This window comes from Ylistrum balloti, unplaced genomic scaffold (genome assembly GCF_031769215.1).
Source record: "Ylistrum balloti isolate Yb309-2 unplaced genomic scaffold, AGI_CSIRO_Ybal_v1 Utg370358, whole genome shotgun sequence".
Taxonomy (NCBI): Eukaryota; Metazoa; Mollusca; class Bivalvia; order Pectinida; family Pectinidae; genus Ylistrum; species Ylistrum balloti.
This window is the reverse complement of record NW_026782254.1, coordinates 99,402-164,810: the sequence shown is the minus strand read 5'-3', so window position 1 is coordinate 164,810 and position 65,409 is coordinate 99,402. Positions and strand designations below refer to the sequence as shown.

General features: G+C 37.0%; 3 protein-coding genes across 4 annotated transcripts in view; 1 reads left to right on the top strand and 2 right to left on the bottom strand.

Annotated features, from left to right (window-relative positions):
- The first annotated feature begins 13,342 nt into the window (after window positions 1–13,342).
- Window positions 13,343–19,114, top strand: LOC132553815 (uncharacterized). The gene is made up of 4 exons (XM_060218095.1): window positions 13,343–13,420; window positions 15,115–15,207; window positions 15,670–15,732; window positions 18,257–19,114. Exons 1-4 carry the CDS (start codon window positions 13,343–13,345, stop codon window positions 19,112–19,114), a joined length of 1,092 nt encoding a protein of 363 aa, XP_060074078.1.
- Window positions 19,115–20,072: 958 nt separating this feature from the next.
- LOC132553839 (zinc metalloproteinase nas-15-like) lies at window positions 20,073–42,668 on the bottom strand. Of its 2 annotated transcripts, XM_060218120.1 has the most exons (18): window positions 42,557–42,668; window positions 38,723–38,870; window positions 37,707–37,809; window positions 36,775–36,896; window positions 35,541–35,661; window positions 34,647–34,716; window positions 33,753–33,956; window positions 32,909–33,044; window positions 30,803–30,928; window positions 29,771–29,908; window positions 28,043–28,117; window positions 27,518–27,658; window positions 26,861–27,052; window positions 23,940–24,065; window positions 23,307–23,498; window positions 21,411–21,764; window positions 20,820–20,933; window positions 20,073–20,450 (listed from the first exon to the last, which is right to left on the bottom strand). In XM_060218120.1, exons 1-18 carry the CDS (start codon window positions 42,578–42,580, stop codon window positions 20,341–20,343), a joined length of 2,496 nt encoding a protein of 831 aa, XP_060074103.1. In that variant the 5' UTR covers window positions 42,581–42,668; the 3' UTR covers window positions 20,073–20,340. The 2 variants fall into 2 exon arrangements, with proteins under 2 accessions (XP_060074103.1, XP_060074104.1); XM_060218121.1 differs by lacking the exon at window positions 28,043–28,117.
- A 22,504-nt stretch (window positions 42,669–65,172) lies between these two features.
- The window catches only part of LOC132553814 (G-protein coupled receptor GRL101-like), a 3,230-nt gene continuing 2,993 nt past the window's right edge, over window positions 65,173–65,409 (bottom strand). The window contains exon 3 of the mRNA XM_060218094.1: window positions 65,173–65,409. This exon is cut by the window's right edge and continues 318 nt beyond it. Coding sequence (XP_060074077.1) covers window positions 65,173–65,409 — 237 coding nt within the window.

Below are 65,409 nucleotides of genomic sequence, written 5' to 3'. Positions count from 1 at the left end.
GAAATGTATGGTTATACAGGGTCAGTCTTTACCCCTGTGGCTCCTGATTTGAAAATAAACTTATTGTACTGTATTGTAATGTATTGTCAGCCTGTGATTTCATTTCCATAAGTACGTTAATATTTACCCTCCAATACATGTGCGGTAAGCCATCTTGACATCACCCAAATTCTCCCCACCATAATCCACACGTCATATGTCTGCTTAGCTAAGTATGTCATGTCTTTCTAAGTTAATTTCCATTTTGCTCTGAATACACACATCACTAGATGGTTCCACTTCGCTGAACTGCAGCTCCTGTACATGCCCATCAAAGTAGAGACGGTATTCTTCACATGACTTGTAGGCCTTCAGTTTACGTTTATCGTATGTTAATGTTTTATCTATAAGGAAATTTAACACGTCATATAGACTGTTGTCTGGTATGTAAATCTGCAGTGAAATCGTTTAGCGCAAACGGATCTGATATCCCGTACAGACTTCCGGGAGAAAGGGATCGATCATCATCTTTACATGTCAGAAATCAGGATCCATGGGTAAATTTATGGTTTCTACTGCTTTACACAAATCTATCAATTGTGGCTTGTTTAAATTTGTGGTGGAAATACCTCTGATTTTCAGATAGCGCTGCAGCTCGGGCACTTTCATGACAAGAAACGTCACTCGCTATGTTGTTATAGTAAACAAAAGCCGAGGAATGTCGGGTGTCACGTGACTAAGTGGATTCTAATCAAGGAGCCGGACGTGGTAAAAGACTAACATGAAAAGAGTCTAATAGGCATTACATTAATCATTATATGGATTGTTCGGTAATTACCGTTAAAAAACATTCTCTAATAATTTTGTACTTACAAACAAGTCCTTCTTCACAAACAAACCATTTCCCTACAGACATGTGTGTAGGTTGAAATCTTCCCGCGACAAACTTCTAACCTAGCAGGAGAATTCCGCGCTAAGGGCGATAACTCCTACTGTATTTTCAATTTTGATTACTTGTTGTGGTAATGACGAGAATACTGGATACATGTGTCAGTACTATTTGTAAAAATCTTTTTGGTTGAGCATGAACCAATTTTGTGTATTTTTAAACTAAATTATATCTTGTTTATTTTAACTGCCTTTTGAAATTTTGTACATCTGTTGAAAAGATAGTGCAATACGGTCATTCGTACATAGAACACGATTTAGTTACAAGCGATCTACGTCTAGTAAGGGAATCCTTGAAGACTTTTTTTAATATTTTGTTTTATTTTAGACATGTAGAGTGTGAATGATTAATTATTTTCAATGTAATATATCTTCAAACGACAGTTTGAAAGAATTATTTCATTTTTATTTGCTTGCAGGCCATTACATTAGTAGTTACGCATAATGCTGTTTAATTTTGATATCACCCATGTATCGACTGCTCAAAAGTTTGACTGTAAATTACTGGGGTAGCTATTTTTTCTTTTGATAGTTATTTACAATAGTTGTAGAAAGAGGTGCATTTGCACCGCAGGTAACAAGGTCCTGTGTGCAGTAATACCCGTATGTATCGACTGCGCATGGCCCTGGGTATGAGATTCCCGGATGTTCTGCTGCGGCGCCATTAAAATGACAGACAAGTAAAACCTGACTGTCCTTGTTTTGTAGGTAAGTACTAGAGAATGTTGTTTGATTGTGATTTCATGTGACTAAATGGTGTGGTAAGTAACCAGGATCATAATTGCTAAGGGTAAGTGTTCAGGAAATCCAACATTTGAGTAATTTTACGAATAATTGAAGCGAGGTGTTTGATCGCCTCACCACTTAGTTCGCACCATGCTCGCGGGTTAGTCAATCTTAACGATAGTTGTCAGGAGTTGTTGGAATTCCATTGTAGTATGTTCGTATATTCCCCATTTCCATTGTAATGATACATATTAACATAGTGTTGCATGGTTGCACAGTAGTTATATCCTGATGCAGTTTGATTAACAGATTGGTGTATTGTATGTTGACGGAGCCTCAACTTTTGTTATTCGAGTTATCCCCCTTTATATGGATGGTACATGTCAGTTGGAGATTATCAGGCCAATATATAGGCAAGATTTCGCTAATGAAATTTTATTGTCAAAGTAGTTTATCCAATAAAAAACAAACAAAATCATGCAAGTATGGAGAATAAACAGTGTTTATATATTAAAGTTGTTTTATTTTTATCGTCATATGAAAAAACAAAATGATCTAATTGATTAAATAACAAGGAAGCAGCACAAGTTGTACGCCGCCAGTGGATAAATTATAGGCAAAAAGTGTGACATTTCTGCAGTAGTGAAACTTCTAGTCGTATTTATTAAATGCCTGAAGAATTGTGGTGCTGTAAAAGTTGTTAATCAACTGCAAAATGATCGGTCTATCGATAAAAACGCTTGTTTTGTACAGGATTTGATTAATGCTGAAAAAAAGGATTGAAAATAGACTAATGTACGTAACTTTTCGTATCAACAAACGTTACGTGCACGTTTCCCTCAGTAAATTTGTTTGGAAACGCATCATCGATACTGCATTTGCAAATTTACGAAGTGTCAACACCAGGTACAATATGGTTGTTGTAATTTTCATCAATCAACTGAAGTTCGGAAAATATATCGGGTTATAAAATATAATTAATTCTCGTGTCCAAACTACCCTAAAATACCCCCTCTCTTTGGAACAGTTGTATTTCTGTAACAGATCGCGTAACGATAATGTTTTTTGCGACATTTCGACCCGCTCCCAGTAACGTTAACATATGGCTATGCAGTTTTCCAAAATGGCCTCTACCGGTGTAGAGGAACTCGAGGAGACCACAGAATCTGGTAATTTTGATCACGTAACGAAGTGTTACGCACACATCCGGAGTAAAATATGATATTTGATAATGTTGTGTGATTTTGCTTTGCATTTTTTCAACAAAAAACAGTAGATCTGGTACTTGAAACAGGTTTGGTGGGAACGATTTCCGTACGTATCCTTGACCCGAAAATAAATAGTTGCATGTTTTTGGTCTCAATGTTACATGCGACCACTTAAACGATATTATATGTGAGATATGTGGGAGTATAATTACAATTTACATACAGATAGTGTATTGGGGGGCTTTTTATATGTTTTAATAGCATTTCTGGCATGCTTTATGATTCATATTTTTTGTGTCCATGTTACATGCAACATCTGTAACTACTTAATTACTGAAATGAGAAGGTTGCAAAAATATTGATAGAATTTTCTTTATACGACAGTAACACAATGAAAACATGACTTCTCTTGTTTACCAAGAACATAATTCTGATTATATTTATCTCTTAATAATTGCATGTAACATTGACAGAACAATAAGAGGAACCTGTTTTCATAGAATTTCTGACATACATGATAAATTTGAAAAATGCAATTTTTTAAGTCGAGATGATGGACAATGTTTTGAGATAAACAAACCTAATACTAAACTTTAAACAGGTCAAAGAACCATCAATCTCAGTTTGGGAATAGTGTCAATGTTATATGCTCTAAATTCATTAATTCTCTTTGTTCTTAACTGAAGTAAGTTTCAAAATGATTTTTTTGTTACACATAGAAAGACACCATTTACAGTTATACTTCAAACAAAATTTGTAGGCTTATGAATATTTTTTAATTTTTTTCTTGCAATGTCACACATAGGGTTACATTAGCTTATTCTTGCCCATATATGAATATTGTTACTGTGCCACGTTATGTGTAATTTTGCCAAAGTTTTTAGAACTTTTATTGAAATGATGTGTATTGATTGATTTAATTGATTGTCAGAGTAAGATTGATTTGTATGATAAGAAATAACACTCAGAGAATACAATTTATCTTCAATCCAATAACACATTTCTAGGTAATTACAAGTAACATTGATGTTATTCTAGTTCATATTTCTATTCATGCTATGAATTAATGTTGAGGCATTTTATCTGATCTAATGCGTAGGATAATTATCAGTGATGAGTTAATATCGTAATGTTATGTTGTTTGAAATATTGTGACAGTATCGGTCGAAACTGGTGTGTTTTTTAGCGAGTGGATTTATCAGATGCAAGCTGTAATAATTACATCACATATAAATACAGACGTGCAGTTCGTGGAAAAAATGAATTTGTTGCTTATAATTTACCTCAACTGAAGCCTGTGTTCATCGTAAAATCGTAACATGCCAAAGCTGAAAATGAAAGTCACACACGCCATTTGGAGCAATCCTTGTACATGCACATAAACATTTGAAACCTGGATGACACAGAATGATGTTAGATTTGTGTTGTAAACCGTGGCAGAAAATTTGTCTTCTTAAATAATTATGTCTTTTTTCAAAAAAAAAAAAATAAAAAAAAAAATTAGTAATTCTGCCGATGAAGTGATTACAGTAAAAAATAAGCAAGAATGGTACAGCCCAAATGCAATTATGTGAAGGCATCAGCCAAAACAGTTGCTAAATGGGAAAAAGAACTTAACATAACCCTAGGTAAACATATGACCACCGACAACGTTGTTGATGAAACATGGTGTGCGGTGTGCAGAGAGTATGCTACTAAAATTAACTGGTTGAGTTCAATTTTCAAAGTGTTTAGTAGTCAGTGTTTTCAGTTGACTTTGAGTTAAAATAATTTCCAGAAATTGTCAATTGGTTATTGATTCATCATCAGCGTCCACTAGGACTGTCATATCATCGTAGCATATTTCTTGAAATATTGACATTTAATTTGAACTTACTACATGTATTAGTACATGACTCAAATTTATTGACTGAAAGTTGCTTGTTTATTTCTGCCAATGAATTTATTTCAATGAAAATATTGGGACAAAGCAGTTCTTAGTATAATGTCGACATTAAGAAAGTTCTAGACACCTTAATTAGTGAGGATCAGTCAGGTTTTATCTCAGGTCGTTATATTGGGGAGAACACAAGATTAATATATGACATTATGCAACATGTAGAGGAAAAAATTATTCCCGGAATGCTGTTAATGATAGATTTTGAGAAAGCATTTGATTCCGTTTCATGGAAATTTATTGACAAGGTTTTCAAATTCTTTAATTTTGGTCCAGATATTCGTAAATGGATAAAAGTTTTTCATACTAATGTCAGTGCTTTTGTTAATCAAGGTGGTAATGTATCTTCATCCATCAATATAAGAAGGGGCTGTCGACAAGGTGATCCAATCGCGCCATATATCTTTATTCTCTGTGTTGAAATTTTGGCCATTAAACTAAAACATAACAAAAACATTAAGGGTATAAACATCAGTAATATTCCAATTCTTATCTCACAACAGACGACACCTCTCTTATATTAGATGGCTCTGAAATATCATTAAAAGAATCTATTTTATAATTGAATGCTTTCGCAAATTTCTCTGGTTTGAATCTAAATATTGACAAAACACAAGTGATCTGGATAGGAAGTAAAAAATATAGTGAAGATACTTTGTTAACTGACTTGAAATTACAGTGGGGAAAGGTCAAATTCACGCTTCTTGGAATTGAATTCAGTGTCAATCTTCATGAAATTCCAAAATTGAACTATGATAAAAAATTAATTAAATTGAAATCTATCATTAAGATGTGGAATAGGAGATCACTGACTCCAATTGGGAAAATTCCTCTTATTAAATCTTTAATGATATCACAGTTTAACCATTTATTTATGTCTTTGCCAAACCCAGACAACCAGTACTTGAATAAGCTCAACTCCATCCTTTTTAGCTTTTTATGGAACAGTAAAACTGACAAGGTAAAGAAAGATATTGTTACCCAGAATTTTGATAACGGTGGACTTAAAATGGTAAATATAAAGTTGTTTATAGATAGTCTGAAATTAGGCTGGATTAGAAGATTACACCAGAAATCTGCTAAATGGCAAGCAATTCTTCAAACATATATTGACCTACATATGCTATCTTCCTGTGGAAGTGATTACATTCAGAAATGTTGTAATATCTGTAGAAATAATTTCTGGAGTGATGTTTTCAAAGCCCTGTTGAGGTTCAGTGAAAGGGTGGGGGTAGAATATGTTAAGAAAAATATTTGGAAAACTCCTTTATGGTATAATAAAGATTTGTTGATAGGGAATACAAGTATATTCTACAAGACATGGTATGATAAGGGAGTGATGATAGTTAATGATTTATTCAAAGATTTTTCTACTGGCACTTTCTACACTTTTCAAGATTTTAAGCAAATTTATAATGTAAATTCAAATTTCCTTGAATACCATGGTGTAGTCTCTGTGGTTAAGTCATATTTAGCTAGATCTGACTTTGTAAGAACATGTACCTCTCAAGTTTTTCCAACCATTCCAAGTAGTATTGAGTGTTTTGTAAAAAAAGGAAATGGGTCAAAAGATATATATAATCTTTTAGTAAAAAACGATACAATTTCTACCGGGAGGAAAAGATGGGAAGAAATATTAGAATTTGATGTTCTAAATTGGAGGGATATTTTTAAAATTGTTTTCGTGCAACAAAAAATACAAAACTTCAATGGTTTCAGTACAGAGTGGTTCAACATATCTTAACAACAAATTTATGTTTAAAATTCGACTACTGAATAACCCACACTGTACATTCTGTAACTTAGAAAAGGAGACAATTATTCATATTATGTGGGAATGTCCAGAAGTTCAAAATTTTTTAGAAAGTGTAGAAGTTTTGCTGGAGGCTCTTTTTATTCCATTTTCCTTCAATAAAATAAGTTTTCTGTTTGGTTTCATTGCTAATAAAAATCAGTTAATCAGTAGCAAACTTGACAATGAAATCTTAATCATCATTAAATATTACATATATAAGGCAAGATGTCAACACAAAGCCTTAAGTGTATATAGTCTTATTTATTCAGTCAGGGAATTTTATACCTTTCAGAAATATATTGCCAATAGTAAAGGTGAACAGGCACAGTTAAGTTTTAATGAGGAATGGAGAAAATGGAGAAAATTATTGGAATTGGCCAATTCTTAACTTTAAATACATTTACTGGCATGTAGTATGTTTTACCGTAATTTAGTATTCTCTGTCTTTACAGTATAGCAGGCCCCTTGCTTACCCTTATAGTATTTATTTATTTATTTATTTACCAGGTATTTTTCTTTATACTCGAGTCCCTATTGTTTCGCTGATTATTGCAATTTTTACTAACCCAGATCACCTCTCTTTCCCCCCCCCCCCCCTCTCTCTCTCTCTCTCTCTCTCTCTCTCTCTCTCTCTCTCTCTCTCTCTCTCTCTCTCTCTCTCTCTCTCTCCTCTTTATCTTTATGTGTAGTATTGATGTATGTGTAGGAGTGGGTGTGTAAGGGTAGTGTTGTGATGTTAGTAAGGGTGTTGATGAAAATGCCAGTCGATGATGTATGGATGGATTTCAAGTTATAATGACAAATTGTGTTGATAGTTAGGTTGATGATGAGGTGCATATGTGAAAATGAATGCTGAGGATGAATCTATTGACATGAAGGTGGTGACATAGGCATATTGAATATGACAATGATGAAGAATGTATTGACATGATTACTTGATTGAGATCATGATGACTGATGATTATGATGAGGAGGTAATGTTTATAATGAGGAGGATAATGATGATGAGGTAATGTTTATAATGAAGAAGATAATGATGATGGTAATGTTTATGATGATGATGATGATGATGTTTATGATAATGATGATGATGACGATGATGTTTCTTTTTCTTCTTCTTCTTCTTCTTCTGATGATGATGATGGTGTTTGTGATGATGATGATGATGATGATGATAATGATTATGGTGATGATGATGATGATGATGATGATGATGATGATGATGATGATGATGATGATGCAACTTAATCGAGATTATGGTGATGTGTGAGTGAGCATATTGTATGTTGTATGTTTGATGATGTTTTGTTGATGTAATTGTTATGTACATTAAAAACTCCTGAAAAATGAAAAAATTAAAAAAAAAATAATAATAATAATGTCGACATTACATACATTCCAATATTGGTATCATTGGATGAAGAAAATCAATAGACCTGATCAATCAACAAACAAAAAACCATTATTTGAAGATTTACTGTAATAGCAAGTAAAAAGTCATTTTAGCAAGTAAAAATTTAAGGCACTTGCTGTTTTAAGCAAGTGACAAAAAATGTGGGTGGAAAAGTCCTTGAAAACTAATTTTGGCCTTGAAACTCCTTGAATTTAGAAACAATACCTTGAAAAGTCCTTGAATCTTACATATTCCGCAATTTCAAATATTTCTTTTGCCTCAAGTACAACGAAAACATCGATAAATAACGTCATAACGTTGCATGATTCGTCCGTACCGGGCTTTAGTCACAACTATGGGTAAAGGGAGGTAATTTAAACATATGCGGACACGATGCGCAATCTACACTCTTCCGGCCGCTTCGCGCTGCAAACAGGGAGCAAACGTGGTTTATGCTAGTCATGCCAAGGAACCATTGTATTTTTAACAGGAAGGGGGATGAACAATACAACTGGGTAAGGGAAGTGAAAGGCGATCGATGTAAGGCCCACTGTTTACGATGTTCAAAAGATATAGATCTCGGAAAGATGGGGGAATCGGCGTTGAGGAGTCACACCAAAAGATTAAAACATGCACACGCCGACGGAATGTTTAAAAAAACAAACTAAGTTACCTTATATAAAAGTTGAAGAGAAAACTGAATCCCCCTGTCCCTCTTACCAAAGAACTACTGTCCAATGCTAGAGCAGCCAGACAGAAGTATGATTTATACCTGGCAGAACAAAGAGCCTAGAGACATGAAAAAATTCATTAATTTATAGCATTAGGTATTGTGATGTCACAAGGAAATATACATACATAGGAAAATAATTGCCGATATAGATTTTGTGTCAGTCCAGTAAAATTCTGTTTTTAAAATAAAAGTAAGTTATGTGATAACCTGACTGTTACATTTATTCTTATTCACATGAGATTTAAAAAAAAAAGCCTGGTCACAAAATTCTCATTTTTCCTAGTCAGAGGTCCTGTAAAATGAAAGAAAGCGCTCAGACAAATCTCTGATTAATTGAAACTAATTTGATATCCTCTATACACAAATGATAGAGGTGAAGGAGTTATGTCCCCTTTTGCTAGGTAAAGTGATTGCTTGTTATAGTTCTTTCATGACCTTTGGTTTAAATGATCCAGTCTACACGAAACAACAGTTTAAATGATCCAGTCTACACGAAACAACAGTTTAAATGATCCAGTCTACACGAAACAACAGTTTAAATGATCCAGTCTACACGAAACAACAGTTTAAATGATCCAGTCTACACGAAACAACAGTTTAAATGATCCAGTCTACACGAAACAACAGTTTAAAGAGCCAGGAACGTCCCTGAAAAAGCTGAACACTACTTACTGGATCTAATTCCAGGGAGACCTAAGGATTAAGCATCAAGTGAACTGCCAAATGCGATAATTAACCAGCTGATTATTCAAATGGATAAAAGAAAAAGGAGTGATGGAATTGTTGGACCAATTTAAGGTTATTAAACTTGTTTTACACTGCTAGTGTTTTCTAAATGCAGATTATTGCACTGATCGATGAATAACTTGAGAAGGGAACTAACTCTACTTTCAGGTTTACTGGTCTTGTATGCATGGTAGGTTACATCAAGGTGGACGCTCTGAAACAAAAAAATAACAAAAAATGAAATTGTTTTTGATGATTTTCAGCCAAGACAGATATGGTATAACCTTAACCAAATATATTATCAGGGCTGATATACCAGATTTAATTTACATCAAGGTTTTCTTATCTAAACCACAAAGTGAAAGTACATGCCTCAGCATTTTGATAAACACAGTTCTTGTCAATGGTTGTCCATTTGCCGTCACAAACAATGCATCGGCTGAGGAGACACACTTCTGATGTCTAGAACGTATATACTTGTCTAAAACGCACTTGGAGCACAGTGTTTTAGAAGTAAAGAACAATCGGATGTGAACACCTTTTCTGAAAGGGTCAGTTTTTGACCTCTTTAATGACAATACAGTATGATCAACAGCTATTGTTACATCACCTACACATAAATTGGTCGTAGGATCTAAAGTACCCTTACATGTAAATTCTCCATACCGCAAACCCCCGAAGAAAGCAACTACACAAACGGTTTCCATCAGTCTGTCCAGTTTGATATTGAAAACTCCTTTCCGAAGTCGTGTGCAGAGAGAATGTAACACTAGGAAGGTCACTGTATACCGAGATAACTTGGGACTCACATCCATACGTTTGATGCCGTTCATGACTAATTGTAGACGAGCGAAGTTGAAGTCCTGGGTGTACAGAGGACAGTCTACAGCTGATGATAGGAAATGATGGCGAATACCACACAAGTACAGCTTAATAGTAGAGTATCTTAGGTTTAACTGTTGATGGCAATGAGCCGCAAAATTCACCAACAACAAAAATCAAAGTAGCTAACGTGAAAGTCGGTGAAGATTTTATGCTTTTCACTCCAAGTTCATGTCATAACCGAGACATACTCCAGCTCATGTCATAACCGAGACATACTCCAGTTCATGTCATAACCGAGACATACTCCAGTTCCATTTCCCATGTCCACAGATTCACCAGAAGTTTGTTTGGTTCTTAGCTCGGCGTTCCGCCATAATGGACACTATCGCACTCACGAAAGTTTATCAATCTAACAATACTTGAAATGAGTACATAGTGTAGTCACAACTGAGTACAAAGTTTTATAAGCTCACAAAGTTTTATGGTCCCTAAATCCAAATGGTACAAAGTAGTGGTCAAGTAGTCAACGATCGGAGAAAATTGGTAGAATTGAAGAAAGAATGGCTATCGCTCTCAACTTAACTGAAAGATGAGACTGGACCTAGATCACGTGACTGGTCAAGTACTTACAGCCAATCAGCATCATTCATGAGGTACATATCAACTACGCAATGCTATAAAGTTATACCTAATAAGATAAGACTAGGGGTCCTCGAAGGGGGGAACGTAACCATGGTTACCAAACCTCTATATTTGGTACAGATGGCATGACAGCTATACATACATTATTACTGACATAGACTAAGTTTAATAACTTAAACTACAAGCATTTTAAAATTAACTTGTTAATTCATATTATTTTAAAACACGATATGAATTAATGCAATTACATTGTTTGGAAATGAAACTGTCACTGTGTCAGCCATAGATGTATAAACGTGTCAGCGTGGTGCCTTCAAATGGGAAAAACAAAACATCCTGGTTATAAACAGGAAGTTGTTCCGTTTGGCCACACAGGTCAGTCGACCGTCAGATTTGCTGGACCAAGTGAGTGTTGACGCTATGCTGCATACATCAGTGCACCTGGGGTAATATTTCATACTGACCTTACACGGAGGAAGTTTTTATACTAACGCTTTACACGGAGGAAGTTTTCTTGCAAGCTCAATATTAGCTCTAAGGTATGCCTTTTCTAAAATGAAATTTAAAAATTCATATGAAGAAGTTACATGTAACTGTACAGAATAACACTCATCTCAGCTCGGACGTTTGAATGCTTTAGAATCTATTGCTTCGATAGTTATGCGTTGTATGTAGAAATATCAGAAACTTTTATACTTTGTTTTTGTTTTCTATTTAACATAGGTTGTAATTGATAGTAACCGTAATTGGCCTTCGTGCATATAAATAATTGTACATTTCATATTCCGACGATTGGCGATGATACTTGTGTTACAATGCAATTTTATAAAAGTATATATTTTTTTCCTTCTTTCCGTGTGTAGTTATATGCGGAATATGATGCAAATGTAAATCCGGAAATACTATGTTTGAACCGCTTCTTTTCGTTATAGCGGGAGCGAATTACAATGGTAAAATTTCGAAAGACTGTCCTGTGGCTGCCTACAGTTTGTATACTATTGTACACTGCTGACCACTTCCACTACTTCGATTTCCTGAAGCCTTTCAGCGTGTCAAACAATGATGTAAGTATCAAGATGATTTCAATAATTTTAGGTATTTTTCCATTTATATATGTATTTGATCTTAAAACTATAAAAGAGTAATAATATGAAGAAAATGAGTGTCCCGAGGGTGTTCGCCTCTCACCTTGAGGCAGCCTGTACCTGATCAATATCTGACACTTTCACCTGACTGCTACGATTTCCATTCTGTCACATTAAGACCCAAGTGTATACCAGATATGACAGATATGTAGCCGTTTTGAGAACTGCGAAAAAATGTTACTTTCACGTTCTCTATCTCTTTTCAAAGACGGAAGGAAGGAGCGAAAATTAGGTACTTTGAAATGAAATAAAAAGAAAAACAAAACTTGTCAAAAATCAGTTAACAATAGTACATCTTCCTTAAATCCGAATGAATGAGAACCCTTAAATCCAAACCCGGAATAAGTACGACAAACGAGAGAAATTAAAGTTGACACGAAAAGAATTCATATACAAAGGACACAGCTTTGGTAGCGCCTATACAGTGTACTTATAGGACCGAGGACGAAGTTCTCTTACAGGATTAAAGCTCACTTGGGCGTCAATCCAACTGAATAGTGGCTATTTGTGATGAAACGCGGCTAATATTCGATAGCGCTGTTATTTTTGATGGATAGCGTGTAACCCGGAAGTGGTCAGCGGGTGTTTCATATTTCGGACATGCCCGCGGATACAAATTTACACAATCTAACTCCAGTCACTATATGATGTTAAACGTACATTGCCTCTCAAGTCACCGACAATCTGTTTCGTTTGTTTGTTGAAATCATCATTTTTTAATGTATCGTGTATAACGAGGATTGACAGTCATCAAATACACGACAACACGATCAAAACGGAGAACAGAGACAGAAAGATAATCATGAAAGAAATTAGGAAAAAAATCAATACTTTGATAAATATAAACAGTAAAAGAGCTCACACCGATTCACGAATCCCTTTGGCATTATCCTTGAAGTCATTTTAAGAAATTCTTTGGTTTCTGTTCATTTTTTCATTCATTCAGACTTTTGATATGATGATAATCACGAACGCAATAATAAATTTAAAGTGTGATGGAAAGAAAAAAGTGTAAATAGGAAATATAACTAAACTAATACAACGTTATCGCAAATATTCTAAATACCTTCAAAACATGTACTTTACCGTCAAGTGAAATACAGATGTACCTTTCAGTACATTATCCTCCTAGTAGCATGTACGTTATTTATCTGTTGATACAAAATTCTCGCATTTTCCTAACGTTCGTAAATTGACCGAAATCTAAGAATATTTTTACACATAATTATTTCATGATATATTAACGCAAACGTCTTTGAAACGTTACTAGTGAAGGACATCCCGGGATGGTCGGGTGGCGCAGTGGTAACACAGTTGCATTAACGGAGTCGTCTGGGGCTCGATTCCCGGAATTGTCCGATCACGTGGGTTTTCCCCGGGTTATCGGATTTCCATCCACAGTAAGACCCCTCGCGCGCCTCCATCCGGTCCAACAAGAGTGATTAATAGAAGTTGGGAAAACTTTATTGCTGTATCGTACGTCTTGTGTTGTAATTTGTAAACAGCGAAAAAAATACGTTATACAGAAGTATAGAGAATTTAGTATACTACTCGTGTCCACAATTATACAATCTGTACGTCCATTGGTATGGAACGAGACATATCGACTGTATTGTGTTTACCTTTGTAACCTAGCCGAGCAATTGCCACAAACAACAACAACAACGATAAATATTTACAAATATATTACACTAGTTACAAAGTTTACAACACTTTTTGTTTTGTTGTTTTACCGTGTACGATAACACTCACTCACATTTCATCCGAACATGCATTAGGTTTCACACTAAGCTTTCAAACCATACAATTTACACGATTCTACACCTAAAGTCTCTGTAGCGTCACATATCACAATTGCCAAATATCACAGATGGAAAAGCAGCAATGATCAGTTCTATACAATGTCTAGGTCTATCTACAGAATGCACACATCTCCATGTACACCAGTACACAATAAACCCCATACCTACCCCCAATACCCCACACCTACACAACAAATCCCATACCTACCCCCAATATCCCACACCCACACAACAAACCCCATACCTACCCAAATACCCCACACCCACACAACAAACCCCATACCTACCCCAAATACCCCACACCCACACAACAAACCCCATACCTACACAACAAACTCCATACCTACCCCCAATACCCCACACCCACACAACAAACCCCATACCTACCACGAATACCCCACACCCACACAACAAATCCCATACCTAACCCCAATACCCCACACCTACACAAGAAACCCCATACCTACCCCCAATACCCACACCAACACAAGAAACCCCATACCTACCCCCAATACCCCACACCAACACAACAAACCCCATACCTACACAACAAACTCCATACCTACCCCCAATACCCCACACCCACACAACAAACCCCATACCTACCCCCAATACCCCACACCTACACAACAAACCTCATACCTACCCGCAATATCCCACACCTACACAACAAACCCCATACCTACCCTTAATACCCCACACCTACACAACAAACCCCATACCTACCCCCAATACCCCACACCTACACAACAAACCCCATACCTACCCCCAATACCCCACACCGACACAACAAACCCCATACCTACCCCTAATACCCCACACCTACACAACAAACCCCATACCTAACCCCAATACCCCACACCTACACAACAAACCCCATACCTACCCCCAATACCCCACACCCACACAACAAACCCCATACCTACCCCAATACCCCACACCTTAACAACAAATCCCATACCTAACCCCACACCTGCTCAGAACGAGGCTACAATGATGACGTCAGAGTTAAATACTAACAGAGTATAAGAGTGAAATATTTTTATAATTCTATAAGTGTAGTTATTGTAACATTGTTTCTCAAAAATATGCAAACGATCTTAATTCCTCCTAATTTGTACGCAGTTCCCAAAGAAACCATCGGATCTAGAGTAGTTCCACCAGGAATCTGCAACAAATTCATCAATATCACAATTACCTGCTCTGACATGTTTTTTTTACGTAAGAAATGCACATGTTATTTATTTAATTTACAGACAAGTAAACCACAACCTGCAGTGCAGGCGCAGTTCATGTTCACTTCATCAAACAGTTATATTCAGAACGAAGCTCCAAAAAACAACTCAAAGGTAATGCCTGTGTAATATGTCTGGGGATGAATAGAGTCAGCAGTGAAAAGTCAATTGTTTGCCAAAATTATGTTTTATTATTTTTTATTTCAAAAAATAAAACTTTGTATAAACTAAATCTATTTCCAGAGCAAACATGTGTTTTAAGTAAAGCAGTTGTAACTGTCATGATATGAAATTTATTATAATTATAGATGAATACCTTTGGGAAGAATACTCTGACTAAAATGTTTATCATATTTGCCAGCAAAGCTGTGTCATTTATATCGAGAATAAATGCCATATCATGATATTTTAATATTATTAAAAGTGTTATACTTTTCAACATTTTATCCTTATTTTAGTTATTTGTTCTATATGAAATATATCATAATTATTACGCGAATCATGGTTTTACTGTCTGGGAAGTTTTAATTTTGTCCAATCAAAGATATATTTGTAAAGGAAAGTATTATTCTCCAGACGACAGCATCATCACTCAGCACAGACGACACCATGCTCAGTTATTTGTCGGAAGCAGAAATCGTAAGTATTTGTACTCAGTTATGTCGATACAAACCAATGTCCTCTTTAGTATTTCTTTCACCAATATTGATCTATTTTCAAACATATTTTCTTAGAAAAACAACTGTCATATTTGTGTATATTTATTCAGGGTTTCCTACAGCTGTCATGTTGTGTATATTTATTCAGGGTTTCCTACATCTGTCATGTTGTGTATATTTATCAAAATTGTCCTACATCTGTCATCCCTCCTCCTCTTTCCTCCTCCATTTCTTCCTTCTCCCTCCTCCTTCTCCTCCCTCCTCCTTCACCCCCTCCTCCTCCCTCATCTTTCTCTTTCACCTCCCCCTCCTCCTCCTCTTCCTACCCTCCTTCTCCTTTTTCTCCTCCCTCCTCCTCCTCCTTCCTCCTCCCTCCTCCTTCTCCTCCTCCCTCCTTCCCCTCCCTCTCCCCTCCTCCTCCTCTTTTCTCCTAGTTCCCATCCTCCCTCCTTCTTCTTCTCCTTCTCCCCCCTCCTCCTCCTTCTCCTGCTCCCTCTTTCTCCTCCTACTCTCCTCATCCTCCTTCTCCTCCCTCCTTCTCCTTCTACCCTCCTCCTCCTTTTCCTTCCTCCTCATTCTCCTTCTCCCTCCTCCTCCTCCCTTCTACATCTCCTCCTCCTCCTACCCCTCCTCCTCCCTCCTACCCCTCCTCCTCCCCCTCCTCCCTCCTTCACCTACTCCTCTTCCTTCTCCCCTTCCTCCTACCCCTCCTCCTCCTTCTTCCCCTCCTCCCCCTCCTCACTCCTCCTCCTCCCTCTCCTCCTCCCTCCTCCTCCTCCTTCCTACTCCTTCTCCTGATTTTGTGTGCTTAGATATTAAAGATAATGTGTTTTCAAATTGAGATTATTTATAAATTTCGTTTAGATTAAAATATATATTTAACGTTACACGTATCCTCAAAATACCTTAAGATAGTCCGAGTGAATACTTAAGAGCTCCTGTTACTACATGTTTGTAATGTTAAATTCAGTCATGTGCATTCAGTTGAAAAATACATAATCAATAGATAATAAAACTCTACAAAGAGGAAAATACCTTTATTGTAAAACGGATTCGAAATTATACGAGCAACAGCAAGCGGTGTCTCTCTTATACTCTATCTCACTCCATGTCTCTAGGTGTCTCCCTCTACCTCTCTATTTCCATCAAAGCTATCATATGCTCTCTCTCTCTCTCTCTCTATATATATATATAGATTGTGTGAGAGGTTTTATCGGTGTATTGGTCGTATCCATATCGTTTGAAGAAAAATACTGTTTTTTTAAGCTTTATGTTCAATTCTGTTGTAAGATAACTGTATGCAAAAACATATGTTTAATAAAAAAAATACCATCCATCAGTGATGTTTCATGTTTACAGGGAACTACCATCCATCATGTTTACAGGGAACTACCATTCATCAGTGATGTTTCATGTTTACAGGGAACTACCATCCATCAGTGATGTTTCATGTTTACAGGGAACTACCATCCATCAGTGATGTTTCATGTTTACAGGGAACTACCATCCATCAGTGATGTTTCATGTTTACAGGGAACTACCATCCATCAGTGATGTTTCATGTTTACAGGGAACTACCATCCATCAGTGATGTTTCATGTTTACAGGGAACTACCATCCATCAGTGATGTTTCATGTTTACAGGGAACTACCATCCATCAGTGATGTTTCATGTTTACAGGGAACTTCCATTCATCAGTGATGTTTCATGTTTACAGGGAACTACCATCCGTCAGTGATGTTTCATGTTTACAGGGAACTATCAACCATCATGTTTACAGGGAACTACCATCCATCAGTGATGTTTCATGTTTGCAGGGAACTACCATCCATCAGTGATGTTTCATGTTTACAGGGAACTTCCATTCATCAGTGATGTTTCATGTTTACAGGGAACTACCATCCATCATGTTTACAGGGAACTACCATCCATCAGTGATGTTTCATGTTTACAGGGAACTACCATCCATCAGTGATGTTTCATGTTTACAGGGAACTACCATCCATCGGTGATGTTTCATGTTTACAGGGAACTACCATCCATCGGTGATGTTTCATGTTTACAGGGAACTACCATCCATCAGTGATGTTTCATGTTTACAGGGAACTACCATCCATCAGTGATGTTTCATGTTTACAGGGAACTACCATCCATCAGTGATGTTTCATGTTTACAGGGAACTACCATCCATCAGTGATGTTTCATGTTTACAGGGAACTACCATCCATCAGTGATGTTTCATGTTTACAGGGAACTACCATCCATCAGTGATGTTTCATGTTTACAGGGAACTACCATCCATCAGTGATGTTTCATGTTTACAGGGAACTACCATCCATCAGTGATGTTTCATGTTTACAGGGAACTACCATCCATCAGAGATGTTTCATGTTTACTGGAAAAACAACTGACACAATGTTACAGCAACTGTGTATATATAGTTTTTTAGTTTTACTATAATTTGTTAGCCTAAGTTAAAGAGAAATTCTTACTATTTTACCAGAGAAATGTGAATGACCTTGGCCGATGGTTCAACACTAACCGAAGTTTGACTGTAGTAACTGCTTTCTTCGACATTGGAAACTATCCCCGAGGGAGCAAATCTTCACGAGGACCAGACAAGTACAAACAATGGATACGGGTGTTTGCCTGGATACAGAATCCTGTTATCTTCTATACGGATAGTGAAGAATTCGAGCAAATATTTTTAGATCTCAGACAAAATGTGACGTCAAATACAAAAGTCATCCGCGTATCGCGTGAGATATTATGGTCTTTTCAAATTAAACCGAAAGTTGAACAAATCTTCGCAAATCCAAAATACCCCAAACACAAGCCTTATACAACTGTTCCAAATTACACCTGTGTTACACATTCAAAGTTTCCGATCATTGCTGATGCTGCCAAAAGAAACATTTATACATCTAAATATTTTGCATGGGTAGATATCGGATACTTCCGAGAAATTGAAAACGCTACCAATAAATTTTGGTTGGAAGTTCCTTCAGAATTCGACCAAACTAGAATTGCCGCCACTCAAATATTTAACTCGAAACATTCGGTATCTGCTAAGACAGTTATTAAACTTAGCATGAATTGGATAGGCGCTGGCGTATTTCTGGGCGAACGCGATGTGTTTATAAGATTTGCAGAGCAATATAAACAGAGTGTGATGCGTTTTTTAAACAAAGGACTTATAAGCGTTGAGCAATACATGATTGGCGCTATGTATTCCAAGGCTGAAAAAATTGCGTATCCTCAAAGAGTGGAGATACAGGATTTCAAACCTATCAACGGACGAACCAAAACCACAGATCCGTGGTTCTACCTCGGTTTCCTCATGTACAAAGAAGTGAAGTAAAAGTTATGACGTTATTCATAATAAATGACGTAAAATGCTGACCTTTGAAAAAGATGACCAGTCCAACAACTGCCTGTAAGGGGTCTAAAGATTGACTTCTGTGTCTTATGAGGCAAAGTAACAGAGGTGAACAGAGGCCATAGACTTTGTCCTTGGTGTCCAATGTGATGATGTCAGACAGGGTGACCCTTGTTTTTAAAGAAATGAGGAAAACAAGTCATTCACTGACCATCGTTTCTTACTACACTGAGTCAGAACGTTCATCAATGGGGTGCAATTGACGCAGTCGCGTTCAGAGAGACGACACGTGATCACTGATCCTTGATTACGTAACGAATTATCCCTGCAAACACCTTAAAATTGATGGGCTATATACAGCTATTTTCTAGTGTCAGGTTTTTCTTCCTCCGTTCTGTTTGTCAAAACCATTGTTGCCGATTTCAAAGATATTGCGAGAACATGAATTTGCCTATAGTCTGTTTAATGTTAGCTGTAGTAATCATTGGTCAACGCCTATCACGGGGATCTTGTGAAACATGCCCTAAAACCCTAACTATATGGAAAGAGAGTCTGGGTTTATGTATAAATAAGAAAAGGACATTAGCTAAAGTCGTTATTGTTCCAAGATTTTCCCAATATTATCATTTTATTTCGCTAAACATCTCGGAGAAATCGTTATAATAGTTTACAATTATCTTATGGAGAGGAAAACTTTTTATAGGCAATATTCTAAATTTGGCTGAATCCTTTTTTTGGTTGATGACGAATTCTGCCAAAAGTGAAAAACGATTACTAAACATCGCGCTCTAAATGGTTTCCTGTGGGGACGCCTCGGTGATTTCTGAGCAATCATAATAACCAGGAGAGGAATCCCATTATCATTTTGCCGAAGTGTTTTTGGCGCTAAAGAATACTTTTCGTCTTTCGGAGTAAGTCAATATGCATAACAAACATAATATTCGAGAAAAAGGCATAAGTTTTAATTGCTTAATGAAAACATACATTTAACCAATGTTCTTTAATATCACAAATAGCGAATGATTATAGTATTAACTTCCTGTACTTTATTACATGTCATATTGAAAAAGACACATCCAGCAGCAGATAAATGCGGAAACATTTCAACAATAATCCAGTCAGTGTTGAGAAGATTGGTCCCGATAAATATATCATTCGTACGTATAATGATATCCGTCAATGTGTGCTTCTCTCACCTCATGATATATCTAACAGAGTTTACAAGATTTGTGACAGAATCGTAACATGTAACCCGGGTTTGAACCACACTGTTCGGCTTTCGCCCACGTTGAGCACAGGGTGTGTTCATCAACGCATCCTGAAAAAAATGTTTTTAGAAAAAATTAATAGTGATAAGGTGATATCACCGAAGAGTCTTGATAGCCGTAAAAGCTGTATGATGCAGTGTAATCAATTAAATGGCTCCTTTGAAATTCGAATATTGACAATCACTAGTGCCTTTCATGTGATTTTTAATATTTTTGCTATAATTTCTTTGGTCAACATTTTATAATGCCTTGAACTAATGCTTTTCGCAGAGGTGATGAAACCGACTAATGCATTCTTTAAAAACTCCATTTTCAAAGTATATGTTTCTCGCGGTTTATTCCATCTTCAGAAACAGCGGTGAAAAGAATAATTTAAAAAAAAACAGCATTTCAAAAGCCGAAGTTTTGTGGTGTCTTACCTTTTTTGCAGTTATTACACGCCTTTCTGCAGGCCCTTAGACTGTAGCCGGCATTGTTTCTACAGTAGCCTACTTTTGCCCAAGCTTCACAACTTTCATGTTCGTCTACACAGTCTGGTAAGATATAGGAACACAATTATTGCCCATGTTTACACATCACCGTTCAATTACAATATGATTGGACGACAGCGGTAATGATGACATTGTTATTGCATTTGGTCCAATAGGATTGTGATCTCATACTGGTCTTGCTAGCTGTTACTGGATTTACGCCAATCGTAACAAAGTTTTTTGTTTAATGTAATCGGGCACGTATTCAGCTTTCTCCTAAACTAGCGTAGTTTTTAATAGAATATATTTAATTACGGGATTTTCCAGAAAGTCACTTCGCCACATTTACTAAAATTGCATAAGAAACATTTTATTTATTTAACTAATATTTATTTTTACTCAATAAACACTCGAAACGTATTGCGATTTTTCAATTTGATTGGGAAACGTTAATGTATATTCATTGTAAATGACGTTATGTCCCGCACAGTGAAGTCGTGATTATACTAATTATAAAAACAAATATTAAGTCAGACAGACCTAGTGGTGCCTTCGTGGTGCCCTCCGTATCTTCCGTTTCATCGTCTTCATTAGTAACAACGACTTTCTTCTCGTCATCTTCCTCAACTTCTCCTTCCTCCGTTTCAGTGGTACCACCATCGTCCTGTGTGTCTATATCTATTTCATCGTCCTGGTTTCTTCTGTCATCTTCGTTATCGATGTTCTCGTCGCGGCCGTTGTTTCCATCTCTGTTACCATCGTCTTCACGAGTGCTTGCACACACTCCACATGATCGTTTACAGTGAGTCTTCATGTATCCTGGGTTGATTTCACAGTGACCATTCTTAGACCAGGTCTCACAATCATTGTCATTATGGTAGTTGCTGCAGCCGTCTGTAACGGGCAAACACTACAAGCTTATTTAAACAATAAACTCTTTTCAGAAAGTTGTCGATGTGAATAAAATTTGGGTGACAGATAAATAGAATGACACCAATTGCGGAGACACGAAAAGTTATCCCCCAAATAGTATTTACCGAATGTATTTTTACACCTGGAACTGCTTATTACTTATAGTTACATTCGTATAAGGTTTTCGCTATCTGAAACAAAAAATGCGTTTAAGTTTAATCAAACACTAACAGTGATAACTTGAAACCCTAGAATAGATGAAAAAGGTAGTCCCGCATGGTAATCTTATCGTCCTAGATATTCCAGGCGTTGTGGTCACTTTCGCTCTCTACAACCTTGAAACATTCCATGACAAAAATTAAAGGTTCCATGTGCAACACCTTATGGATGAGAAATCTTTGATCTTCTGGTGTACATCAAACCAATCTCGAGGTCGTATAACGGTATGTTGTAATGGTGGGAGTTCGCTGTCGGTTCTTTGTAATATCCAGTATGTTTCTACTAAAACCCACTCTAGACCAACCAAATTACTTCGGAATGCTTCAGGACTGTAGAGAATGATAAAGGATGTTATCTCCGTAGTACAGAGAAAGCAATCGTATGATAAAGATATCACCGCAGATTTAATACCAATCTTATCTAAAAGTATATACTAACCTCTAATGATTACAACATCTTTTTCGTTAGTTGAGAATATTGGTTGCTGATTGCATATTGATTCTTCTTATTCAGAAGTGACGTGACTCCAGATAACACCACTGGCGTAGGAAGTTGTCCCAGAGGTCACTTTTGTGAAACGGGTAAATCCGTTGTTTATTGGGGGTGGGGGGTTGCAGGAAATGGAGCCTAATTTTTTCTGGGGGACCCCTCGCCAAAGCTTCGCGACGCACGGCTTCGCCGGCGTTGCCAGATTTTTGCCCCCCCCCCCCTAACTTTAGATCCTGGCTACGTCACTGGATCATAACACGGAGCAACGCGTCATTTCTTTGGACTTGTAGAACCAAATAGCCATGGAAATTCTAAGTAGAAGTCGTCGCTGATAATTAGGGACAACCATTACAAATATATTTTGTTCGTAACGGATTCCTTGCATAGATTGTCACATCGACGGTGGAAAAATTTGAAATCCCGTTTGTTATTGTGCTTATAAGGAATTTGCGGCATGTTATGTGTTTGATTATAATTATGTTGTGTGATGATTTTAATGCGCCATAAAGTTACCTTTTTTGAGTTTTCTGGCTAAAGTTCTTTCAACTTTGGATATGCCAGTATAATAATAGCAAGCGTGACACTTTGTTACGTATTATTTTGGTACAGAGATTTGAAGTAAAAGAATCAAAGGAAAAATAAACAAACAGATAGATAAAACATGATTTGAATGTGCCTGAAGGGATGAAGGTTGGATGGAGGTCATAATATTGTAAAACCCCGACAAAGCCTCGGGTTTTATGACATTTTGTGACCCCTCGGGTGAAATATCTCTATCCTAAAACCCGACATACCCAAGAGACTTATACCACATACCATCAGTATCTACATCATCGTTTCCCCAATCGTCGTTGTCTTCCTCTGCCTCATTGTCATCTCTGGTACTACCATCGCATCGACCGCATGCTTTCTTACAGTTGACCGGCATCCAGCTTGGATTCTTCATACACTCACCATCCCGGGCCCATACCTGGCATTTCCTGTCGTCGTACAGATTCTTGCAGGATCCTTCAGATGGCAAATAATTTACGATGTCATATTATTTTATGGAGACAACATTTTGATGTTGAACGTGAAAGAATATCCTTCCCATAATTAAGTTTGAATCCTCCTGAACACAAAATCGTTTTTGTAGTATCGTGTACTACATAGCAATATCATGTAACCTGTATTTATTGACAAACAACATGTCACGAATCATGATAACAATCCTCTTCAGTAAATATGTGAATATGTAAATTGTTGATTAGTACGATTATCAATTTTCACATTGCAGTGTACATAGAAAATAAATAAAACCAATACTTTTATCTTGTTTTTTTCTTTTTTTTGTTTTTTGTTTTTTTTTTTTTGTTCTCCTATTCCACATATGATGTAATGTGTGTGCAATATTGTCGAATGATTTAATAAATTTATATTTCAACTAAATAAAAACAGAAATGAACCTACCGTCCTCACACCTACTGCATGACTTCCGGCAATTAGGAACCATCCAGTCTGGGTTACGAGAACATTCGCCACTACTAGCCCATTTGAGGCATTCTCTGGTGTTGTGCCTATCTCGACAACCCTGGGCTAGAAATAACAGCGAATCCATTTATCCAACAGGAACACAGCCGAAATGACATAGGTATTAGCCTTAAGGACATCAGAGGGCATATCAGACGATAAAAGGAATTCAAACTTCAGTGCTAACAGCCATGATTATGAACACATTGTTGGTAAAATGTCCGAGCTCTGTTTAGTCTAGTCAGAATATTATATATTATTTACTGTAAAAAGTCGCGTATGATGGATTTTCATTCAGAATTCGTCACTTGCTTGATCAAATTGCTATCATAATACCCCTCTCTGTCTGTACTCTCAATCATAATATCCCTCACTGTCTGTACTCTCAATCATAATACCCCTCACTGTCTGTACCCTCAATCATAATATCCCTCACTGTCTGTACTCTCAATCATAATACCCCTCCCTGTCTGTACTCGCAATCATAATACCCCCTCCCTGTCTGTACTCTCAATCATAATACCCCCTCTCTGTCCGTACTCTCAATCATAATACCCCCTCTCTGTCCGTACTCTCAATCATAATACCCCTCTCTGTCCGTGCTCTCAATCATAATACCCCTCTCTGTCTGTACTCTCAATCATAATACCCCCTCCCTGTCTGTACTCTCAATCATAATACCCCCTCCCTGTCTGTACTCTCAATCATAATACCCCTCACTGTCTGTACTCTCAATCATAATACCCCCTCCCTGTATGTACTCTCAATCATAATACCCCCTCCCTGTCTGTACTCACAGTCAATCATAATACCCCCTCCCTGTCTGTACTCTCAATCATAATACCCCCTTCCTGTCTGTACTCTCAATCATAATACCCCCTCCCTGTACTCTCAATCATAATACCCCCTCCCTGTCTGTGCTCTCAATCATAATACCCCCTCTCTGTCTGTACTCTCAATCATAATACCCCTCTCTGTCTGTACTCTCAATCATAATACCCCCTCCCTGCCTGTACTCTCAATCATTATACCCCCTTCCTGTCTGTACTCTCAATCATTATACCCCCTTCCTGTCTGTACTCTCAATCATTATACCCCCTCTCTGTCTGTACTCTCATTCATAATACCCCTCTCTGTCCGTACTCTCAATCATTATACCCCCTTCCTGTCTGTACTCTCAATCATCTCAATCATTATACCCCCTCCCTCCTGCCTGTACTCTCAATCATTATACCCCCTTCCTGCCTGTACTCTCCATCATTATACGCCCTAGGTGTCTGTACTCTCAATCATTATACCCCCTTCCTGCCTGTACTCTCAATCATTATACCCCCTTCCTGTCTGTACTCTCAATCATTATACCCCCTCTCTGTCTGTACTCTCAATCATAATACCCCTCTCTGTCTGTACTCTCAATCATTATACCCCCTCCCTGTCTGTACTCTCAATCATTATACCCCCTCCCTGCCTGTACTCTAAATCATAATACTCCCTCTCTATCTGTACTCTCATTCATTATACCCTCTCCCTGTCTGTACCCTTAATCATAATACCCCCTCCCTGTCTGTGCTCTCAATCATAATACCCCCTCCCTGTCTGTGCTCTCAATCATAATACCCCCTCCCTGTCTGTACTCTCAATCATAATACCCCCTCCCTGTCTGTACCCTCAATCATTATACCCTCTCCCTGTCTGTACCCTCAATCATATTACCCCCTCCCTGTCTGTACTCTCAATCATAATACCCCTCCCTGTCTGTACTCGCAATCATTATACCCCCTCCCTGTCTGTACCCTTAATCATAATACCCCCTCCCTGTCTGTGCTCTCAATCATAATACCCCCTCCCTGTATGTACCCTCAATCATTATACCCTCTCCCTGTCTGTACCCTTAATCATAATACCCCCTCCCTGTCTGTGCTCTCAATCATAATACCCCCTCCCTGTCTGTGCTCTCAATCATAATACCCCCTCCCTGTCTGTACTCTCAATCATAATACCCCCTCCCTGTCTGTACTCTCAATCATAATACCCCTCACTGTCTGTACTCTCAATCATAATACCCCCTCCCTGTATGTACTCTCAATCATAATACCCCTCCCTGTCTGTACTCTCAATCATAATACCCCTCCCTGTCTGTACTGTCTGTACCCTTAATCATAATACCCCCTCCCTGTCTGTGCTCTCAATCATAATACCCCCTCCCTGTCTGTACCCTCAATCATTATACCCTCTCCCTGTCTGTACCCTCAATCATATTACCCCCTCCCTGTCTGTACTCTCAATCATAATACTCCCTCCCTGTCTGTACCCTCAATCATTGTACCCCCTCCCTGTCTGTACTCTCAATCATAATACCTCCTCCCTCTCTGTAACCTCAATCATTGTACCCCCTTCCTGTCTGTACCCTCAATCATAAACCCCCTTTTCTGTCTGTACTCTCAATCAAGGAATTTGTATACCACGAACCGCTCCAAAATGCCACCAAATTTGAAATAAGTGAATTTGCTCACCATGATTTGAATTGTGCGCGAATATATCTGTTGACAGTGCCATATGCTGTTGTGCGATATATGAGAATAATTGATAATTGTTTACGCTACTGTTAATCACTGATATTTCGCGGATACTTTATTTCGCGACCTAACGTCTTCAGGCATATTCGCGAATACATGATTTCGGAAACGGTGATCTGGAATTGACTTTAAATTCGCAAATGATTTATAAATCGGTATCCAATTCAGTATGAATGATATTTTCGTTCAAATAATCATGAGGCATTTGAATTCGCGATTGACTTTCCGCGTGTGGTGAGGCGAAAATAAAATCCACGGAAAATATAACGGATTTAAAGTACTTACGGTCATCGTTTTGACCCCTGTCGGAAGTCTCGTCTCTAAGGGGTGTGTCATCGTCTGTTGGCATCGCCTTGTCACATAGGCGACACGACCCTCGGCAGTTGTTATACATCCACTTTCGGTTAACTTGACATTCTCCTTTCCTTGCCCAGATATTACACTGGGTTGAGTTGGTGTGTACATTCCCACAATTCTCTGCATGGAAAAGTAACATTTATATTAGCATTGTTAGCTTGTTGCTATGGTAGCAGATTTCGCGTAAATAAACGGTGATAATTAGCACACAAAGATATAGGCTGTCCATGCATAGCCATTGATCATAGATGCATGGTTTTAATGTTGAAGTTAGCATTTTAATGTGTACCACTTTAATTTTGTATATAACACTCAAGGACGAATGACCCAATATCATCAACATACGAGCCAAAGTCTGCCTCAGCCGAAAAAATACACAGAATTAAAAGTACTATTGATTGCAGCAGAATCAGGACGATAAAAACAATCAAGAAAATAAAAACATGCCAAAAGTGTCATAATCCAAAATCAAATTTATTAAAACGAGGGCAAATATGAAGACAAGATTAAACAAAAGAAATGATGATATTACAGGGAAGAATCCGTGAGGATATAATGACACGTACTTTTGAACTTAAAACTTACCGGAAGCTGCCGTGTTGTTGTTAGAACACATGCCACACGTGCTTTTGCAGTTGATCTTCATCCAATCTTCCATTACAATACAATCGCCATTTTTTGCCCAGCTGTCACACTTATCATCACTATACTTATTATGACACTCCTCTGTAATATGCAAAATCCTAACACATTTGAAACAAAGGATATTGAATGATGTCAAACATTTTATATCTCCGAAATGCCTATTGTTGCAGTACAATGGGATTTTATATTGACAATTACAAATGACTTTTGCTTCCTGGTAAAGAATAGCAGGCTTTTAAATGTGATGAGAAACCTAATCTCATTGTCAACGTGAAATATAAAACTACATTTTAGAGACATAACTATTTATTTTTTTTAATAATTTGTCTTGTTGTCAGTCGCCTGGGAACAGTTTTTAATCTACAGACAAAAGCACAGGTTATGACCAAATGTTGCTTCCATCGCTGGTACGTCATATCATTTTGAAAACTTAGACGCATAAAAAAAAATGAAAGCTATGCATACCAACAGTCCAGTTCTTTGGGTAGAGATTGGTAAAAATCCCTAACCACTGCCAAGCCCATGTTGCCACATGATTCCCTTAAATTACCAATTGTTTTGTATTTATAAACTGTATTACAAAATGTTACACATGTAAGTTTATTGATTTCATTTTAATTTCAATATTTGATATCCAAAATTGCAACTCTCTGGATGTGAAAAAAAGTCTTCAAAAATATGTTGATTTTAGAAGTTGTCTTTTAGTTACACGGGAAGTTAAATTTGCTAAAGGATGTTAAATACAAAATCTTGTTGACATTTACTTTTTTCTTGAACATCGAATTTCAGTAAAATAGAACTATTTCAAAGACAAAATGTGTACTTTACTCAAATCATAGAAAGTATGTTAGATACTTTACACAAATTATAGAAAGTATGTTAGATACTTTACACAAATCATAGAAAGTATGTTGTGTACTTTAAACAAATCACAAATCATAGAAAGTATGTTAGGTACTTTACACAAATTATAGAAAGTATGTTGTGTATTTTACACAAATCATAGAAAGTATGTTAGGTACTTTACACAAATCACAAATCATAGAAAGTATGTTAGGTACTTTACACAAATTATAGAAAGTATGTTGTGTACTTTACACAAATCACAAATCATAGAAAGTATGTTGTGTACTTTACACAAATCATAGAAAGTATATTAGGTACTTTACACAAATCACAAATTATAGAAAGTATGTTGTGTACTTTACACAAACCACAAATCATAGAAAGTATGTTGTGTACTTTACACAAATCATAGAAAGTATGTTAGGTACTTTACACAAATCACAAATTATAGAAAGTATGTTGTGTACTTTACACAAACCACAAATCATAGAAAGTATGTTGTGTACTTTACACAAATCATCAATCATAGAAAGTATGTTAGGTACTTTACACAAATCACAAATTATAGAAAGTATGTTGTGTACTTTAAACAAATCACAAATCATAGAAAGAATGTTAGGTACTTTACACAAAATATAGAAAGTACGTTGTGTATTTTACACAAATCATAGAAAGTATGTTAGGTACTTTACACAAATCACAAATCATAGAAAGTATGTTAGGTACTTTACACAAATTATAGAAAGTATGTTGTGTACTTTACACAAATCACAAATCATAGAAAGTATGTTGTGTACTTTACACAAATCATAGAAAGTATGTTAGGTACTTTACACAAATTATAGAAAGTATGTTGTGTACTTTACACAAATCATAGAAAGTATGTTGTGTACTTTACACAAATCATAGAAAGTATGTTGTGTACTTTACACAAATCATAGAAAGTATGTTGTGTACTTTACACAAATCATAGAAAGTATGTTAGTTACTTTACACAAATCATAGAAAGTATGTTGTGTACTTTACACAAATCACAAATCATAGAAAGTATGTTAGGTACTTTACACAAATCATAGAAAGTATGTTAGTTACTTTACACAAATCATAGAAAGAATGTTGTGTACTTTACACAAATCATAGAAAGAATGTGTGTACTTTACACAAATCATAGAAAGTATTTTGTGTACTTTACACAAATCACAAATCATAGAAAGTATGTTGTGTACTTTACACAAATCATAGAAAGTATGTTGTGTACTTAGTTATTTATCACAAATTCACGAGCCATTGTAAAGTATTTTAAGGTACTTTATCATTAACCACAAATTCTTATGAAATATTTTCTACCTTCCGTATTCGCTCCTTCCTTCCCACACAAGCCACACGCCTTTTGACAGTAGCGTTCCATAAACTTGGTATTGAGTTTACACTCTCCTTGTGTGGACCAGATGTAACAGCTCCAACTGTTGTACTCATTCCGACATGCTTAAACACAACATTTAAATTTTACAGAGTGTTATATTCATTGACATGGGTTTGGTAGCTATTGTGATATATTCTTGTATTCTCAAAGATGGTGTCAAAGTTACAATGTAGTTGGAAGGTTTTTTTTAACTCTGTGCTAATATTTTTAGAATTATTATTTTGATATTATTTCATGATATTTTCATTGCATACTCAAGCAAGACTTCATGTTTATTTTCTTTCGTTCATATGAATCCGAAGAGGGATTGGATATTTCAATACCCTTATGTTCCATGGATATGACTGTCGGTAGAATTCGCGGGAATTACATTCCACTATTGTCATGGTAATTGAAAATACATACAGCGTAAAATCAATTACCCAGAAAACATTTTTAAAGTGAATCACAATTTCAGACGTGTTTCCCATATGTATACATAGCTAATACTTGATAAACCAACGCGAGTTAAATTCCTTGAACTAACCCAAAACAAGACAACCACGTGATATTAGCTTCGCGATATAAGAAAACTATCACCATAAACAAAACCGGATATTATTATGGATTAATGACACGTAATGCACATGCAGTCGAACTTCTTTATCTCGTACTCGTATAACACAAAGGCACGTTTAATTCGAAGTATTCCGTCGGTGGCAATCAAATTTCACACTTAACATTCCAACTCACTCGGATAACTCAAGGTTTTCCTTCGGTCCCGCCGACTTCGAGATAATGAAGTTCGTTCGTATAGATATATAACTAGATAAAACGAAACGATGTTTTAATACTTCTAGGGTAAGACTGAAATCATATATATTGTTTTAAGATCCTATGATGAAGTGCCATGATATGCTCTATTTTTCAGTACTTTTGAGATTATATAGTGAAAAAAAAACAGATGATTTACATACTGTCTAACGTGGGCTTGTTGGACTTAATGTTTTCTTGACAGTCTGAGGTACCATCCGGACAGATACAGCGGCAATTCTGGTCAACAATCCCGCCATCCAGGCAGCGGACAACTCTCGGACATACCGCTGGACAATATATAGAGGTAGATGATAAGATATACACTGAAAATATATACTCCGTAGTGTCATTGTTCATTGTATTGGTAATCCTAACTGGTCGGATTTCAAAGAGAACACCATCTGCAACTTTTCCAGTGTTCAATGTGCGAGACATCCATTTTATAGCAAAATTGTTTAAAGAATGCGTTAACTATTTCCCGAGTCAGATGTTAGAGAGCGCATCAACTATTACCCGAGTCAGATGTTAAAGGGCGCATAAACTATTACCCGAAACATATGTTAGAGTGCGCATCAACTATTACCCGAGTCAGATGTTAAAGGGCGCATCAACTATTACCCGAGACAGATGTTAAAGAGCTCATCAACTATTACCCGAGACATATGTTAGAGAGCGCATCAACTATTACCCGAGTCAGATGTTAACGGGCGCATCAACTATTACCCGAGACAGATGTTAAAGGGCGCATCAACTATTACCCGAGACAGATGTTAGAGAGCGCATCAACTATTACCCGAGTCAGATGTTAGAGAGCGCATCAACTATTACCCGAGTCAGATGTTAGAGAGCGCATCAACTATTACCCGAGTCAGATGTTAGAGAGCGCATCAACTATTACCCGAGTCAGATGTTAGAGAGCGCACCTACTATTAACCGAGACAGATGTTAGAGAGCGCATCAACTATTAACCGAGACAGATGTTAGAGAGCGCATCAACTATTACCCGAGTCAGATGTTAGAGAGCGCATCAACTATTACCTGAGTCAGATGTTAGAGAGCGCATCAACTATTACCCGAGTCAGATGTTAGAGAGCGCATCAAGTATTACCCGAGTCAGATGTTAGAGAGCGCATCAACTATTACCCGAGTCAGATGTTAGAGAGCGCATCAACTATTACCCGAGTCAGATGTTAGAGAGAGCATCAACTATTACCCGAGTCAGATGTTAGAGAGCGCATCAACTATTACCCGAGTCAGATGTTAGAGAGCGCATCAACTATTACCCGAGTCAGATGTTAGAGAGCGCATCAACTATTACCCGAGTCAGATGTTAGAGAGCGCATCAACTATTACCCGAGACAGATGTTAGAGAGCGCATCAACTATTACCCGTGACAGATGTTAGAGAGCGCATCAACTATTACCCGAGTCAGATGTTAGAGAGCGCATCAACTATTATCCGAGTCAGATGTTAGAGAGCGCATCAACTATTACCCGAGTCAGATGTTAGAGAGCGCATCAACTATTACCCGAGTCAGATGTTAGAGAGCGCATCAACTATTATCCGAGTCAGATGTTAGAGAGCGCATCAACTATTACCCGAGTCAGATGTTAGAGAGCGCATCAACTATTACCCGAGACAGATGTTAGAGAGCACATCAACTATTACCCGAGACAGATGTTAAAGAGCTCATCAACTATTATCCGAGACATATGTTAGAGTGCGCATCAACTATTACCCGAGTCAGATGTTAGAGAGCGCATCAACTATTACCCGAGTCAGATGTTAGAGAGCGCATCAACTATTACCCGAGACATATGTTAGAGTGCGCATCAACTATTACCCGAGTCAGATGTTAGAGAGCGCATCAACTATTACCCGAGTCAGATGTTAGAGAGAGCATCAACTATTACCCGAGTCAGATGTTAAAGGGCGCATCAACTATTACCCGAGACATATGTTAGAGAGCGCATCAACTATTACCCAAGACAGATGTGATGCTAAGGGTCTACAATTTGTTGCCTAGGAGGCGACTACGGAAAATTCAAAGTGATCAAACGAAAAGTCAAAATTTATATAGGAAGGTGCACTACCCAATAGTTGAATAAGTTTTGTAATTTTCATATATTATCATAATTTCAGAACAACAGTAATTACATGTATATATTCCGAATTGTGCCACTATAGCTATATATTCAGTGCCATATTCTACAATGTTCTTGTCTTCTAGTATCACATGTCTGAGTCAGCATGTATATATATGATACCTGAGCATTCGTACATCCGGTTGACCGCTTTGATGTCAGTGAAGGACAATTCCTTTCGCCATACTTTGCCAATGGTCTCTTCCTTGGATGGGTCCTTAGCCCGGATGGTTTGTGACCTACCGTCCTGTGCGAATGCCTAGCAAATATTTAAGTATATGTTATAGGTGAATGGTTTGAGACCTACTGTTCTGTGAGAATGTCTAGCAAATATATACTAGAATTCAAAAACTGGATGGCATAATGACCTGTTCTGCAAACTATATTATTGCGGACTCCATGCGGATACATGGCTAAAATACATATCATTGTCCCCATCCGCGTAAAATTGGTGTGGACGCATGCGCCCAATTCCTAGTACTTTACTCTGGTTAATTAGTTGTAACACAGTCGCCGTTCACTTACACGTCCTGTGTTCGATTCCCGGCACGAATGTTAAAGAGTAGGAGGTCCCGGCCAAGTGATTAGTACACGCTTAAAGCTTGTTTCACAAATGTTGTAAAATAAATATAGGCTATATCATATCAATTCTGTTCTTATCATTGTACATAAAACACACAAGAAGATTGCAAATCTTAATACGTACTTAGAATTAGACAAAATTGCACTCAACAATGAAGTAAATTGTACCATACAACTCTTTCTCCAGGACTCCTCTTTAAACCTAATGGTATATCTTAGGAAAAATAGGAGGTTATCGAAAAGGCGTCAACATCATAGCATGTATGTCAGTGCTGGTACAATTACCACGCTGAACACTATTAACAGTAATACACATATTCAGTTGGTTTTGAAACTTCTTTGCACACACACACATACGCATGCGCTGTTAAGTATTCGTACTTACCGTGACTCCATAGTGCATCACAGAAGAATACTCATAAGGGACGTCATATTGATTCACTTCCTGTGTCGAGTATTTGTTAAACCATATGCGCATGCTCGGTGCTACATTATGATAAAGAATCTCGATAAATTCATCTCTGTTTGGAAGTTGATGTTCATGGACTAGTCCAAGCGCATGCCCAATCTCATGAAGGTACAGTCCTTTCTGTAGGTGTAAAAAAATGGTAACACAATTCAAAATTTTGACGGATTTTGAGTAATGTCAGAATCATGGTTATTATAGACAGAATAAAAAACAGATTCTAGAGATAAATGGTCTCGGAGTCTATACGCATTACTTCATTCCACTTCTAACTTGCTATATAAAAATAGCTTAAATCAAGCTGTATACAGAAATTCTTATAACACAACCAGTACAAGATTAGAGTGTGAAGTCTCGATGACTACACGGTCACCTTCATCTTATAACACAACCAGTACAAGTTTAGAGTGTGACATTTTTATGACTACACGGTCACCTTCATCTTATAACACAACCAGTACAAGATTAGAGAGTGACATTTTTACGACTACACGGTCACCTTCATCTTATAACACAACCAGTAGAAGATTAGAGAGTGACGTTTCGATGAATACACAGTCACCTTCATCTTATAACACAACCAGTAGAAGATTAGACAATGACGTTTCGATGACTAAATAGCCATTTTCATCAGACAAGCGAACAAAAGTTAGTTTATCGAATCCTCACCACCTTGTACATTACGTACATCAGTGCTAGCACGCTCAACAAAGGTCATTTGTCAGCTGAAGGTCACGAAACCTTACCCTTCTATGCTACTGACGTGACGAACCTGAATGAAATCGTATCACGCTATGACAAGAGTCGACTTACCCAGCGGCATCCGTTCTGATCCAGGTTCAGAAGTTGTCCTCCACCTACCATACCCAGCTGGGAGTTACATCTGTCAGAGAAAACACGGTACAATACAATGGAATTCCATTATGAAATGTACATCAGTCTCATAAATATCCCATCTCTTTCGTATGTATATTTCATTTCTCGAATACATTTCTTATCTGTCACATGTGCATAACATCTTTCGCTGACACATTTCATATTTGACATATGTCCAAGGCTCTATACAGAAATCAGATACAGAGCAATTATCTACTCAAATGCTATTATGTGAAAATTTGTTTAAGACAAATAGCGAAAGAGAAATTACAATTTTGTATTTGATGTTCCGACGCAGAATTGCTTATAAATGATATTTCTTGAGAACACAGTGTCAGACTGTCGACAACATCACTCTTTCACGCTTCGTTATGGGAAGATATACGAAGGTCAAGTATGAGGAGAAAAGATAACTGCTTTGCAACTACGCATTTTGAATTATGCGACACAAAGGAAGTAACAACGCACATGGCTTTCTTCACAAACTTCAAACTTCATCAATCTTAAAAAGTTTCGAAATTGTTTGATGAAATTTCTTTCTGATATGATGAACAATTTTGACACAATTTCTCAAAACTTTTATAACGGTTCGACGGAAACTGTTCACTACTTCCGGTATGGTATAAATGTAGGATAATAACGCATACAGAAAGACATACTACAACTCTCGAGATTACATTTCAAAACAATTATCACGTTAATAAATATATTACTTCATCAATTTTTTGGATTGTTTCTCTGCCAGCCCGAAAAATATTCACAAAGAGCGACTCCTTAGAAATATTGTTCGGAAGAATTTGACAATAAAAATTATGTACTTTATCTACCTACCCATCTCCGTTTTGGAATCGGACATAATTAACGTCTTCAGATGTTGCTTCACGGAATCTCACACACGTGTACTTTTCCCACTCGCGCATAGCAACTCGAATTAAGTATCTCTCTTTCGCTTCTGTAAAAGATGAAGTAGGTGTTATTGACGGCGGCGGTAACAACAACAACAACAACAACAACAACAACAACAACAACATCAGCAGCTGCAACAACAACAACAACAACAACAACAACAACAACACACAATAACAACAACATCAGCAGCTGCAACAACAACAACAACAACAACAACAACAACACAACAACACACAACAACAACAACATCAACACACAATAACAACATACAACAGCAACATCAGCAGCTGCAAAAACAACAAAAACAACACACAACACACAACAACAACATACAACAACAACATCAGCAGCTGCAACAACAACAACAACAAACATCAACACACAATAACAACAACATCAGCAGCTGCAACAACAACAACAACAACAACAACAACACAACAACACACAACAACACAACAACAACACAACAACATCAACACACAATAACAACATACAACAACAACATCAGCAGCTGCAACAACAACAACAACAAACATCAACACACAATAACAACAACATCAGCAGCTGCAACAAGAACAACAACACACAACAACACACAACAACATCAACACACAATAACAACATACAACAGCAACATCAGCAGCTGCAAAAACAACAAAAACAACAACACACAACAACAACATACAACAACAACAGCAGCAGCTGCAACAACAACAACAACACACAACAACAACAACACACACAACAACAACAACAACACAACAACAATATACCACAACAACAACATACAACAAAAACAGCAGCAGCTGCAACAACAACAACAACACACAACAACAACAACACACAACAACAACAACAACAACACAACAACAATATACCACAACAACAACATACAACAAAAACATCAGCAGCTGCAACAACGACAACAACAACAACAACAACACACAACAACAACAACATCAACACACAATAACAACATACAACAGCAACATCAGCAGCTGCAAAAACAACAAAAACAACAACACACAACACACAACAACAACATCAGCAGCTGCAACAACAACAACAAACAACAACACACAACAACAACACACAACAACAACACACAACAACAACAACAATGACGACGACAGTAACAAATTTGCGGGATACGCACTGAAATGACCCGGTGTGAGGTAGTAAGGTACTTCGCCATTGGGCCAGCGAAGGTCAATTCGTCTCACTGCTTTTCGTTTCTTTCTCTTTTGTTCAAAATATGGCATCATCTTGATATCCCCACTACAAAAATCAATACAATTATAATTTATGCATCTTTTAAAAATTGTATTGAAAACCGTTTAAGTTTGTAAGGTAAACCGCTGTAGAAATATGAAACACTTGTGCAAGATGTTAAAATACTTCAAAAATCAAAGCAAACTTCACAAAATATTTTAGGAATGCGTTTTCGGTGTTATATCAGTCTTGAAATTTATCATGCTAGAAAAATAAATTTCATAACATCTAGCCTATTGATCATCGGTTTTTTTGGACGTCACAACTTTAAGAAATTAACTTCATTGTGATTGCAGAGAAGTAACTTAAGGAAGGAGCTGAATGTCAAAACGATATCACTTTTGATATCTGGCCCAAATCTAACTCTGGAAATGATGTTGCGATCATTCAACCGTAACTTATTTGATAAACAGAATCTTGTTTTTACTTCTAATAAAATCTTTGAAATCATTCCTTGTCCTCTTATGAAATAGGAAAACATGTTTGGTGTATGCGAATTTTTAAAATGAACAACACAATCTAACAGACACATATACAGGCAGGGTTTGCAAATAGTCATTTTAACAGGAGCTTTACAGATGTCACCAAATAGACCTTTTGTTTTTTTCTGTTTTGATTATTTTTTCTATCCTCTTAAATCATATTTGTTTTACCTTTTTATAATAGTGAATTATAGATACATTTCTCCCGTATGAATAGCCTTGCGAAAACAATGTTCAACTATTATCTTAAAACGATAGTTTCCGCTGTGAAATTACATTAATTCTACCTTAAACATGAAAAGGGTGGAAAAGCAATACTAGGATTAGGCCTCACTATTCTGGTGGTTGGTACATGTTACGGAATTGCTCTTCTGTCAGCAGCATGTCGAGCTCTGCCAGGAACATACCATCAGGCCCAACCATCTTCTGAGCAGAAACTATTTCAAGAGTAACAGAAATGGGAATTCAAGAACAACGTATTTGAACCAGTAACTTAAAAAACCAAATCCACAAATACATCGCGTCAAGAAATTAATATTCCGGATAAGCTATGGCATCAAATGTACGCGTTTAATTCATGTTTAAAATCTAAAGTCATTAAATTTGCATTCGAATTTGTAAGGTCGTTAGAAATCTTCATATAAAGAAATTAATATCTGGTGATTCTAAGGCTTAATTTGTTAGGTTTAGTTTGAAACTTCCCATTATATTTTTGGGTTTTGTATTTCTTTTGACCAATTTTCTATTTGCCTCTGTCGCCCTTAGGTTAGCATCACTGAGTATTAGCGGGAGAAAAAACCGCCATGACACTATTTAGACCACTAATTATCTTTACTGTATCTAATTCTAAATCAGCATCAACAGGTGCTATCCACTTGTATGCTATTTATACAGTTTTGATAAAAAAATAAAATGCAATAGTTTGTTGAGTTTAAATGGTGTACCTCATGAATTCAAAATATGTGGAAATTTCGCTTTTCCTCTTTCAGATAAATCACGTGGCTCAAATTGTTTTTGCCAAATATTTTTTTCTCTACGTGTCAACGAGGACATAAATAGCTTCAACGAGGAAGACATACAGTGATGAAGAAAAATGCAAATCATTAAAAAAAGGACGGTTTGTAAAACAGACTAATAAAAATCTAGAAATGATTTTAAATGGCCTGTCTTGTGTTCGCCATTAAAGATACAGGGAGATATTTCGATTAACTAAGCCACGTTACTAAGTGATAGTTGATTCAATACCAAACGTGTTATACATTCTGCTGGTCTGTTTTTACTTTTTGTTAATCTACTGTTACTGTATTTGAGTCCAGTCAACGGGATATCAGTTCATTAAAGAATAAATACCATTGATGCCTCCAAGTGCTGCTGTGAAAATTTCATCGAGGGTGAGATTGGTGTACTGTTCCAAAGTGTTCAAATCGTAAGGCGACATGTCGAGTTTTTTGAAAGCAGCCAGTTCCTGGCCCCCTACCACTCCACACAACAGCAAAATCTAGATAGACAATAGAAGCGGAGAACAGTCTCTCATATATCCCTTTTTCAGAATAATGCTCCTACTAGAAAAGTAAACCTGATTATACATTATTCATTGCTTATATAGGTGTCAGCTTATACTTCCGCCTTTTGAACTTCACTGATCTCGGAGTGCCTCTTTTGTATTTGACGATTCCGAAAAGAGGTATTGAATTAAAAGCCCGCCATTTCCCTGATATACCTGCTTAATTTGAGGTTTTATTCTACACTTAATATCATGAAAGTTTAGCTTATCTCCAAGAAGTCGGCATATCTTCTTCCAGGACATTTTTCATTTTGTCTTTGTATCTTCTCGTGATTCAAAAATAATTGAATGTGTGCATTTCTTTTGTGAGCATTTTCTTTCCGAATGTCTTTGTTGAGCATGGTATCCAGGTGATTCTACCGTGACCTATCCATAGGGCCAACAGTGCTTTTCTTTGCAACATCCTTTCGTGTTCACACGCGGATGAATATACAGTAACAAAGCTTACCAGAGCTTGTGTAAGCTAAAGATTCACAAAAAAAAAAAAAAAAACCCACGAAAAAGTACAAAGAGGTGGCCAAACGTTTTGGACTTGAACTTTGACTATAACAAATGTCGAATGTTGCGCATAATCATGGTTGTCACAATCAAAAATTTTATATTTTGGCAATGTATAAATACCTTACATTGTTTGTAAGTAAAAGTTTTTTAATGAATTCCAGAACAAAGCGTGTTCGAAGACGAAGACTGCACATAAGTTATCAATGATATTCTATAAAAAAGAGATGTTATACATCGCAAATTTATCTGAATTGTTTGCTATCAATAATAATGAGATTCGATATCTCTAGAATATCTACCACATCAGTGATATATCGATTATTTATACCATGTCATTGAAACGTTCAATGTAATTAAGGAAAATTATTATATAGACACATTTATATGTGATATGTTGTATATCATAAAGTAACATTGTTGTACTATATATCATATAACTGTTTATCTGTCGTGTTATAGATATCGTATAGGACTGTCTATCATTGTTGTACTATATATCATATAACTGTTTATCTGTCGTGTTATAGATATCGTATAGGACTGTCTATCATTGTTGTACTATATATCATATAACTGTTTATCTGTCGTGTTATAGATATCGTATAGGTCTGTCTACCATTGTTGTACTATATATCATATAACTGTTTATCTGTCGTGTTATAGATATCGTATAGGACTGTCATTGTTGTACTATATATTATATAAATGTTTATCTGTCGTGTTATCAATATCGTATAGGACTGTCATTGTTGTACTATATATCATATAACCGTTTATCTGTCGTGTTATAGATATCGTATAGGACTGTCATTGTTGTACTATATATCATATAACCGTTTATCTGTCGTGTTATAGATATCGTATAGGACTGTCTATCATTGTTGTACTATATATCATATAACTGTTTATCTGTCGTGTTATAGATATCGTATAGGACTGTCATTGTTGTACTATATATCATATAACTGTTTATCTGTCGTGTTATAGATATCGTATAGGACTGTCATTGTTGTACTATATATCATATAACCGTTTATCTGTCGTGTTATATATATCGTATAGGACTATAACCGTTTATCTGTCGTGTTATAGATATCGTATAGGACTATAACTGTTTATCTGTCGTGTTATAGATATCGTATAGGACTATCATTGTTGTACTATATATCATATAACCGTTTATCTGTCGTGTTATAGATATCGTATAGGACTGTCTATCATTGTTGTACTATATATCATATAACCGTTTATCTGTCGTGTTATAGATATCGTATAGGACTATCTGTCATTGTTGTACTATATATCATATAACCGTTTATCTGTCGTGTTATAAATATCGTATAGGACTGTCTATCATTGTTGTACTATATATCATATAACCGTTTATCTGTCGTGTTATAGATATCGTATAGGACTATCATTGTTGTACTATATAACATATAACCGTTTATCTGTCGTGTTATAGATATCGTATAGGACTTCATTGTTGTATCTGTCTATCATTGTTGGACTACATATATATCATATAACTGTTTATCTGTCGTGTTATAGATATCGTATAGGACTGTCATTATATATCATGTACTATATATCATATAACTATATATCATATAACTGTTTATCTGTCGTGTTATATAATCGTATAGGACTATCATATACTATATATCATATAACCGTTTATCTGTCGTGTTATAGATATCGTATAGGACTGTCATTGTTGTACTATATATCATAAAACCGTTTATCTGTCGTGTTATAGATATCGTATAGGACTGTCATTGTTGTACTTTATATCATAATCATATAACCGTTTATCTGTCGTGTTATAGATATCGTATAGGACTGTCTATCATCGTTGTACTATACATCATATAACCGTTTATCTGTCGTGTTATAGATATCGTATAGGACTGTCTATCATTGTTGTACTATATATCATATAACTGTTTATCTGTCGTGTTATAGATATCGTATAGGACTATCATTGTTGTACTATATATCATATAACTGTTTATCTGTCGTGTTATAGATATCGTATAGGACTGTCTATCATTGTTGTACTATATATCATATAACTGTTTATCTGTCGTGTTATAGATATCGTATAGGACTGTCTATCATTATTGGACTAAATATCATAAAACCGTTTTTCTGTCGTGTTATAGATATCGTATAGGACTGTCATTGTTGTACTATATATCATATAACTGTTTATCTGTCGTGTTATAGATATCGTATAGGACTATCTATCATTGTTGTACTATATATCATATAACCGTTTATCTGTCGTGTTATAGATATCGTATAGGACTGTCTATCATTGTTGTACTATATATCATATAACCGTTTATCTGTCGTGTTATAGATATCGTATAGGACTGTCTATCATTGTTGTACTATATATCATATAACTGTTTATCTGTCGTGTTATAGATATCGTATAGGACTGTCTATCATTGTTGTACTATATATCATATAACTGTTTATCTGTCGTGTTATAGATATCGTATAGGACTGTCATTGTTGTACTTTATATCATATAATGGTTTATCTGTCGTGTTATATATATCGTATAGGACTGTCTATCATTGTTGTACTATATATCATATAACTGTTTATCTGTCGTGTTATAGATATCGTATAGGTCTGTCATTGTTGTACTATATATCATATAACTGTTTATTTGTCGTGTTAGATGTATTGATCTTTGATATACATAATACCTTGGTTACTGATATTAGTAAAATTATAAAATTTTAGAAAGCTTGAATAAATTATTATAAGGAATACCGGAACAGTCCTATGTATTACGTTAAGTTTAGTTCATGATATCAGTTTTGTTGAAGAATAATTCTTGATATTTTTTTCAATGACAGCGATGATCAAATATCTTTACAAAGGTACAAAATCATTTTAACCGTAAATCATGAAGTCTATTTGTAAATCAAATTCTGCAAATCAGCAACATTTATCAGATGGACTAAAATGATTCCAACTGTTCTCTTAAGTAGAAATTTAAATTGATAATCGATATAATTTGAAATATAATCACAATATGACTATAATGCTCTTAAATATCTAAAAGACTGTTTGACCAGCCAGAACTGGAGTTTTCCTACCTGCAATACGTAGAGGGTAGTCATGTTGCCAGCCACTGTTTTGTGCCGTGCACTCCCTTCCCTGAAGCCCTACCTCCTCGGCTAGAACACATCTAGGGCAATGTCAAGAGCCTGACAGGAAGTTCACTATACTACTGCGGTGGATAGTCTACTTAGGGATGTGTTTTACAAACCTTAAATAGGGACTTTGCTCGGTAACCAAGTACACTTATGTTTCACCATAGGCGTATCAAAACATGACATTAGAACCAATTCAATTGACATTTAGGACATAAAACCCATGTTTATAAAACATGAAAAGAATCATTTTTAGCAATAAATAATTATTTGGCTGTCCAAAGTTGAAACCAAATCGCGTCAAGTGTCACTAAATTTCGACTGTATGGCTATTGGGACACCAGTTAAACAGGAAGACGGACATCAATGCCGTTGAACCTATCTTCAATCAGAATTTCTATTCAAACTAAACAGTAACAAAATACATAATCAAAAGAATGATGTGATTCGTCAGTTAAAAAACGCGGGAAATTCAAGTCAATATTTTTTATCACCGGTTATCAGACTTGTATCATTCCAGTAAATATACTTGTCAGAAGGGTTTATAAAGTTACCATTTTTACACCATACAACTTTCCTAGAGGAGAGTACCTGATACAGTAATGTAGAGGTAGGACAGTTACTACCTGAGATAGTGATGTATGTAGAGGTAGAACAGTTACTACCTGAGATAGTGATGTATGTAGAGGTAGGACAGTTACTACCTGAGATAGTGATGTATGTAGAGGTAGGACAGTTACTACCTGAGACAGTGATGTAGAGGTAGGACAGTTACTACCTGAGACAATGATGTAGAGGTAGGACAGTTACTACCTGAGACAGTGATGTAGAGGTAGGACAGTTACTACCTGAGACAGTGATGTAGAGGTAGGACAGTTACTACCTGAGACAGTAATGTAGAGGTAGGACAGTTACTACCTGAGACAGTGATGTAGAGGTAGGACAGTTACTACCTGAGACTGTGATGTAGAGGTATGACAGTTACTACCTAAGACAGTAATGTAGAGGAAGGACAGCTAATGCCTGAGACAATAATGTAGAGGTAGGACAGTTACTACCTGAGACAGTAATGTAGAGGTAGGACAGTTACTACCTGAGACAGTGATGTAGAGGTAGGACAGTTACTACCCGAGACAGTGATGTAGAGGTAGGACAATTATTACCTGAGACAGTGATGTAGAGGTAGGACAATTACTGCCTGAAACAGTGATGTAGAGGTAGGACAGTTAATACCTGAGACAGTGATGTAGAGGTAGGACAGTTACTACATGAGACAATAATGTAGAGGTAGGACAGTTAATACCTGAGACAGTGATGTAGAGGTAGGACAGTTACTACCTGAGACAGTGATGTAGAGGTAGGACAGTTACTACCTGAGATAGTGATGTATGTAGAGGTAGGACAGTTAATACCTGAGACAGTGATGTAGAGGTAGGACAGTTACTACCTGAGACAGTGATGTAGAGGTAGGACAGTTACTACCTGAGACAGTGATGTAGAGGTAGTACAGTTACTACCTGAGACAGTGATGTAGAGGTAGGACAGTTACTACCTGAGTCAGTAATTTAGAGGTAGGACAATTACTACCTGAGACAGTGATGTAGAGGTAGGACAATTACTACCTGAGACAGTAATGTAGATGTAGTACAGTTACTACCTGAGACAGTGATATAGAGGTAGGACAATTACTACCTGAGACAGTAATGTAGATGTAGTACAGTCACTGAGACAATATTGTAGTTACTGTTGTTTATATTTTTCTGAAAATGAACGAGATTGATTTCCATTCAGGATTTAAACTGTTGAAATGTTGATTACGGTTTTCTGAAAATAGTTACTTGATCCAACAAACCTGTAACTTTTGTCCTTTACAAGGTATTTGATGTACATTTTTTTCTAAAAGCAATGATCGTGTGACTAACTTTGACCATGACTGCTGATTTTTGTTCCGTCATCAATTTGTAAAACTTTTTTTAGAGAAAGACATCTCTCGAGTGATGTCATTACTGGCGGCATCCATGTACATTTAAGTCACGAAAGAATCAATTGATATCGTTGCTGAATTTCCATCAGAATCTGTCAAAGAATATGATTTAGAAAACATCAAGGTTTTTGTCGAGATGGGAGAAATGATGTGAAGAATTAGCGGTGCACTCCTTGTTTGAAACAACTATTACGGATAAGGTTCCACTATTAGATCATTGATATTTTGTATATTTCCTGTCTGAAAGTTGCAAATTGACAATGATCGTTTCAATTCTCAGCCATTATTATAAAGTCATAGTATTTTTTGCTATACTACCAACTCATTGCATTGTCTTGATAAAGTTTTGAAATGATGATTCTTGGAACTAACGCATTTGAACGCTTTATATTTTCAGCTAGAAATGGTCACACCGATATAGTTTCGATAACATCCGACACCAAACGCTTCGTCAGCCGCTTATTTTTATCTTTTCCTACAACGAAACCAATATGAGCAGCTTTCCACCAAGTTGTATGATTTCAATTCCACTATTGTCAATTTTCCATTTCACGATAGTAATAATCCTGTATCCTCAACCTATGGTGCTAACATGTCGCAATTGACTTTCTTGCAAGACGTCGTAAACTACCGGAAAAACTCGTAACACAGAGTTTCAAAAATTGCATGTTGATGAAAAATAAGGAAAAGTTGTACGGTTGTCATGGTGATTCATTGAGAAACATTCAGTTACTTTGTACGATATGAAGCTAGATGCTCGTTAGTTTGCCTGTTCGTTCCATTTTTGTATACCTTGCTCTTATTTGAGAACGTGACATTATTTACTTGGAGTGACCATGGTTTACATGGCGGATGTCGTCGATGAAGCAGAAGACGCTTACTCTTACAAAACATTTGGTCGTATTACCCTTGTACTCTTTCAGGAGTCTCAGTGTAAATATTTATTTTGTTCATATTTCGCCCTAGTTTTATGGAATTTGAATTAGGATTTTTTGGGGGTCTTTTTTACAACCTATCAAAGATGATATTTCAATGTAAATTATCATAATATATCTTGACATATCATTGAGGATGCTGTAACACTTGACTGAGGCAGACACTATTGGCGGACCTTTAGTTCCTGAGATGTGCCATAACCTGTATGCTACGTTTAATTCCTGCGAATAATGACACATTTCAGATTGAATAGTAGACGTTCCCCTGAAATTTGGAGTTATATATCAACATTAAAGTGTTTAATGATCGTTAGTATATCTGTTGGTTCAATTGTTCACTTTGTTCTGTGTTGGAAACTTGATATCCATTCAGTATCTACGTGGATTGACCAAGATTTACAGGGTAGGACTCAATGAAGCAGATACGCTTACTCTTCTGGAACATCTAATCTAATTCTCTTTTTCAGGAATCTCTGTGTAGGTTTTTCTCTTGTTCATAATCTGCTGTAATTTAAGTAAATTTGATGTGATTGTATTGACATTTTCCTTGATGTCTGTTTGTAGGAAATTTATGGAATTATGGCCCAGTGCACCTTCTCGTGACGATTCCTTGACCAATTGTGATTTTCTACATTAACATCAAAGACTTCAAAATTTAGACATTTTTATCACTGACAAACCCTAGACGGAGGAAGCAATAGTATGATGCATCGATAATTCATAAGACATGAAGATATGTACGTCTGCCAATGAATGACTTCTCCATCCTGATACACCTCTCCACCAAAGTGGGTCACAGAAAACACTTCTTTGTTATCATTAAGCATTCCCTCCAAAGTTCCATCACACGACAATCATTTCACTTCCTTACAAAGGTTATCAGCATTAACAGAATCCTTCAGCTGGTCAATGCTCAGTGTCCCCAAAACCTGATAAGTCGCTCCAATATTTTACTCACTAATTCCCGCGAAGAGAGATTTTCAATTGGAAATATTGGTTCATCTTTGGCATATATCTCTTGTTCTGATGTTTTTTGGCAAGACAGTCGTTCCATTGGCTTTTTAGACATGGGCGTTATGACTTTCTCATTTGACAGTTTTTTTAATCTGCCCACTATCGTTGTAACACACAGAATCAATCTCACTCGCTCTACACCAGGAGTATGGACAACTACTAGTGGCGGAGTGCAGGCTCTCATGTCCTTGACCTCTGGAATTCTCTGGTCGACGGACTGTCCTACCGTTGGCACCATATTTTCCAGTTCGGACACATTTTACTTGTATCATATTTGTAACAAGCAGAGCAGAAGTATTGGCTACCTATTTCATCAGTGTCTTTACTAAAGAATCATCACCTACCAGTCAACCATTCGAGTATGCACCATAAGGAAACCTCTCATGAAAATGGACAGAAACAAATCAACTAGTCCTATTGAAAATATATCCAAATGTATATATCAAACTGAAGAGATGTGTTGAGTAAACCACTGTCAATTATATTAAGAATCTCTGTAGGAAGGTAAACTACCTAAATCATGGAAGGAGGCAACCAGGGAATCACTGCCAGGTTAATCTCACAAGTTTTCTCAACAGTTCCATTCAGTACATCTCAAGAAATAGCAACAACAAACTTCATTGTGAAATCAAAGAAGGCCACCTGTTAGCCATTTCCATTTAATTTTTTTCTGATCAGTCTTAAATTTGAGTGGATCCATTGTGTACTTTCTGAAAGAATAGTGATAATAAACTTCATAGTAAAAATCCAAAATGGCCACCTGTCCGACACTTACTTTTTTCAAGAGAAGGGAACTTAAATATAATATCGGAGAGATCCATTCAGTACTCAAACATTTTGTTTTTCTGATCAGTCTCAAAGTCAGACTGGCACACAAGGGATCAAGATGAACCTATGTCTGAAATTTAAGTGGATCCATTCTGTACTTCTCAAGAAATAGCAACAACAAACTTTACTAAGTGAAATCCAAGATGACCATCTGTCGGCCATTTTGTTTTTCGTGGTCAGTCCCAAAATCAAATGGGCAAAACTAGAGACCAAAGGGAACTTATGTATAAGATTTGAGTTGGTCCATTATGGATTTTTCAGGAAATAGCGGTAACAATTTTTCTTTTTGTAAAAATCCAAGATGGCGGCCTGTCAGACATTTTGCGTTTCAGAGAAGACCCAAATCAATCTGGCACAACTAGGGTGCAAGGAGAGCCTAAATTTGAGAAAATTAGTAACAAAGATGATAGATATACAATAAGATGTCAATAAACTTAAAAAATGACCAGACTGGCTACTAAAACCAAATAACTACAAGTAACTCACGCATCAACCGTAGACAGCAGTCATCGTATGGACACTGAGAACACCACACTAGAAAGCATTACAAGTGAGCAATATTTAGTTGACAAGGGAGATAACAAGCTAGACTTTAAAACTCTAAAAATTGTACAAACAAAGCCAATATGACATCCAGGATTATAAGATTACTGTGAATCACTTATATTTGGTGTGGGATTTTTTATGTATTAATATGAGAGGAGAGTCAATGGCAAATTCACGGCCTTGCAATTATATCTACAGAAGTAATTCTTAATGACGCCATGTTGATTAAGTTACTGATATCCGAGTCTATATATCTAATAGCCTATTATTCACAAATCTAAAGTCATTTCTAGGCAAAATGTCGGAAATCATGTATTCGCAAATATGTCTGAAGAGGTAAGTATGTGAAATAAGATATTCCTTAAATCTGAGATATTTACCTTATCCATCAGGCTCCGGTTGCTCAAAGGCTGGTTAGAGATAACTGGTGGTAAGAAAAAAATTCAGACATGAATTAAACAAAATCGTGGCCTGGTGTTTGCTGTAGGTTTGTCGAGACAGGGCAGTTTGATATATTTTGAATGTTCATTTTACACTCTTGTTTGTTCAGTGGCAGTTATCTGAATTTTTCACTAACCACTAGGCTAACTTTTCGAAATAACGAAGTTCGACTGCTCAGCGTAAACATACAGATTATATACATTTCATATTGTAGTTGTTAGTCTTGGTATCTTGTATCGGATTCTGTCTATTAAAAGGAATAGTCACCATTTTTTTATTTCGCATCCTTTGTTCCGTTCAGAAGCAGACGAAATAATTCATACAGTGATGAAATATATGTTACGACCAATTAAATTGGACCACGGTTTATTAATAAGTCCGTTATGTATGAAATACAATTATTTATTGGTAACTCAATTTCTAAGTGTCTTAGATATCACAGAGAAATATTGAACTTGCTACCATATTTATATTATATTAGATAAAATGTTGATATCAGTTTTTAACATGACAAAACGCCTATTTCTTTTTTTCAAATTTACCATCATTTTTGTTTTTGGTTGTTGGCGTTTTTTTTCATAAATAATGCGTAAGTTATATACCTGGCATCATTACGTTGCACATTTCATCGGTACCGGGCTTTAGTCACAACTATTGGTAAAGGGAGGTAATTCAAACATGCGCGGACACAATGCGCAATCTACGCTCTTCCGTCCGCTTCGCGCTGCAAACAGGGAGCAAACGTGGTTTATACTGGTCATGCCAAGGAATCCATGTATTTTCAACAGGAAGTGGGATGAAATTTGCACTCAGGTATAATGCGCCGGTACTTTTTTGGGGTCAGATTAAAAAAAACAGATTTTCTACAGAAAGATTAATTAATTACTGGTTACCGCGATGACACAGTTGATGTGGTTTGATCCATTGATAATTGGGAAACAACAATGAGCGAGACCCTAATACATTTTTACCTAAATTGTGCAACGTAATGACGGCAGGTATATAACTTACGCATTATTTATTGACGTTTTGGAGGCAAAAGAAACATTTGGAATTGCGGAATATGCAAGATTCAAGGACTTTTCCAGGCATTGTTTCTAAATTCAGGGAGTTTCACGACCAAAATTAGTTTTCAAGGACTTTTCCACCCCCACTGTAAATTCCAGTACTTTTCAAGGTTGTGCAAACCATGATCAATCACAGCTCCACTAGGTCGTATTAATCACAACCAGGGCTCGAATTTAACATTTTTTGTCACTTGCTAAAAACAGCAAGTGCCTTAAAATTTTACTTGCTAAAATGACTTTTTACTTGTTATTACAGTAAATCTTCAAATAATGTTTTATTTTGGTGATTGATTATGTGTATTAATTTTCTTCATCCAATGATATCAATATTGGAATGTATGTAATGTCGACATTATACTAAGAACTGCTTTGTCCCAATATTTTCATTGAAATAAATTTATTGGCAAAAATAAACAAGCAACTTTCAGTCAGTTAATTTGAGTCATGTACTTATACATATAGTAAGTTCAAAATGAATGTCAATATTTCAAGAAATATTCTACGATGATATGACAGTCCTAGTGGACATTGATGATGAATCAATAACCAATTGACAATTTCTGGAAATGATTTTAACTCAAGTCAACTGAAAACACTGACTACTAAACACTTTGAAAATTGAACTCAACCAGTTAATTTTAATAGCATACTCTCTGCACACCGCACACCATATTTCATCAACAACGTTGTCGGTGGTCATATGTTTGCCTAGGGTTATGTTAAGTTCTTTTTCCCATTTAGCAACTGTTTTGGCTGATGCCTTCACATAATTGCATTTGGGCTGTACCATTCTTGCTTATTTTTTACTGTAATCACTTCATCGGCAGCATTACTAATTTTTTTTATTTTTTTTTTTTTTTTTTTTTTTGAAAAAAGACATAATTATTTAAGAAGACAAATTTTCTGCCACGGTTTACAACACAAATCTAACATTGCATGTACAAGGATTGCTCCAAATGGCGTGTGTGACTTTCATTTTCAGCTTTGGCATGTTACGATTTTACGATGAACACAGGCTTCAGTTGAGGTAAATTATAAGCAACAAATTCATTTTTTCCACGAACTGCACGTCTGTATTTATATGTGATGTAATTATTACAGTTTGCATCTGATAAATCCACTCGCTAAAAAAAGCAAGAGCATATTTTTCTTACTTGCAATTCTTGGATTTCCACTCGCAAATAGCCAGTAAAAAGCGTTAAATTCGAGGCCTGTACTAGAGAGTGACTAGAGCAATACATGGCACTACACAAAAGTTTCGACCGATACTGTCACAATATTTCATACTACATAACATTACGATATTAACTCATCACTGATAATGATCCTACAAATTAGATCAGATAAAATGCCTCAACATTAATTCATAGCATGAACAGAAATATGAACTTAAATAACATCAATGTTAATTGTAATAACCTAGAAATGTGTTATTGGATTGGTGATAAATTGTATTCTCTGGGTTTTATTTCTTATCATACAGATCAATCTTACTCTGACAAGCAATTCAATCAATCAATACACATCATTTCAATAAAAGTTCTAAAAACTTTGGTAAAATGACCCATAACTTGGTTCAGTAACAATATTCATATATATTGGCCTGATAATGTCCAACTGACATGTACCATCCATATAAAGGGGGATAACTCGAATAACAAAAGTTGAGGCTCCGTCAACATACAATACACCAATCTGTTAATCAAACTGCATCAGAGTATAACTACTGTGCAACCATGCAACACTATGTTAATATGTATCATTACAATGGAAATGGGGAATATACGAACATGCTACAATGAAATTCCAACAACTCCTGACAACTATCGTTAAGATTGACTAACCCGCATACATGGTGCGAACCATGTGGTCAGGCGATCAAACACCTCGCTTCAATTATGCGTTAAATTACTCAAATGATAGATTTCCTGAACACTTACCCTTAGCAATTATGATTCTGGTTACTTACCACACCATTTCGTCACATGCAATCACAATCAAACAACATTCTCTAGTACTTACCTACAAAACAAGGAGAGTCAGGATTTAGTTGACTGTCATTTTAATGGCGCCGAAGCAGAACATCCGGGAATCTGTGATGATTTTATTCAGTTAGAGTTATCTCCCTTTATGTAATCTACCTAATTAATGTAATTAACGATGATTGACTAATGTGTAAATGAAACTAGTGTTTTATATATGTTTTCATACTTTATAAGTGAATAAATGTATGTCTTTTGGGTTATGAGATATTTTTTGGCGCTTTAATGTGCAAAATAATGGGACACCCAAAATGTTACACCAAATTTTATATAAAGGCTAACTGAAACCAGTACTGAAAACGGGAAGTTCTGACACACAACACGATACATACTGCTATCAGAAGCTCTTGCATAAGGGGTCGCCTGAATAAGGCTACTTTGGTAACAGTTAATGTACGTATGGTTAGTGCCAGTAAGTTGACGGGTCAGGTACGCCAGAAGCTCTTGGATAAGGGGTCGCCTGCAAAGGCTGCTCTGGTACGCCTGATTGCTGATACAAGAATGGACACCGTACTTGGTAACAGCAGGACACTGGCAGGCGGCGTCGGAGCTGTACGGTGGTCAGCTCAGCGATCGAGGACGTGCCTGTAGTGACCATGTCGTGGTGCTGGCATACTGTTGAGTGTTGCGGCGTGTTGTAGCCTTGTGGTGTGATCTACGTCCAGGCGACGGTGTAGGGAGGACAGGGGTACTGTCCATGCTATTGTAGTGTAGATTTACATATTGTTTGTTAGTTTGTGCTATTTTGCTCAACTGTTCGGCCAGGTAGCCGAGGGATCCCGATCGCCTCTGGAGCAGGTAGCTCCGAATAAATTGAGAGCCCGGCTACCATAAGGGTGCACGTTACATTTTAATGGTGGCAGCGGTGGAATCATAGTTGAATGTAGCTGTATTTGTTGTATGTATTGATTTGCAATGGATGATATAAACAAGACCATTGAGGAGCTGGAGGCCCGCATCGCGTCCTATGGTGTAGGGCAGAGACCAGGAGATGGTCCAGCCAGGCACTCGACTCTGAGGTATACTAGCATAGTGACCTTAGACGAGGAGAACACAGCTGATTCCGGAATAGCGACTTTGTGCAGTTCCGATGCTGATTCTGGTGCTGGTTTGGGGCAGACTTCGAAGGATGCTGACCTACGTACTAAGTTTGTACAGTTTACCCCGCAGACACCAGACAAGGAGAGATACAGAAAAAATACTGGTGATAGGTTGTTGCAGGAGCAACCAGGTCCCTGTCTGATTACTACAGACATGAATCTGTATCTAGTGAACAACTGGCTCGACCGAACTATCAGTATGATGACAGGACATCCCAACTTCGCAGCAAGCGCCCGGATACAGACTACACAAAGACCAGGCGTACACCAACATTTAATATCCAACCTACGACGGCAGTGGTTCCTGGTTGGACCTAGCAGTTTCCCTCAGGGGCCAGGCACAAGGAGTACTCGGTAACCTCCCAGGTGGACCACTTAAGAAATATAAGGACCTGGTATGTGGTCTCAGTGAACGGTTTGCTCCACCCAACCAGACCGAACTCTATCGTGCTCAGTTAAGAGAAAAGCGACAAAAGGCAACCGAGTCACTACCAGAGCTGGGGCAAAGCATAAGGAGGTTAGCAAATCAAGCGTACCCGACTGCACCGTCTGATGTCATACAGGTGTTTGCAAAAGAGCAATTCAATGACGCCTTGATAGACTCGGACATGAGATTGCGGATTAAACAAGCCAGGCCAGCTAGTCTCAATGAAGTTTTACGCCATGCCGTTGAATTAGAGGCCTTCATTAAGTCAGACCAGAAGCACAGGGAGTCGCAAGGATTCTTAAGGCCTATAGCACAGAAGAGATTGACCAGGGAATAAAAGCGTTGACTGAAGTTATGACCGAGATACAAGAATCCCTGGCCGGTCTAAAAACTCAAGTAGCGGACTTGGAGTCTAGACACCGCAATTGGCGGCCGACATCTAAATTCCGCAACAGAGGTACCGGCGGTAAATGTTTGAACTGTGGTGAAAAGGGTCTTTTTCAGAGGAATTGCCCAGAAGAGAGAAAGGATAACCAGCAAGGTAATAAAAAAGGAAAAGCAAACTCCGCGACAAAAAAAGAACAAGTTGGTGTGAATAGACAAGCTGGAGAGCCAGGAATCTATGTCAATGTGGAGATTCAGGGGGTAAAATGAAAATTTCCAGTGGACACGGGAGCGACTGTGTCGCTCGTATCTGACTATGTGTTCAAAGCAATATGCAGTAGGGAAGGGTACCAGCACCACTTGACGAAAGTGTCCCGCGACATCTTGTCAGCGAACGGAGAATCACTGGCAGTAAGTGGCCATGCAGTTTTACCATTATTACTTGATAACCCCTTGTAGATGAAGGGACTGGTGGTAGCCAAGCTATCAGTTGATGGAGTTCTTGGGTTGGATTTTATGAAAGATGAAACGTGTGTTGTCGATGTTACAAAACAGAAACTTACAATTGGACAGCAGGAGGTTGAGTTGCTAAGTATGGGGAATATAGGGTATTATCGTGTGGCTGTTGCCAATACTCTCAACATCCCCCCGAAATCTGAGATGGTGAAGACAAAGACCACTCCAAGGAAGGAACAGCGATCTCCCATGTGTACATTCACTTGTGTGGATATTGAAAGGATGAAGGAGCAAATTGTCAGGTGTGGTTTGAGGGAAATTGAGAAGAAATCCTTCGTATGTGAAGAATGCTCCTTTGCTACCACCTCAACAAGCAATCTTCTCCAGCACACAAGGAGATGGCACAGTGCAGAACATACGGTACAGCCAGGACTCCCACACGAAGGAGGCACCCTGTCGACTGAAAGAAAGGATGAAAAGTCGTGGAAAGACAATGACCCTGGCGATCTTGCTAGCATCCTAGGTGGTGTGTCGGACTCTGACAATGGAGAAGACAATAATGATTCTGCTGGCGTGGAACCTGATGAAGAGGCCATTCCCGATCCTACTGTGATAAAGCCTACACGGCCAGATAAGGTGTTCACCCTTAAACGGGAATTGTATCCCAAAGAAGCTCCAAAAGGTAGAGAGGTCTACTAATCTCCATCGAGCTCCTAAGGTTTTAAAAGCAGTGGCGAGTGTGTCTACTCAGACAAAACCCGTTGTACAGAGGCATGTGGTCTGGAAAACGACAAGGTACACCGAGGGAGATAAGGAAATCCAACTGGTATAAATGCATGAAGGATGCAGACGGTCGTGGGGGCCGTAGGTTCGAATCCCGGCAGGGCAACTTCTTTCCGGTGAAATTTCACCTCTCACCCCTGTGAGGAAGTAGCCAGGGGCTTCGAAAGAAGGTGTGTAAGTACTGCTATGAGTAAGCCAGGAAATCACAGGTAGGTGCACTGACCGCTGCGATATAACCTTAGATGTTGAACCAATTGACTGGGCTGGGCGGTGATCGATGCTAGGTTCATTCCCATGAAAACGGATAAACCTCCAGACCCTGAAAATCTTCTGAAAATTATACAATATAACTGCAGCTCCAGTTGTGATACTCGTAGATGTACCTGCAGATAACATGGGTTAGAATGCACAGCTGGGTGTTGAGTGTAGGGGTCTTAGTTGTACGAATGTGTCAAATATTGTAGAAGAAGACGTAAGTGATATATTGTGATGAGAATTTGCTTAGCAAAATGTCTCTGTGGTAAATAGTATGTGCTGTAGATATTGTCTTTATACCACTGCAGAAGAACTTTTAATGTTTGGATGAATACTGTGTAATTCGTATGCTATTTTGTAGACCTATTCAAATAAAGTGGGTGGGTAAACACGTGAATAATGCATTGTATATTGTAAACTCGTATGAAGCCATACATCTATTAGTTTTGTTTCAGTATTTCGTTTAGAATGATTACACGTGATATGATTATTTCATGGCTGACTGTTAACGGTGTATCAGAACTGATCAAAGTTTGGGTGGGTGGGGTAAAACAAAATAATCGGAAATAAATCATAAAACTGCATATTATCTGTTTAAATACAATTAAATACACCAAATAACATATTGCTGTTGATACTTTTGAACTCTTGGTGAAAAGTGACCTTTATATATCGTCTTTTCCGTATGTACACGAGCCTCGGCGTTTCCGTTGCTATGTTGGCTGTAAAAAAACACGAACACGTGGTTATGAAAAGACAAAAAATACTCATTTCCCCTAATATTTTTCTAGATTTTGTCATGTGCATGAGGGAAGTATTAAGGAACTCAAAACTGTTGTCCCCGTTTTTGTTGCAATGAGTTCCAGGTTGACCCTATATTTCACCTTAAGTGACTGGACTATTGAGGACAACAAGACGAACAAGACAACTATAGTGGATTGGAGTTTTAAAAAATTGAACGATGTTACCGAACAACTGTTCCCGAGACTACAGTACAGCGATTTTATAGGAAAATTTCCTTGAAGACTGAAGCGGTGTTACAGAGCTACTCTCCTTGAGATTAGACCGATGTAATAGATTTACTGTCCTGGAGACTGGAACAATGTAACAGATCTACTGTCCTGGAGACTGGAACAATGTAACAGAACTACTGTCCTGGAGACTGGAGCGGTGTAACAGATCTACTGTCCTGGAGACTGGAACAATGTAACAGATTTACTGTCTTGGAGACTGGAGCGGTGTAACAGATCTACTGTCCTGGAGACTGGAACAATGTAACAGATCTACTGCCCTGGAGACTGGAACAATGTAACAGATCTACTGACCTGGAGACTAGAGCGGTCTAACAGATTTACTGTCCTGGAGACTGGAACTATGTAACAGATCTACTGCCCTGGAGACTGGAACAATGTAACAGATCTACTGTCCTGGAGACTGGAACAATGTAACAGATCTACTGTCCCGGAGACTGAAACAATGTAACAGATCTACTGTCCCGGAGACTAGACTGTAGCGGTGTTACAGAACTACTGTCCTGGCCTGTACTGTCTCATTTATTTTTATATGATTCAAATGATAACATTTTTTTAAATCTGAAAAACAACTACTATAAGTGCACTTCTCCTTCACAAGAGCTTATCAAAACTGGGAACAAAGACCTTGCACAATACTTTTTTTTCATTTTCAAACATATGTTAATGATGTCGTTACTTTAAAAAGTCGAAATATTAGTGAATATGTCCGTTGTATATACCCACCTAAATTAGAAGTCAGCATCATCCCTGCATCCCTAACTTATGTTGTTTACATGTAGCAGTTAGAAAAAACATATATAAGGGCCAGCTTCCTCTCTCTCTCGCTTTTCTAGCAAAAACTCATCAAGGGACGCGCACTCTCGCAGTTTCAAAAGATACAGGTATAGCCAAGTTAAGTAGAAGTTTTATGGTCACTATTGTGATCTCATTGAGAAACATTTCAATGTTTTGTGTGATATGAAGCTGGACGTGTTTGATGCTCATTATTTGCCTGTTCGTTCCGTTGTTTACATGAGAACTTGGTATTACTTAGTTGGATTGACCAAGATACACATCGCGGATGTCGTTGATGAAGCTGGAGACGCTTACTCTTCCGGAACGCTTAGTCGTATTCTTCTTGTACTGAGTCTCCGTATCAATATCTGCTATTGTCAAAAGTTTGTCCTAGTTTTATTGAATATGATTATGTCACAATGACGGTATTTTTTTCAACCAAATGTCAAATAAATCAAACTTATTAATAATATTAAGCATTAATGAGAAGCGGAACCGCTTTTACCAAGAAAGATTGATATCTCTTTCCATGTGTTTGTTATCTCTCTGAATGTAGTCCACAAGCTTGAACTTGATAGGGGCTGTAACATTTAAATTTGACCGCAGAAATATACTACGCCATCTGATTGTAATGCCAAACATATCTAGTATCTAAAATGAACAGAAAACATTTAGTTGATCATATAATCCAATGCTAGGGTAATGACGTTATCTAGTCTGGTGCTATTTCAATGTCGGAAGGAGAAATTGAGCTGTGATGATGATCTAAACATACAATAGAATATTTATATACCATCTGCTGGACGGGTTATAAAACAGAATTTTCATATACGGAGTTCAGTGTTGTTGATTGTATAAACAGTAATGCATTTCCTATTTAAGGGTTTTATGTACTCTTTTCATTAAATGCTCCACACATAATCAAAGTATGTCACATTTTCTATAAACTATGCATTTTATCGAAAAATTTAAAAGATCTTATTTTTATCACATAAGTAAAATCTACAAAAGAGGTATAAATCATGAAGAAGTAGTAGAACAAAATAGAATGAAAACCTGTGTCACTTAATTTGACCAGATCACCTCCAACTAAATCATTTTGTATACCGGAACCAAAATTTTCCATTGGAAACCCTAAGTGTAATATTTCCACTACTACTCTGCATAATTGTGAGATTTCAAAAACGAAATGGACAATGTTTAAATGGATCACAGTCTTGGTATATTGGATGTGTGAGCATCTTATTCTATATTTCAAGTTACCTTTAATGTATTTTATGAATGTCATGTGAGTGGTCAATATGGTTGATAACCCATTCCATTTCATTTGGTTTTGGGTTCAAGACCTGAAACAACAACAGAGCATTTGAATAAGTAAGGTGACTCATTCTGACTTCTTTTTATATTGGCAATTTAATTTTTGTTACCTTACACAAATACAGTATTAAAATTACTCAGCTAAATCAATGTTTTCAAGACGTACCAGGATTTTCAAGGAGTTTCAGGATAATTTCTCAATTCAAGGTATTTTCTGTACAAACCCTGCTTATGTGTAAACACTGTTGGCAGATGATATGTCAGCGATCAAAATTTCTAATTTAAAATTAGTAATTTTGTAACACTTGACTGAGAAATATCCCTGCAACAAAAGGGATTCCAGACCATACCTAGGAGGTGAAAAGCTGGCGAACATTGCTCACCATTGCGAATTTTCATCCTAAATGATATTTTTTGTCCATACTTTTGAAATTCAATCCTGAAAATATAGTATTCTAGTCTTTCGACTTCTCTGTGTTTCTTGATCTTTATTTAACCTTAAAATTTCTCTGCCCCCAACTTTAACCTTTGACCTTAAAATTGTTGGCTATTCTTCATTTAAGTTCTTACATCATTCTTATATACATGTATACAAAACATGGTGTTTTTTCTACCTTGATTTATGAATAAATTGAAAAATGTTCTTGGATTTTGCTTCATTTTGGGACAAAAGTCCCCCATTTTGGCTAGGGGAAACAACCTTTTTTTCGGCTGCAAAACAAGGCAAAAAAATATGTATATATATAAAATAAAAAAAAATGATAGAAGCAGATTTTTCAAATCCAATCTCAATGTTACTGATCCATTTATGCCAAGTTTCATAGCAACAGACAAATGGTTTATGAGATAAGATGTTACAGGTTGATGAATATAGTGAAACAAGAGGCCTAGAGGCCTTAACGGTCACCTGAGATAAGTAATATTGGACATAAAGGTTAAAGGATAGTTATCAAGTGTCATGAAACAGAAATTCTGACACTGAATATAGACAGTGTCAATTCAAGGATTCATGTCATCCTATACTAATAATTCTTATAAAGTTATTTCCAGTTGGAAATAATCAACGTTATGTTCAAAAATACTATTTTTCTATGAAAATTAGAGTAAAGTCTTAAAAAATTCCTCCTCAGAAAGATATGTGAGACTCATTTTGGTAACTAAAGCACCTTAAGATGCTTCAATTCATGAAGAGTGTTTTATTCTACCATAACTGGGTCTTGAGAAGAAGATTTTTGAAATCCGAGTCAACTTGACCCCTTTTGGCCCCTTAGGTCCTAGGGATGAGGACTGTATAACTCACAATTTTGGTTCATCTTGGGCCAGGAAAGGTTTCTGCAAAATTGGATTGAAATTGGATCAGGGGTTTTCTGAGAGGTAGAAAGTGTTCAATTGCTTGCCGGATGAAGGGCATTAGATTAGGTCACCATGAGACTTTGTCAACTGAAAAAAAGATGATGGCTTTCTTTCAAAGATAATGTCTCCTCTTTTTATTGATGTCACGTTAAATTCATGATTAAACCCGCCTCTGAGCTACGTATGGAGTCTGTTTTTCCTTTTTGGGTCTTTTTCTTTCTGTATCTCTTTTACATACAAGTTACCTTCATGTTTTTTGTTGATTTCTTTCTGTATGTTGTGCAAAGTTGCAAACTCTGATATTACAAACACCACAAAACTGATACTTGTCATATACCCCATCCAATTTATTTCTTTTTCCTTGTTTTGGAGGTTTCAGATTTCATGACTTTCTTGTACAACATCAGACTTTTCATATCTCTCTATACTGTCTCTTCATCAAGAACACTAACATCACTTACATCATCATCCTCAAGTTGGGATTTGTCAGTTTCCAATTTATCCTGCTCTGACACAGTAATTAAAATATACTGTGAATAGACTTAGAAAGCAAGGGATAAACCTTTCTCGAGAAGAATGTCAATGAGTTATCGTTGCCGTGTCTTGTTGTGGTTGAGTGGGAGAACAGTGTCAGGGTCAGAGTTGACCGCACTGCAACTGACTCCTTTCTACCACGTTTGACCGCATTGAAGACTAACAACTGGGTAATGGACGAGGCAGCTGTGCTTATTTCATTGTCATCCATATGTTGTCCTGCATTTGGGCCTCGTAGAATCAGCTCCACCAATGCAGAAAGGGACACTGGGAGATCATCGTACTGTTCGTCGCATAAGGAACAACTGAATTGGTATTTTTTCTCAAGTACTTCTTTTCGAACAAGCTGTGCTACTCTCATCAGCATAACAGCTTCATCATCTGGATCAGGACGGCAGGCATCGAGCAAGGCATCACAAATATCGTCTTTGAATGACAATACAGTGCCAAAGTTGCTATTATGGGCTTCAATATCTGGCATATGGCGCAGAAGCTTTTGCGTACGTCTGGTTGAATGAATGTTTCCAGTTGTGACACCGCCTAATCTTTTTAGGCTTTCATTATACAATGCCTTGAGATCAGAGTTTGAGAATTTGAAACCGGTCTCCACATAATTGTCCAAATTCCTCAATTTATGTCACCACCTCCGCAAATGCAAGTGAGTGTGCACTAATTTGTTGACACTTCTCCGTCGAATGACTTTGAGATCTCTGTTTGTTATAATATGATGTCAAGCACTTTAAGTGATATACACCATCAATTGCAATCATGTTGCTAGAAACAGATATTTTTCGTCACACTTACACCGGGCATATATAGACAGTACAGCACTAACAATGGACACACACATATATATAATCAAATATGTGATTGTACCTGCAGAAAAGACAAATTATAAAATCGTGCAATCCATATAAACAACGTTTTATATTGTCTTGTTTGGTTCAGTGCTCTACTAAACTTTTATGAAAGCTTACTGTTACATAATACCGGGTATATGTATCAGAGGTCCCCTCATATGTCGGTGTGAAATTCTCAGAAGTGTCCTTCATTCTGAGGTCTTATCCAACAATTCTGATTGGTCAAATAGAAAAGTGTGTGTTCTCTTCATCTTCGATACGCCGCGTTTGAATGATATCTTAATATTAATGATACGCTACGAGGTCCGTTTTTTTACCTCAGGCCGCAGTCAGGACCTCGGAGTGTTGGTGTGTAAACTCATTCCGGACCCCAATAAACCACGATATGTAAGTGTGTGTGCAAACATACAGACACACACACACACACACACACACACACACACACACACACACACACACACACACACACACACACACACACACACACACACACACACACACACACGATGTTAGCTTATGAGGTATGAGGTAATAGAGAGTGGGTTTGAAGTCGAAAAAGTCAACTACAAAGGACTCCGGTTGCTAGAAACAGATATTTTTCGTCACATTTTGGTTTCCAGATGGTAACTTGTTTTTTTTTTTTTTTTTTTGTTTTTGCTTGAATTGATTGATTGACAGGTTTTCCTTCTCCGTGAATTCTCCTGTGTGCAGGTATCGTCTCATCGACGAACGTCGGCGTTCTGGAGACCTGCACGCTTGAAACTTCATACAATGCTAGCTTACGAGTAAATGCTGAGTGTAATTGATTTTGGGATCGAAAGGTAATTGCGAAGGTCACTGTTTCTAAAAAAAAACTTTTTCGTTTTTCGGTTTCCAGATGAAAATTTCACAGAGGATCGATGGACTGGCTTTAAACTTCATACAACGTTGGCTTCTGAGGTAATATAGAGTTGGATTGAGTTTGGGGTCAAAGAGTCAATCAACTACGAAGTCGCTGTTACTAAAAATAGTCTTTTATCGTCATATTTTGGCTTCCAGTTAATAACTTGTGATAGGGTAAACCAATTGTATTGAAACTTGACGCAATCTAATATTATTAGAGAACATACGGGTGGGATGGGGTTGGGAATGAAAAGGTCAACTGTGGAGGCTGTGAAGATTACTTATTAAAATAGATATTTATCGCTATTTTTGGGGCCCTGCATCAAAGATGTGGGAAGCAAAGTTTGTCAGAATAACACCGGTAGTCAACTGACCAACTTTCAAGGTCACTGTGTCAAAAGGTCAATGTGACGTTTTACATCTTTTCATGTGTATTGTGTTACAATGTAACTGTTATGGTTAAATTTACCTTAAAAAGGCAGACACAAAGCCGGGTCCTTTCTCATATTTCAGTGTTTTGGTTTCTTTTCCAGATATAATTGAATTAGGGATGATGAACTTAATTAAAACTTCACATAGTATTAATTACAAGGGAGTGCATATTAAGTTTTTTTTCGCGTTATTTTCTTGTTTGTGCGTCCTTCCTGTCAAGACACTGGTTTTAGGAGGGAAGACTTTCAATTGATAAAATGAGATATTTGTTCATGGCTATCAAGATCTATGTTGCTTAGAAAATTCAATTAATGGCAGGGGACGAGTGTTGCATGTAACACCAACTGTAAGTTCGTTTTTTCTAGATTTTATTTAAGCATTGATGTCACGCGGATTCATACAGTTTGCAAACAATTCTTTTTCATACCCCTAGGAAACTAAAAAAATGACCTCAACGCTTATAATTAATTTTAAATCCACCGAGTTTAAAATAAAACATAAAAGGAAGTTATTTTTAACGAATTTAATAGTGGCACTTTATATATGCGCAATTACCATGAACTGAACGATATGCAAATGAGCGCGCGCGTTTCAGCTGATCGGATCAGCGGGAAGACGTCGGCCATCTTTCATAGCACACCCAAGCGAGGAATGCTGGGTGGAAAAGTTAATTGTTTTTCCTAAAACTGTTTTTGGCCGAAGTTAAACACGCAGTTTGAAAAGGAAGAGTGAGAAAGAAGTCCAGAGGACATAAAGTTGTTGGAAGAAGCAAGCTGTGTTGGATTCAACGTATGGTTTAATCCTGACACACGTGGTTCACTTGTTACAGTTGATTGTAAGCCAATACTCCGAGTGACGGTCGCTTTTTGTTTATTATTATTATTATTTCCTTTAATGTTTTTATTGGGTTTTTTCAGTAGCACAGTGTATATTTTGGTTCATTTTAAAACAATTTTAAGTACAGTTGGTTTGACACAAACCGGAAGTTGAAGGTGAAGATCAAAGGTTACTGTGAGCCTTTGATGTTGCCGGGGAAAAATAGTTCCTGCGAAGAGGGGGCGTGGCTTATTTTTTTTTCATAGAGGTATGATTTTTTTAGACCAATCAGATTGCAGCATTTGTATGAAAAAAAAGAAAAAAAAATTAATTATAAGAATTTGACAACTTTCTTGATAAGTGTAACATTACAAATAGAAAACATATCTTTCATCTTAGTTATACTAGAAATTTTGTGATAATGTTCAGGAAAGTATTTGTGACGTATTTCTTTTACCAATTCGTTCTAACATCTGTGAAAAGATAATGGTAATGGTACACCTATACACAGCATACACAGAGGGCATATTCTACTCTCTCGAGGCACACCTGTCCATCGACCTGTTCCAGAATTTTAGATTATTGGATGTTCTAAATCGACAGAATATCCTCGTTTCTTCCGGATACAGCTTTACCAAATAAGGCTCTAATACCAATCTGCTTTTAAAAATTGAAAAGGTTTGTCCACGAGAAGAGGCAATTTATCAAGATAACATTTGTTTGAGGAATCTCGGCGCCCATTATTGTGTGATCTTTGTTTGAGGGATTTTTGCGCCCATCATTGTTTGATCTTTGTTTGAGGGATCTTGGCGCCCATCATTGTCTGATCTTTGTTTGTGGGATCTTGGCGCCAATCACTGTTTGAACTTTGTTTGAGAGATCTTGGCGCCAATCATTGTTTGATCTTTGTTTGAAGGATCTTGGCGCCCATCATTGTTTGATCTTTGTTTGAGTGATCTTGGCGCCAATCATTGTTTGATCTTTGTTTGCACTTAGAAATCTGGATCTTTTCCTCTCTTTTCCCTGTTTTTACTCATAATGATAAGATATTTGAACATTCCTTTGCAGATATAGCAAAAATAATCTTTACCTGCCAAGTCGAAAATGGCCGCCTGGGATCCATTAGGTTTCTTCTCATCAGTCCCAAAATCAAAAGGGCACAAGGAGAGACCAAATGGGACATACGTATGAAATTTGAGAGATATCAATTCAGTACATCTTAAGAAATAGTGATAACAAATATTGTTGACAGACGGACGGAAGGGCGGATGCCACATCACAGAGCAAATTCCACGGTTTGGCCTTGAGCTAAGTATCGCTCAGTGCTAACTAGATTCACACGATTACCCGTTGTCAGTATAGTGTGACCGAACGTCATTTTAGCGTGACCAGATTATCATACCTCTGTTTGATGACACTATCAAACCAATTGGCCAATCATGCGTTGAAACCGTCTTCATATGATCCTGGATCCCCTTTCAAAAACAAAAAATAAAACGTCTATATCTGAATTTTATTTTGAAACAAAGCGGTAATTACAAGTCCAATTACAATCCTATTTGGTCGAATGACGCAGTGTTAACAGACATGTCTTTACCTAGTTGTCCAGGGTTCGATTCCTCGATTTGGTTGTAAACAGGAATCTGATAATTTGCACAAACTTTAAGAGTAAGACCAATCGCGCTCTTAAGTTCGGACCAAAAATCAGAAAATAATTTTCAGTCAATCCGTTAAACTTAATTAACATGATGTAACTTACAAGCTCTATTAGTAGGCGGTATGAGGGAAACATGAATTCACATTCCAATATTTTATATCTACAATAATGAATATGCAAATGTTACATTGTGTTATGAAGTTGTCCATTCCAAATGTATAGACGAATAACAATAGGAAACCATGAAAATATATGCATATTACGGTACAAAAAGTTTCGTCAAAATTCCAAAAGCAATACAAAATGTCGCCGTCGTTATGACATTTTGTTTTTTGTAAAGTACGTCCGAACATTTACAAGTTAACGTGGTATTGACTGACGGACATCGTTCAAACACTTGTATCAGTTCTATACCCATTGGTGTTTTCTGCCGCATTTTATTTGTCGACTGGCGATGTGTGAATATCAGTACTGGTCACAGCATCTCAGCCGACTGGCGTTGTCTGAATATCAGTACTGGTCACAGCATCTCCGCCGAATGGCGTTGTTTGAATATCGGTACTGGCCACAACATCTCTGCCGATTGATGTTGTCTGAATATCAGTACTGGCCACAACATCTCTGCCGACTGACGTTGTCTATATATCAGTACTGGTCACAACATCTCTGCCGACTGGCGTTGTCTGAATATCAGTCCTGGTCACAACATCTCTGCCGACTGGCGTTGTCTGACTATCAGTACTGGCCACAACATCTCTACCGACTGGCGTTGTCTGGATATCAGTACTGGCCACAACATCTCTGCCGACTGACGTCTGAATATCAGTACTGGCCACAACATCTCTGCCGACTGACGTTGTCTGAATATCAGTACT

Excerpts from the sequence above, each read along its gene's own strand:
- LOC132553815 (XM_060218095.1), top strand. The coding sequence starts at position 13,343 with ATGGTCGGGTGGCGCAGTGGTAACACAGTTGCATTAACGGAGTCGTCT. Across the intron at positions 13,421-15,114 it reads TCCCGGAATTGTCCGATCAC|ACAAGTAAACCACAACCTGC; the intron begins GTGGGTTTTCCC and ends TTTAATTTACAG. Across the intron at positions 15,733-18,256 it reads ATTTGTCGGAAGCAGAAATC|AGAAATGTGAATGACCTTGG; the intron begins GTAAGTATTTGT and ends CTATTTTACCAG.
- LOC132553839 (XM_060218120.1), bottom strand. The coding sequence starts at position 42,580 with ATGACTACCCTCTACGTATTGCAG. Across the intron at positions 33,957-34,646 it reads ATCAGAACGGATGCCGCTGG|AAAGGACTGTACCTTCATGA; the intron begins GTAAGTCGACTC and ends TTACACCTACAG. Across the intron at positions 27,659-28,042 it reads CCCAAAGAACTGGACTGTTG|AGGAGTGTCATAATAAGTAT; the intron begins GTATGCATAGCT and ends TGCATATTACAG.